Genomic DNA, 72089 nt, shown 5'->3' on the forward strand with positions numbered 1-72089 from the left:
ATGCAGCCTTACATTTAGGTCTTTAGTCTATTTTGAATTTATTTTTCTGTATGTTAGGGAATGCTCCAATTTTATTCTTTTATTTGTAGTTGTCCAGTTTTCCCATGCACCATTTATTGAAGAGACTGTCTTTTCTCCATTGCAAGAACTCTCTGTCTAACTGCCTGAGGATCTGTCACACTGTTTTCATGACTCTGACAATCCTGAAGAGTACAGGCATATTTTGTTATTTTTCTCATGATTAGACTGTGGTTGTGGATTTAGGGGAAAAAATACCACAGAGTTGAGGTGCCCTTCTCATCACATCATATCTGGGAAGACATGGTGCCCACATGACATCACTGAATCACTGGAGAGGTTGACCTTCATCACTGGGTTAAGATGCTGTTTGCTGAGTTTCTCCACTGTACAATAACAGTTTTCTGTTCACCTGCTCTATTCTTTACAAGTTAATCACTAAGTCAGCCCTGCCTTCAGGGATACAAGGGAGAAGGGTGATCTCACGGAGGGAAGGTATCTATTTGTATTATTTTGAATCATTTAATCAAGAAAATTTATTTCCTCTTTTTATTAATTCATTTATCTATATTAGTATGGATTTGTATATATTTTTATTATAAGGTTTGTGTTATTTTACTGAATGGATACATCCTAAAAATGTGATTTCTGTAATGCAGTGTAAGTATTTTGACTTAAGAGCCAGGAACCTGCCAAAGACTTATCACCACCATTACACTGGTATTTCAAAACTAGTATATTGCTTAATTGTGGTATAACAGACAATACTTTAGGTGACACATTTAACTGTGGCAAAGTGTGAGACATAATTTTAGATGATTTCATTGCATACTTGGAAATCTTTAACAAAGAACTGAAAACAGGTACATCAGAGTTTATTTAAATGACCATAAAAAATTGCTAACATGCCTTAAATTTATTTGCAAAATCCCTTTCAGTGAAGCAAGAATATGGGATGTAAAAGGGAAAGTGTAGACTTCCCTGGTCGCTCAGATGGTAAAAGCATCTGCCTACAATGCAGGAGACCTGGGTTCAATTCCTGGTTTGGGAAAATCCCCTGGAGAAGGAAATGGCAACCCAATCCAGTGTTCTTGTCTGGAAAATTCCATGGACAGAGAGCCTTGTAGGCTACAGTCCATGGGGTCGCAAAGAGTCAGACACAACTGAGTGACTTCACTTCACTTGTCTAAGGCACAGCCTTCACACTGTCTGACTGATTCTATGGAAGGTATTTTACAATCTGAGCTTTTTGGTAACTCATAGCATGGCAATATAATCTTTGTCTATATACAGGAAATGAATTCTGTCCTGGGGACAGACATACTTCCTGGAGAAATATCCGTTTGTCTACATTTGACTCATGATCTATAAATGTGACAAAGAGGTGAATATTGACACTGTCATGGCAAATTTAAAAGTGTGGGAGAACACAGCCCGTTAGATAAAGGATGAAGATTGAGTCAGAGGGCAGGTGTGAGTTGAGTATCAAGAATTCTTTGTAAAATTTTGGTGCAAAGGGAAGAATATACATCAAGAGGACAGTAACTAGAGATGTGGACAAAGGCTCAGAGCAGTAAATGATGTTGTAAAAATCACCATTTATAGAACACTTGAGCAGGTTGAAATCTTAATGAGAATGATCCATCTCTTCTTAGATGTAACATCTCAAGGTACCACACCAGGCTTCCCATGCCTTACTGCCTTGTTTCCATTCTGGAGACACCTAAGACTTACCCAAAGAGTGATGTAGAGTTTCTTCATAATGCCCGTAAAATATATGAATGGAAGAATAGATGGATGTACAGTGTGTCAAAGATGTGATAAGAATTTAAGGATCTTTATCCTTGAGTGTGGAACTCCTCAGGAAGATGACTGAACCTGTGTGGTGGGTGGTTGAGAGGATATAGCTCCTCAGGACTCTGCAACTGAGGCACAAGATGCTGCTGCTGCTAAGTCGCTTCAGTCGTGTCTGACTCTGTGAGACCCCATAGACGGCAGCCCACCAGGCTCCTCTGTCCACAGGATTCTCCAGGCAAGAATATTGGAGTGGAGGCTGCAAGATGGGAGCCCTCAATTTCAGAGCTCAGCAGCAGATTTAGTCAGACGGCCACACTTTACGTCCTGGAGCGGTCTATCCCTGACCTGAGCAGGTGAGTGCAGACAGGCTTGCCTTCCATCTGGGGAAAGGGACTACTGTCTGCTCAGAAGCACGTTGTGGTCTAGCTGTGTGCCATTTAGAAAGACTTGGGAATGAGCAGATCCAGCTCCTCTCTAATCCTGAACTCAACACACATCACAGAGATATTCTCAATCTCTTTCCAAGGATACACACTGTCATTGGGAGCCTCCAGAGTACACACACACACACACACACACACACGCGCGCACACGCACGCACATGCACAGAGAGATGGAGCTTACAAGCAGGCAGTAGCATTAGGAGAACCTGCAGGCTTATGTGACTGTCACTTATTGTTAGGCTTCCTAAGTAACTAGACCCATTTGCAGTTTAAAAAAAAATGACAGTTATGACTGACAGAGTCTTATATAGGAGGAAAGATTTATTTTCAATAACTTTGATATGCAGTTAAAAATGATGGCAATAGATTTTCCATTCATCACATCAGAAACTATAACAACAAACTATGGAGTATTTCCAGTGGGTGAGCATGAGGGGAAACCTACACATTCTGATACTGCTGGTGGGGCCCTCAATCAGTCAGTGTCCATTAAAGAGTCTGTGCACTTCCGATCTGCATGTATTTGGGGACTGCGTCTTCAATTACTAATCCTCAACAGGAGAATTGGCCCTCTATTAGAGAGTGCATGTTCCTTATGGCATATAGGTTGTCTGGGGACTCTGCTTTCAAAAATACCTATAATAGTTTAAACATAGTCCCTTGTTTGTTTTAGCTTTACCAAGGTATAATTGATATGCCAAAAATTGCACATGTTTAACATATATATATATTCTTGAATTTGTACCTATGCATAAACTCATAATAATCACCAAACCAAAGTCCTAAATGTATTCATCACCTCCAAAATTTTGCTTGTGTTCTTTTCACACTCCCCAGGTTTTACAAAGTAGGAAATTGAGGTCGAATCAGGTTTACTGACTTGCAAAAATATAGGGAGAACTGGCATCCTGGAATCAGAAATGAAGATACTGATTACAGAAGTGACACAGGTCAGCAGGAAAGCAAAATTTACTTGATTTTGGCCTGATGTGTGGCTGAGCCTCATGCAGTCTGTGTGTGGACATGTAAGGTACTAGTCTATGCTTTTCTTAGTAGTAGGATGATCCCCAGCCAGGTTACCTAATCTCTGTACATCATCACTTCACCAGCTACAAAATGGTGTAGAAATCATATTCTCTACCTGCCCGCAAGGTTGTGCAAAATACATGAGATTAAAAATAGTACACATTCAGGAAAGCTGAGTTCTTTGTCATTTTCTGAGGTCAATCACCCTGCTTTTTGCAAATGTTAAGTTCCAATCATCCTATGACCATGCATAAGTGGTCATTCAATTATGAAAGAGGATGAGGACTTATTGAGTTCATCTGATACAGAGTGTGATAAGAGCTGAAGTTTGGAACGTAATTATTTGGAAATCACCACTTCTTCCTTCCCAACTAAGGTCTCAAAAGGAAAGGCTCTTTCCTAAATGGGATCTCATTTACCTCTATATCTATCTCACAGATCTTATCTGAAAAACAGCCAGCACAGGGGAAATGACTTACCCCAAGGTGGATGATGTACCTGGCACCAGTATCCTATTGCAGTGTTCCTTTGCAAACCTCCTCTTTCTGGATAATGTTGCATATATTATTCTGGAGAAATTAACACAGAAGATAAAAAGTGCAAAGGGAAAGTATACGCAATAAAGTGACGTGGGGTGATGCTTTTGGTGGTTTCTTTCTCAAACCATATGGAGCTGGTCCAGTGATTGTTTCCTTCTTCCTAAATTGACAAGTTACGCCAGCGAAGAGATAGGACACAGAAGTTAATACATAATGGAAACTTAAACATTTCTCTTCTGCTTAATATTTCCAATTGTCATCATAGAGTAATGCTATTTGGATTATGTCAAGGGACGCTCCTATAAAGGAAAGATGGGTATGGGGTAGGAGGGGAACTAACATCTATTGAGTGTCCTATGTACAATATCCTGTTATGACACTCGACATATTTTGTTCTTTTGCTCCTTAGAACAATTGTTTCCATTTTATAAATTAGAAAAGGCACACTCAGATATATTATATAATATCTAAGAATTATATGTGTGCATGTATATATATATAATATCCTACCATAACTGTAGAGATCACAGAAATGCTAATCCTGAGGTAGTGCTCTCCTCATGTAAAACACTGCATCCTTTTTACTTTGTGGTGATTCAGGGCTTAAGGATGTGTTTTGAACTGAGTATTTCTTCCTTGACAATCATGCATGTATGGATGGGTACTAATACTTTTCTTTCTCCAGGTGGACACTCTCAATAAATATAAGCATCTAGATCTCAGAAGAGAGATCTTCTAGGACGTGGATTTTCACTGGAGTGTCTGACAAATAATATTCACCCAATAAAAATGCATTGAAATCACAAGTCCATGGATCAGTGAATGCATGTAGAGCTCCTATGACAAAATACCAAAGTGGACAAAATGTGTTAACAGTTCACAGATGAAGAAATTAAATTGGCCAATAATCATAAAAATATGTTCTAATTCATTAATAATTTAAGGAATACTAGGGAAAGCATCTAAATATCGTTTCATTATCTATCATCTGACAAATATAATTCACAAACATTTGAAAACTGGCTTGTGTGTATGGTGGGGAGGGGTTGGGGAAGCTCAACTTCAGCATAGGTCAAGGAAACAGAACACAGTCAGAAATAAATGTAAATATTATGAACAAAAGTTTAGAGGTGGGTAAGAAATGAGAATGCTCTGACACCTTGTGAGAGAATTAAACTACTGAAATCACATCCCAGGGAAGATGGCACGGAAATTTTTACACATGTACAAAAGTAAGCTGGTAAGAGGATATTTGCTGCAGCATTGCATGAAATAGGAAAGAAAAATGGAAATTTGGGAAGCTGTCCAAATGTCCATAACTATGTACGTAAAGGCTAACAAAACCATTTATACTTCTCTATGGGCTTCAAGGCAAAATGGAAAAAATACCCCTGAAATTTCAGAGTTAGCTACTGATCAGGAAGAAAACAAAGCTGTGTTCCTGATTAACTGAAATCCCCTAAAGTCAGTCCTGGAGGAAGGCATAGCAGCCCACTCCAGTATTCTTGTTTTTGCTTATCTGGTGGCTCAGTGATAAAGCATCCACCTGCAATGCAGGAGATGAGGGAGACGTGGGTTCCATCCCTGTCTTGGAAAGATTCCCCTGGAGGAGAGAAATGGCAACCCACTCTACTATTGTTGCATGGAGAATCCCATGGAAAGAGGAGCCTGGTGGGCTACAGTTCATAGGGTCGCAAATAATCAGACACGACTGAAGCAACTTAGCGCACACACACACAGTTAGTACTCTGTTCTGAATAATGGTCATAATAATGGGTAACTTGAATAGCTGCTAAGATTAAAGGACATGAAATATAAAGTACAATTCCTTAAAACACTTCTGCACATATCACTTGCCCTCCGTCCAGATCACCTGTCTTGAGGGCAATACCTGAGCTTCTGCCCGAGCCCCACCCCTCTCTTCAGGGATGAGCCAATGCATGTGGCCCGGGCACCGAGGTCAGCTGGCAGAAGGGGCAGGATTTCATCTTCTCTGTCCTCTTCCTCTCCCAGAGGGGTAGGTGAGTGAGTACTGTGGGACAACAGCAGGGGTGTGTGACCATTTTTACAGCCCTGAAAGCCCATCTTCTGAAAGGGCGGCTGCTGTGTGTCCTCAGGAGGGTGAGGGATGGAACCTCATCCCATCCTGACACTTAACCTGCAGAGGTGACCCAGGCTCTGTCACCATGATCTTGGGCATCTGTGACTGGGACTCATGGTGCCTTTGTCACAGAGCTGTCTCGGTGGATGAATGAGGAAACCTGCCCAAAGGGTACAGCACATGGTCAGACTTCAGGGCCCTTTAAGTGTTGGAGAAAGAAGTAGGGGCTGTCTGAGCATTTGTCCTAAAGAAGGCACTGTGAAAAGTCATTTCTCATTTTTTTTTCTATGACAATATACAAATCTTTATGAAGGAAGCAAGTATCTCTGTTATACCATGAGACAAACTTCTGAGATGAGATGGCTCTTTTATATTAACTGGTAATCTTTCAAAGAACTAATCCTTTTAGAGAGAGAATAGCATTGAAACATATACATTATCCATATGTAAAATAGATAGCCAGTGGGAGTTTTATATATGATGCCATCCTGCTCCCTAATTGTGCAGTGCTGGGCCAAGTCTTTATGTCCCTGTCACTCAGCGTTTCCTCTATAAAATGGGGATGAGCACAGCAACAGTATCTACCTCATAGGGTGCTATAAGGACTGATGGAGATGATACATAAAAAGTACTTAGCACATTAGTAAGTTTTAGCCATATTTCTTCCTTCTTATATGTCTTTATTGGCAATACTATCCCCACAGGCATAAAAAATAGGATATAGGCTGATGGTTCATTCATAACAGTCTCCTAGGGCCACCTGAGGGCTTCCCTGATGGCTCAACTGGTTAAGAATCTGCCTACAATGCAGTAGACTCGGTTTCAATCCTTGCATCAGGAAAATCCCCTGGAAGAAGGGAATAGTTATCCACTCCAGTATTCTTGTCTGGAAAATCCTATTGACAGAGGATACAGTCTATGGATTGCCAAGAGTCGGACATGACTGGGTCACCATAACAAATTATTATGAGCTTCATGGCTTAAAATGTCAGAAACTTCAGAGACAAGCTCTCATAGTTCTAGAGACCAGAAGTCTGAGATCAAGGTGTCAGCAGAGCCAGGTTCCTGCCAAAGGCTCTAGGGAAGCATCCATCCTTACAGCTGCTAGTGTCCAGTGGCTTCTGGAGCCCCTTGGTTTGTGGCAGCACAACTGCAATCTCTGCCTCTCAATATCTCTTCACATGACTTTCTTCCCTGTGTGTGAAATCTCCCCTCCTTTCTCCTATAAGAACACTAGCCTTTGTTGATTTCACCTCAGTATCCTTAACTGGGGCTTCCCTGGTGCCTCAGAGGTAACGCCTCTGCCTACACTGCAGGAGACCTGAGTTTGACCCCTGGGTCAGGAAGATCCCCTGGAGAAGGAAATGGCAACCCACTCCAGTACTCTTGCCTGGAAAATTCTGTGGGTTATAATCCATGGGGTCGCAAAGAGTCAAACACGACTGAGCCACTTCACTTTTCACTTTCAATCCTTAACTGAATCAAATCTCTCAAGACTATTTCTTATTAAGGTCACATTAACTTGTATGATGAAACATTAACTTGTATGAGAAACGCTGGACTGGAAGAAACACAAGCTGGAATCAAGATTTCCAGGAGAAATATCAATAACCTCAGATATGCAGATGACACCACCCTTATGGCAGAAAGTGAAGAGGAACTAAAAAGCCTTTTGATGAAAATGAAAGAGGAGAGTGAAAAGGTTGGCTTAAAGCTCAACATTCTGAAAACGAAGATCATGGCATCTGGTCCCATCACTTCATGGGAAATAGATGGGGAAACAGTGGAAACAGTGTCAGACTTTATTTTTTGGGGCTCCAAAATCACTGCAGATCATGACTGCAGCCATGAAATTAAAAGACGCTTACTCCTTGGAAGGAAAGTTATGACCAACCTAGATAGCATATTCAGAAGCAGAGACATTACTTTGCCAATAAAGGTCCGTCTAGTCAAGGCTATGGTTTTTCCTGTGGTCATGTAAGGATGTGAGAGTTGGACTGTGAAGAAGGCTGAGCGCCGAAGAATTGATGCTTTTGAACTGTGGTGTTGGAGAAGACTCTTGAGAGTCCCTTGGACTGCAAGGAGATCTAACCAGTCCATTCTGAAGGAGATCAGCCCTGGGATTTCTTTGGAAGGAATGATGCTGAAGCTGAAACTCCAGTACTTTGGCCACCTCATGCGAAGAGTTGACTCATTGGAAAAGACTCTGATGCTGGGAGGGATTGGGGGAAGGAGGAGAAGGGGATGCCAGAGGATGAGATGGCTGGATGGCATCACTGACTCGATGGACATGAGTCTGAGTGAACTCCAGGAGTTGGTGATGGACAGGGAGGCCTGGCGTGCTGCGATTCATGGGGTTGCAAAGAGTCGGACACGAATGAGCGACTGAACTGAACTGAACTGAACTTGTATGAGGGTGTTAAGATTGGACACATCTTTTCGGGGGACCCACTTAACCAACTTCAGTGAGGTATGCAGGTTCCCAAAGTACATGTAGATGAGATCTTATCCACTGTAGATAAATATACAAATATACACATAAATGGGGGCTCCCCTGGTGGCTCAGTTGCTAAAGAATCTGCCTGCAATGAAGGAGAACTGGGTTCAACCCTGGGTCAGGAAGATCCCCTGGAGAAGGAAATGGAAACCCATTCCAGTATTCTTGCCTGGAGAATTCCATAGATGGAGGAGCCTGGTGGGCTACTGTCCATGGGATCTCAGAGTCAGACACAACTGAGCAACTAACACTAAGCACACAAATATATAAATGTCTATGGGGAATTCCCTGCTGCCCAGTGGCTAAGACTCCATGTTGCCAATACAGGGTGCCCAGATTTCACCCCTGGTCACCCCACTCCAGTACTCTTGCCTGGAAAATCCCATGGACAGAGGAGCCTGGTAGGCTGCAGTCCATGGGGTTGTTAGAGTTGGACACGACTGAGCGACTTCACTTTCACTTTTCACTTTCATGCATTGGAGAAGGAAATGGCAACCCACTCCAGTGTTCTTGCCTGGAGAATCCCAGGGACAAGGGAGCCTACTGGGCTGCCGTCTATGGGATCACACAGAGTCGGACACGACTGAAGCGACTTAGCAGCAGCAGTAGCAGCAGGGAACTAGATTGCACATGCCACAACTAAGAGTTCCCATGCCAGAACTAAAGGTCCCACATGCTGCAATGAAGATCAAAGATCCTGTGTATTGCAACTAAGACCCAGTGCAGCAAATAAATAGTAATCAATTAAAATTAAATAACTATCGATTGTTAGGTTATTAAAAAGATTAATATCTGCATTAGAAAATTCTGGAGGAATATAATATAGAGGATAATACAGTTTAATTGGGTAGTATGTTTTGGGGTAATGTTTTTTTCACCTCTTTTCTATGTCATCTGTCTTTACCTAAAATGAATACCAATTGCTCTTGTACCTATATAAAAACAAAACAAAATGGAGCAGAGCAAGAGGGTTCCTAGCCCAAACATAGGAAAGCCTTTGGAATGGGAATGCCCTAGAGGCACAGGAAGGGAGATGAGATATCGGGGAACCCTTCTAGGACACATTCCACCCAATTCCATACTATAGTGGTCACTATCACTATTTTAAATTCCTGTGTATTGAAGTGGGGAAAACAACTGTACATCAGTTTGGTTGATTATGCTTTGCAGGTCTTATCAGATGAGAAGGAGTAGTGTCCACTGGTTAGATGTGGATCTCAGCAGCCACCCAGAATCTGTTCACATCTTAGTCTTGTGACTGGCGAGCCCTGCCCTCACTCTGTCTCACTTCCTTGATGTTTAAATTCGGGCAACAGTAGCTCCTCCTCGTGGGCTGTGGTGAGGACTAAATGAGCAAGTACAGGTTTAGCACTTACAATAGCATAGGCAGAGGGGAAATCAGCAATAATATTAAGTATTCTTATCACTATTATGATATACAAATTGACTATTAATGTTACCACTGCCATTTTTATTATTATGTGTATTTGTACTGATTGGCATAGACTGACCTTCACAATATGTTTAGATTAAAAATTATTTTATAGTTTTCATTTGTATTCATTTTATTTTTTACTTGGAGGATAATTGTTCTACAATGTTGTGCTGGTTTCTGCTGTACAACAATGTGAATCAGCTATAATTATACATATATCCTCTCCCTCTTGAGCCTCCCTCCCACCCATCTCACCCTTCTAGGTCCTCACAGAGCACCAGGCTGGGCTCTCTGTGTTATATAGGAGCTTCCCACTAGTTATCTGGCTTACACCTGAGAGTATATATATATATATATATATATGTCTATGCTACTTTCTCAATTTATCCTACCCTCTTCTCTCCCATATTATTTTTAAAACTCCACGTATAATCGATATGATATAATATTTGTCTTTCTCTGAGTTACTTCACATATTGTAAATGAACTACACTTAAATTAAAAAAAAACACCAATTGAATAACAAAATTTCTAAAAATGTATTCAAATGATAACAGTGCTTATCCACTGTAAGAGTCTCTAATTTTTTTTCCTCTCCTATATTTCACATTTTTTATTTATAACAAAAGTGTCTTGGTTTTTTGGTAGTGAAAAAAATAGTATTTTTAGCCCTTCCCAAAGGAAACTGTTCAGCAGCAAAATGAGGAACATCCCTAAGCCAAGGGAATGAGGTAACAGCATGGTCCAAGGTAGTTCACGAATCTACCACATGACAGTCCCAACTGGGCAACTTTAGGGACAAGACAGAGGCTTAAGGGAGGGGCAAGATTGTCTCTCAAATAAGCCTTCCAGTCAGCATTCAGATGGTGTTGCCAATTCCTAGAATTTTAGTGAGGTCAAGAGATGAAAGCAAGTTTCACAACATGCTTCTTTCTGTCCCCTCCAAATAAAGCCCCCTGAACTGAAACCAGGTTCACTGGTTTAACTACACAGTTAGCCAAGTTTAACTCGCAGCTTCTCCCTCAGGAGGAAAAGGCAAGAGTGATTCACCTCTCTTCTTTTGCTCCAGAAAAATGCCTAGTAGATTCAATATCACACTTGGTTCTTCTCTACTGGATCTTGTTTCTGAGGCTCAGAGTCCATACCTTCTCTAATGTTCCACTGTAAGGAAGAGTAAGGAGATAAACACATGGAATAGAGAGGAAAATGAGAAGAAGGGAAAGCCCGTGAAAAGCAAGGGAAGGGGCTCAGGATCTGCTTGCCTGCCCCCTCTCATTTCCCTGGAAGCTGTGCAATGATGCTTTTCCTCTTCCCCAGCTCCATCACACAGCCCCCTCCACACACAGCAGTGACACTGAGGCTCTCACATCATGGACATGTGCCCTTATCCCTGCTTATGTTATATGTCCAAGTATTCTCTCCAGTAGACATGCTATTATGGAAATGAGGTATCACATTGACAGAATCAAGGAGGTAATGTTGGAATGGGAACTAACATTGCTGAAAGGTTACTAAATGCCACACCATGTTGGTTATCTTCATTTCCTCTTCATATGCTCAAAGTAATGCCTTGAAGTGGACATCATCACTTCCTTTCTGCAGACTGGCATATCCTCACGTTCAGAGAGCAAAGCACATATTCAGAGAATCCTAGGAAGGCATAAAATGGATAGAGAGGCAACTTTGTAGGGCTGACAGGCCAATTTTGTGACAGTTTGATCATAAAAATAAATAATTCTGTCAGATGGTAACCCTTTGAAAAAATAAGAATCTATGAGTCATACTAATAAAAGAAATATATGAATAAATAAATGATAGGGGAGAAGGGAAAGCTCAACCCAACATCTGAATGTCAATTAACATCAATAAATCTAGAAGAAATGACAAAATTACAAAAGCAGCACTTAACAACTAAAATAGTCATGACAGATTCAGATAAGAGTCACAAATGGATTTCAGTCTGTAATAAATCCCACAGCAGTCACTGAGTCCCCATGGTAACCATGCTGACCAAGGAAATCTGTGATAAAACAAATAGCAACGATCTTGATATGTTTCCTAATATGTGCTAGGAACTGAGCAGGACTGACATAACACACAGGAATTAACCTCAAATATTCCTGACACAAATATTCCTCACAACTTCACCAATACACACACACACACACACACACACACATCCCCACCTACATACATGGATACCCACATTCATAATGCTCTCTCCCACTTTTTCTTACCACCCAAGAACCCAGGAATTCATCCAGGTAGATTTGTTTGAGGATAATGAAGATAACTCTACAATTCAATCCTAACCACACAAACGTTAAAGCTATAAAACTATTTCATTTCAGTGAATGATTTTCTGGAGGTGACCTGTAGAATTATCTCTATGATATTTTTGCCCTTTGTTTTGGTACATTGCCAATGACATCTAAAAGCTGATATGAGCATCTAGGCAAATGAATATTGTGATGGTAATTTTACGTATCAACTTGCCGGGATCACAGTGCCCAGATATTTGATCAAACATTATTCTAGATGTTTCTGTGTGAGTGTTTTTGAATGAGAATCGCATTTAAATAGGTAGAATTTGGGTAAAGCACTTAGCCCTCCATAATGTGGATGGGCTTCATCCAATCAGTTGAAGGCATGGATAGACCAAAAGGCTGACCTTCTCTGAACAAGAAGGAATTCTGCCAGGAGACTGCCTTTGAACTTCATCTACAACATAGGCTCTTTGTGGTTTGCTAGCAGGCTGCCTTCAGACTCCAACTGTAACTCTTTCCTGAGCCTCCAGCCTGTTGGCCTCCTGCATTAGACTTTGGACTCACCAAGCCTATTCAATCTCCTTAGTCAATTCCTCAAAATACATCCTATTGTTTCTGTTTCTCTGGGAACCTAAATAATACACATATTAAGCATCAAGAATCTTTTCTATTCTATTCTGTGGTGCTTTCAACCCAAAAGATTTCCCAGCAACATCTGGTTACTGACGGTTCAGTGAAAATATATCTGGGATTTGTATTAAAAAAACAGTGCCATTCATGGAAGCAATTTAAATATCCATCAACGGATGAATGGATAAAGATGGTGTGCTACATATACACAATGGAATATTACTCAGCCATGTAAAGTAACAAAGTTGAATCATTTGTAGAGATGTAGATAGAACTACAGTTTGTCATACAGAGTCAAGTAAGTTAGAGAGAGAAAAACAAATATGGTATATTAAAGTATACATGTAGAATCAAGAAAAATGGTACCAATAAACCTATTTGCAGGGCATGAACAGACATGCATAGAGAACGAAAATGTGGATATGGGGAGGGGGAAACAGGGGTGGGATGAATCATGAGATTGGGATTGACATATACACATTACCATGTGTAAAACAGATAGCTAGTACAAACCTGCTATATAGCACACTGAGCTCAGCCTGGTGATTTGTGGTGGCCCAGATGTGTGTGGGGGAGATCCAAGAGGGAGGAGATATATGGATAGCTGATATACTTCATTCTACAGCAGAAACTAACACATTGTAAAGCACTATTATTCCAATTTTTTAAAATGTCATCAATAATAGCATCAATATTCATATATAAAGTATGAATATATAGAGGTAATCTATGTAGCACACCTATGTCCATAGATGTGTATGACCTGTAATCTGAATCTGCAGAACCTTGCTGAGAGAAATTAAAGAAGTCCTAATAAATAGACTGACTACAATAGTCCTGAGAGCCAAAGTGTTGGCATAAGTCCTTTTGAAAGGACATCATCATTATCCCAATTACCCCTACCACAGTTGGGCCTCAGGCCAAACTACAGGAAGGGAACACAGCCCCACCCATCAACAGAAAATTGGATTAAAGATTTACTGAGCATGGCCCCCCAACTAGAGCAAGACCCAGTTTTCCCCACAGCCAGTCCTCCCATCGGGAAGCTTCCACAATCCTCTTATCCTCATCCATCAGAGGGCAGATAGAATGAAAACCAGTCACAGAAAACTAACCAAACTAATCACAAGGATTACAGTCTTGTCTAATTCAATGAAACTATGAGCCATGCTGTGGAGGGCCATCCAAGACAGATGGGTCATGGTGGAGAGTTCTGACAAAACGTGGTCCATTGGAGAAGGGAATGGCAAACCACTTCAGTATTCTTGCCTTGAGAACCCCATGAACATTATGAAAAGGCAAAAAGATATGACACTGAAAGATGAACTCCCCATTTTCATAAGTTCCATTTTCATAATGGAAATCTTATTTGGTACAAGAAGGCAAAGTAAAAAGAGTAGAAATAAAAGACACACAAATTGTAATGTAAAAAAATGTCTTTCATCTTTGTGGATGACATTATTGTCTGTGAAGAAAATCCCAAGAAATGTATATTGCAAAATTAGAAATAAAACCAAAAGAACTGGACATGCATAACTAAAAAAATGGACTCTAACACATACCTCAATGGCACCCCACTCCAGTACTCTTGCCTGGAAAATCCCATGGACGGAGGAGCTTGGTGGGCTGCAGTCCATGGGGTCACTAAGAGTTCGACACGACTGAGCGACTTCACTTTCACTTTTCACTTTCATGCATTGGAGAAGGAAATGGCAACCCACCCAGTGTTCTTGCCTGGAGAGTCCCAGGAACGGGGGAGCCTGGTGGGCTGCCGTCTATGGGGTCGCACGGAGTCAGACACGACTGAAGAGACTTAGCAGCAGCAACACATACCTCACAACTTATAGAAGAAACAACTCAAAGTGTAGTGTACTTAAATATTAATTTATATTTAAATATATTTAAATATATTAAAAATAAAAGTAAAGCATGCCATAAATCATGAAATGTAGATCTAAGACCTAAGAAAATAAAGATGAACTCCCCAGGTCGGCAGGTGTCCAATATGCTACTGGAGAAGAGCAGAGAGAGAGCTCCAGAAGGAAAGAAGAGCGTTAGACAAAGTGGAAATAATGCACAGTTGTGGATGTGTCTGGTTGTGAAAGTAAAGACAAGAGCTCACCCAGAAGTCTCCATATCTACACTGAAACTAAGTTCTACTCAAGAGCAAACAAGTTCCATTGCAAGATACACCACACTAATCCTCCAGCAAAATAGGAACACAATACTGAACATTAAACAATGGGCTGCCCAAAGCTATGCCCAGCCCATAGAAACCCCAAAACTCACTCCTGGACACTTCATTGCACTCCAGAGAGAAAAGATCCAGCTCCACCCACCAGAACACAGAACACAAGTTCCTGCAATCAGGAACAAGCCACTGGTCCAACCCCACCCACAGATAGCAGTCTCCACAATTAAGAGGACCACGAACTTCCAGCCTGCAGAAAGGGCACCCCAAACACATCAATTTAAACAAAATGAAAAGGCAGAGAAATATTCATTAGGTGAAGGAACATGATAAAAAAAAACCACCAAACCAAACTGAAGAGGAGGAGATAGGGAGTCTACCTGAAAAAGAATTCAGAATGACAGTAAAGATGATACAAAATCTTGAAAACAAAATGAAGTTGTGGAAAAATAGACTAGAGACAAGGGTTGAGAAGATAGAAGAAATATTTAATAAGGACCTAGAAAGAAAAAAGAAAAGTCAATCAATAATAAACAATGCAATAACTGAGATTTAAAGTACTCTGGAGGAAACCAACAGTAGAATAACTGAGGCAGAAGAGAGGATAAGTGAGGTGGAAGATACAATGGTAGAAATAAGTGAAGCAGAGAGGAAAAAAGAAAAAAAATTAAAAGACATGAGGACAACCTCAGAGAACTCTGGGACAACATTAAATGCCCCAACATTCAAATCATAGGTGTCCCATAAGAAGAACATGAAAAGAAAGGGCATGAGAAAATATTTGAGGAGATAATAGTTGAAAACTTCCCTAAAATGGAGAAGGAAATAGCCACCCAAGTCCAAGAAATCCAGAGAGTCCCAAACAGGATAAACCCAAGGTGAAACACCCCAAGACACATATTAATCAAACTAACAAAGATCAAACACAAACAGAAAACATTAAAACCAGTAAGGGAAAAGCAACAAATAACACACAAGGGGATCCCCATAAGGATAACAGCTAATCTTTCAATAGAAACTCTTCAGGCCAGAAGGGAATGGCAGGACATACCTAAAGTGATGGAAGAGAAAAGTCTACAACCAAGATTCCTCTACCCAGCAACTATCCCATTCAAACACGAAGGAGAAATCAAAAACTACAGACAAGCAAAAGCTGAGAGAATTCAGCACCACCAAACCAGCTCTTCAATAAATGCTAAAAGATCTTCTCTAGACAGGAAACACAGAAAAGGTTTATAAAAATGAACTCAAAACAATAAAGTAAATGGTAATGGGATCATACTTATCAATAATTACCTTAAATGTAAATGGGTTGAATGCCCCAACCAAAAGACAAAGACTGACCAAATGGATACAAAAACAAGACCCCTATATATGCGGCCTACAAGAGACCCACCTCAAACCTAGGGACACATACAGACTGAAAGTGAAGGGCTGGAAAAAGATATTTCATGCAAATGGAGACCAAAAGAAAGCAGAAGTAGCAATACTCATATCAGGTAAAACAGACTTTAAAATGAAGACCGTGATAAGAGACAAAGAAGGATACTACATAATGACCAAAGGATCAATTGAAGAAGATATAACAATTATAAATATATATGCAACCAACACAGGAGCACCTTAATATGTCAGTCAAATGCTCACAAGTATGAAAGGGAAAATTAATAGTAACACAATGATACTGGGGGACTTTAATACCCCACTCACACTGATGGATAGATCAACTGGCCAGAAAATTAGCAAGGTAACACAAGCTTTAAATGATACAATAGACCAGTTAGACCTAACTGATATCTACAGGGCATTTTGCCCCCAAACAATGGATTTCACGATTTTCTTAAGTGTACATGGAACATTCTCCAGGAAAGATCACACCCTGGGCCATAAATCTACCTTTGGCAAATTTTTAAAACTTGAAATCATTTCAAGCATCTTTTCTGATAACAATGAGGTAACATTAGATGTCAACTACAGGAAAAACACTATAAAAAATACAAATATATGGAGGGTAAACAACACCCTCCTGAATAACCAATAGATCACGGAAGAAACCAAACAGGAAATCAAAATATGTATTGAAACAAGTGAAAAGGAAAACACGACAACCCAAAACTTATGGGATTCAGTAAAAGCAGTGCTAAGAGGGAGGTTCATAACTATACAAGCCTACCTCAAGAAACAAGAGAAACATCAAATGAACAAGCTAAATTTACACCTAAAGCAATGAGAAAAAGAAAAGTAGAAGAACCCCAAGGTTAGTAGAAGGAAAGAAATCATAAAAATCAGAGCAGAAATGAGTGAAAAAGAAATGAAAGCGACTAGAGCAAAGATCAACAAAACTAAAAGCTGGTTCTTTGAGAAGATAAATAAAATAGACAAACCATTAGCCAGACTCATCAAGAAAAAAGGGAGAAGAAGCAAATCGAGAAAATTAGAAATCAAAATGGAGAAATCACAACAGAAAACCCAGAAAAACAAAAGATCTTAAGAGAATACTATGAGTAATTATATGCCAATAAAATGGACAACTTGGAAGAAATGGACAAATTCTTAGAAAAGAGTACCCTTTAAAAAGTGAACCAGGAAGAAATAGAAAATCTTAACAGACCGATCACAAGCACGGAAATCAAAAATCTTCCAACAAAAAAAAGCCCAGGGCCAGATGGCTTCATAGCTGAATTCTACCAAAACTTTAGAGAAGAGCTAACACCTATCCTAATCAAACTCTTCCAGAAAATTGCAGGGGAAGGTAAACTCCCAAACTCATTCTATGAGGCCATCATCACCCTAATACCACAACCAGACAAATGTGCCACAAAACAAAAACAAAAACAAAAACAACCTACTGGGCAATATCACTGATGAATACAGATGCAAAAATCCTCAACAAAATTCTAGCAAACAGAATCCAACAACATATTACAAAGATCATACATCATGACCAAGTGGGCTTTATCCCAGGGATGCAAAGATTCTTCCCTATTCACAAATCAATCAATGTGCTACACCATATTAATAAATTGAAAAATACTCTCCAGAAAGCTGGCACAGAAAGAACATACTCCAACATAATAAAAGCCATATATGACAACCCACAGCAAATATTATTCTCAATGGCAAAAAATTGAAAGCATTTTCTCTAAAATCAGGAAGAGACAAGGGTGCCAACTCTCACCACTACTATTCAACATAGTTTTGGAAGCCCTAGCCACAGCAGTCAGAGAAGAAAAAGAAATAAAAGGAGTCCAGATTGGAAAAGAAGTAAAATTCTCACTGCTTTCATATGACATGATCTTCTACACAGAAAACCCTAAAGATACCACCAGAAAATTACTAGAGCTAATCAATGAATACAGTAAATTTGAAGGATATAAAATTAATACACAGAAATCCTTTGCATTTCTATACACTAACAATGAAAAACAGAAAGAGAAATTAAGGAAACCCATTCACCATTGCAATGAAAAGAATAAAAAACTTTGGAATAAATTTACCTAAAAAAACAAAAGACCTATATGTAGAAAAATATAAAACACTGATGAAAAAAATCAAAGATGACATAAATAGATGTAAAAATATACCATATTCATGGATTGAAAAAAATCACTAAAGTTAAAATGAGTGTATTACCCAAAGCAATCTACAGATGGAATGCAATCCCTATCAAGCTACCAATGGTATTCTTCACAGAACTAGAACAAATAATTTCACAATTAGTATGGAAACATAAGAAAACTTGAATAGCCAAAGGATTCCTGAGAAAGAAGAATCGAACTAGAGTAATCAACCTTTCTGACTTCAGACAATACTACAAAGCTACAGTCATCAAGACAGTATGGTACTGGCACAAAGACAGAAATATAGATCGATGGAACACTATAGAAAGCTCAGAGATAAACCCATGCACCTATGGACACCTAAGATTTGACAAATGAAGTGCAAATATACAGTGGATAAAAGACAATCTCTTTAACAAGTGGTGCTGGGAAAACTGGTCAACCATGTGTAAAAGACTGAAATTAGACCACTATCTAACATTTCAAAAGGTTCTAAACTAGAATACTTTCTTACATACTTTCTAACACCTTTCTAAATTCAGACTTAAATTGAAATAGAGAAAACCACTAGACCATTCAGGTATGGCCTAAATCAAATCCCTTACAATTATACAGTTCAGTCAGTTCAGTCAGTCAGTCATATCGGACTCTCTTCGACTCCATGGACTACAGCACACCAGGCCTCCCTGTCCATCAAAAACTCCCAGAGTTTACTCAAACTCATGTCCATTGAGTCGATGATGCCATCAAACCATCTCATCCTCTGTTGTCCCCTTCTCCTCCTGCCTTCAATCTTTACCAGCATTAGGGGCTTTTCAAATGAGTCAGTTCTTCACATGAGGGGGCTAAAGTATTGGAGTTTCAGCTTCAGGTTCAGTCCTTCCAATGAATATTCAGGAATGATCTCCTTTAGGATGGACTGGTTGGATCTCTTTGCTGTCCAAGGGACTCTCAAGAGTCTTCTCCAAAACCACAATTCAAAAGCATCAATTCTTCAGCACTCAGCTTTCTTTATAGTCCAACTCTCACATTCATACATGACTACTGGAAAACCATAGCTTTGACTAGATGGACCTTTGTCAGCAAAGTAATATCTCTGTTTTTTAATATGCTGTCTAGGTTGCTCATAACTTTTCTTCCAAGGAGCAAACATCTTTTAATTTCACGGCTGCAGTCACCATCTTCAGTGATTTTAGAGCCCCCAAAAATTAAATCTGGCACTGTTTCCACTGTTTCCCAATCTATTTGCCATGAAATGATGGGACCATATGCCATGATCTTAGTTTTTTGAATGTTGAGTTTTAAACCAACTTTTTCACTCTCTTTCACTTTCATCAAAAGGCTCTTTAGTTCTTGGCTTTCTGACATAAGTGTGGTGTCATCTGCATATCTGAGGTTATTGACATAACTCCTGGCAATCTTGATTCCAGCTTGTGTTTCTTCCAGCCCAGTGTTTCTCATGATGTACTCTGCACATAAGTTAATTAAGCAGGGTGACAATATATAGCCTTGACGTACTCCTGTCCTGATTTGGAACCAGTCTGTTGTTCCATGTCCAGTTCTAACTGGTGCTTCTTGACCTGCATACAGCTTTCTCAGGAGGCAGGTAAGGTGGTCTGGTATTCTCATCTCTTTAAGAATTTTCCACAGTTTGTTGTGATCCACACAAACAAAGGCTTTGGCATAGTCAATAAAGCAGTGGAAGTGAAAAATCAATTTAAGGGACTAGATCTGATAGATAGAGTGGCTGAAGAATTATGGATGGAGGTTCGTGACATTGTACAGGAGGCAGTGATCAAGACCATCCCCAAGAATAAGAAATGCAAAAAGGCAAAATCATTGTCTGAGGAGGCCTTACTAATAGCTGAGAAAAGAAGAGAAATGAAAGGCAAAGGAGAAAAGGAAAGATATATCCATTTGAATGCAGAGTTCCAAAGAATACCAAGTAGAGATAAGAAAGCCTTCCTCCATGATCAGTGCAAAGAAATAGAGGAAAACAATAGAATGGGAAAGACTAGAGATCTCTTCAAGAAAATTAGAGATACCAAGGGAACATTTCATGCAAAGAAGGACACAATAAAGGACAGAAATGGTATGGACCTAACAGAAGCAGAAGATATTAAGAAGAGGTGGCAAGAATACACAGAAGGACTGTACAAAAAAGATCTTCATGACCCAGATAATCACGATGGTGTAATCACTCACCTAGAGCCAGACATCCTGGAATGTGAAGTCAAGTGGGCCTTAGGAAGCATCACTACAAACAAAGCTAGTGGAGGTGATAGAATTTCAGTTGAGCTATTTCGTATCCTAAAAGATGATGCTGTTAAAGTGTTGCACTCAATATGCCAACAAATTGGGAAGACATAGCAGTGGCTACAGAACTGGAAAGGGTCAGTTTTCATTGCAATCCGAAAGAAAGGCAATGCCAAACAATGTTCAAACTACCGCACAATTGCACTCATCTCACATACTAGCAAATAATGCTCAAAATTCTCCAAGCCAGGCTTCAACAGTACATGAACTGTGAACTTCCAGATGTTCAAGTTGGAATTAGAAAAGGCAGAGGAACCAGAGATCAGATTGCTAACATCCGTTGGATCATAGAAAAAGCAAGAGAGTTCCAGAAAAACATCAACTTCTGCTTTACTCACTATGCCAAAGTCTTTAACTGTGTGGATCACAACAAACTGTGGAAAATTCTGAAGGAGATGGGAATACCAGACCACCTTACCTGCCTCCTGAGAAATCTGTATGCAAGTCAAGAAGCACCGTTGTTAGAACTGGACATGGAACAACAGACTGGTTCCAAATCGGGAAAGGAGAACGTCAAGGTTGTATATTGTCACCCTGCTTATTTAACTTACATGCAGAATGCAAATTATGTGAAATGCCAGGCTGAATGAAGCACAAACTGGAATCAAGATTGGTGGGAGAAATATTAATAACCTCAGAGATTCATATGACACCACCCTTATGGCAGAAAGTGAAGAGGAACTGAAGAGCCTCTTGATGAAAGTGAAAGAAGAGAGTGAAAAAGCTGGCTTAACACTCAAAAAATGAAGATCATGGCATCTTGTCCCATCACTTCATGGCAAATAGATGGGTAAACAATGGAAACAGTGACAGACTATTTCCTTGGGCTCCAAAATCACTGCAGATGGTAACTGCAGCCATGAAATCAAAAGACACATGCTCCTTGGAAGAAAATCTATGACCAAACTAGACAGAGACATTACTTTGCTGACAAATGTCCATGTAGTCAAAGCTATGGTTTTCCCAGTAGTCTTGTATGGATATGAGGTTGGACTATAAAGAAAGCTGAGCACCAAAGAATTGATGATTTTGAACTGTGGTGTTGGAGAAGACTCTTGAGAGTTCCTTGGACTGCAAGGAGATCCAACCAGTCAACCCTAAAGGAAATCAGTCCTGAATATTCATTGGAAGGACTGATACTGAAGCTCCAATACCTTGGCCACCTGATGCAAAGAAGTGACTCATTTGAAAAGACTCTGATGCTGGGAAAGATTGAAGGCAGGAGGAGAAGGGGACAACAGAGGATGAGATGGTTGGATGACATCACCGACTCGATGGACATGAGTTTGAGCATGTTCCGGGAGCTGGTGATGAACATGGAAGCCTGGCGTGCTATGTAGTCCATGGGGTCGCAAAGAGTCAGATAGGACTAAATGACTGATCTGAACTGAACAAAACATTAACTCTAAAGAGGAAATAAGAAGAAAATATGAGAAAAGTCAGTGGTTACTCTGAGGTGGCATGGCCCTAGCAAATTAACTTCATACTTTTAAGAAGTGAAAAAATATTTTTTTAAAATCTGTTTGTACCTCTCATCCCCATACAATCACAGGCCTTCTTTCTCTCTCTTTTCTCCTTTCTCCCCCACCTTTCAACGTCAAAGCTCCAGAAAGCATTTCTGCATTCGGTTTTTAATATGTTTCTCTTCCTACCTACCCCTTACCTTACCACACTGTAGTTTCTGTCCCCATAATTGCAATGAATGCACTCTCACCAAGGTCACAAGTCTCCTTTTTGTCTCCAGGTTCAGATATTTTATATAAATATGTTAACATCCTGAAAATTCTTTTAATAACCATATAAAATATTCATGTTTGTACACATTGCTCCTATTGCTTAATATCAAATCTTCAACAGTTTCCCAGGCTCTGGAGCAGGAGGTGCTGGGTTCAAACCCAAGCTGACCTGCTGCCTAACTGTGAAGTCCTGGGCCAAATCCTTATTTTTCTGTCCCACAGTTTTTTAATCTATAACATGAGTCTAAGCAATTGTATCTACCTCATAGAGGTGCTGTGAGCACTGAAGAACTGATACATGAATATGATGCATGGCATATGATACATAACAAGGACTTGGCACAAATACAATTTTAGCCAATGTTGTATTTTGTTTTCTCTATCTTTATGGATACTAGTATCCTGGAAGTTGTGAAAAATAGGGTTTACACTGATTTTTATTCATATTCAGTGACATTTGAGAGATGTTTTTACTGAGTGTGTTAGTTTCCTAGTACTACCATTTCTTTGTATCACTCACTCATACACTAATCAGTAAATATATACCGAGCTTGAAACCCATACTATTCCATTAGCACTTACTAACTCTGAAGTGGAAATAAGAGGAAAATATGGGGAAACTCAATGGTTAAACCTGAGATGACATGGCTCCTGCACATTAACTTTTATACTTTTCTGAACTGGCAATTAAAAAAAAAAAAAACATGAAATTCATGGCTTAAAACAACATAACTTTTTTCCTTTCTCACTTCTGGAGACCAGAGTCCAAAAGTAGGGTGTTGACAGGGCCATACTAGAGCATCAGACTCCAGTCTTCACCTCCATCTTTCTTTACATGGCCTTCTTCCTTGTGTGTGTGAAATCACCTTGTCCTTTTTCTTATAAGGACACCAGTCATTGGTTTTAGGGACCACCCTAAATTCAGTATGAACTCATCTCAATTGCACATGCTCAGACCATACTTCTAAATATGGTTGCATTCACAGGTATGGGTAAAGGCTTGGACATATCTTGTTGGGGAATATAATTCAACCCAATACAGTGATTTAAGCAGATTAAAAATCTAAAATGAGGTCTTACCTTTTGTACAGAGCATATGAATACATCTGTACATGCATGAATACACATATTTGAAAGCTTTGGGGACCATATAACCCAGATGAAAACATTAGCAAGGATTATCTTTGAGTGCTATATTTAGGGTATTTTTATTTTATTTCCATTTGCTGCTGCTGCTAAGTCACTTCAGTCGTGTCTGACTCTGTGCGACCCCATAGATGGCAGCCCACCAGGCTCCCCTGTCCCTGGTATTCTCCAGGCAAGAACACTGGAGTGGGTTGCCATTTCCTTCTCCATTATTTCCATTTATATGTTCTATTTTTTAACCTATAAACCTGTGTTACTCTTGTAAATACAGAAAATAATAAAATCACTGAGAAACACAAGCAATCTCTGCTCTGCCTACAAGAGAGCCATAAATTTAGAACAGGACCATCCCTGAGGCACAGGAAGGGAGAATAAGATGTTGGGGAGCCCATGCCACAGGATAACAGGACACAATTCCCCAAATTCCAAACCATAGTACTTACTATCAATATTTTAAATTCCTACCTATTTAGGTGGGGAAAAAGTATTATACCTTAGTTTGATTAGTTTTGCTGTGCCCTGATGAACAGTGAGGGTGAGGGTCTCATCAGGTGAGAAGCAGTAGTGTGTACTGGTTACATGTGGGGCTCAGAGAGCACACAGAATCCGTTCACATCTTAGTTTTGTGACTGGCTAGCCCTGCCCTCACTGTGCCTCACTTCCCTGATGGTTAAAGTCCAGCAACATGGGCTTCCCTAGTGGTCCAGTGGTTAAGACTCCATATTTTGCAGGTTTCATCCCTGGTCTGGGAACTAAGGATCCCGTATGCCCCATGGTACAGCCAAAAAAAAGAAAAAACATAAAGTCAGGCAACAGTATAATTCCTCCTCCTAGGCTGTGGTGAGGAGGAAAAGACTAAGTGTAGGTTGAACATGCACAACAGTGTTAGGTAGTGAAGAGGTCAGGAATAAATATGAATGATTCTTATCATTATTATACTAAAATGGATCATTAGAAATTACAGGATCATTTTTATTATTCTGTGAGCTTATACTGATTGGCTTGAATTGACCTATGGCGTTTATCATTAAAAAGTAGCTTATAAAACCATAAGAAGAATTTTACATCATTGCTATTCTTGCTGCTGCTACTGCTGCTAAGTCGCTTCAGTCGTGTCTGACTCTGTGCGACCCCATAGACGGCAGCCCACCAGGCTCCCCCGTCCCTGGGATTCTCCAGGCAAGAACACTGGAGTGGGTTGCCATTTCCTTCTCCAATGCATGAAAGTAAAAAGTGAAAGTGAAGTCGCTCAGTCGTGTCGGACTCCTAGCGACCTCATGGACTGCAGCCTACCAGGCTCCTCGGTCCATGGGATTTTCCAGGCAAGAGTACTAGAGTGGGGTGCCATTGCCTTCTCCTTGCTATTCTTAAAAATGCATAATTATACTGGCATAGTACAATTTCTGAAAAAAAATGTAGTCAAATGTAGACAGTTCTTATCCATAAGAAATAGACCTTTAAGAATTGTAATGACTTTCTTTCCCTTTGTGCATTGTCTACCCAGTTTTATCTACAACAAAAGTGCTTGGTTTTGGAAGTGCAAAATACAGTGAGAATAAATATTCCTAGCCCTTCCCATAGGAAAGCGGGTCAGTGTCAAAATGGGGATTCCCTAAGCCATAGGAATTAGGTAACAGGTGATCTCATAACTAATTTTTGAATCTACCACATGACATTCCCAGTTGGGCAATGTCAAGAGAATTAGACATGCCTAAAGGAATGGCAATCATGTCTCTCCAACAAAGCTTACATTCAGCAGTCCGATGACATCTACACTTCCCAGGATTTTAGTAAAGGTTTTGAGATGAAAGCAGCTTCACAAGATGCTTCCTTCTGTACTCTCACAGTTAAAGCCCCTTGAGCTAAGAGCAAGCCATGTTTTTAACCACCAGTTAGCCAAGGAGTGAGCTCCAAGGGAAAGGAAAACATGAGGGTCTGCATGAGATTGCCCAGCTGCACAGCAACCCGAGGGGAGGATGCTTAAACAGCAGGATTCAGGGGGAAAGTTTAGTCACAGTTTCAATCAAAGTCCCCAGGCACAATCAACATGTGAGAATGAAATAAACTTTAAAGTACCTTCCTGGGATGTCCCTGATGACCCACTGGTTAAGAATCCACCTTCCAATGCAGAAGACGTGGGTCTAATCCGTGGTCAGGAAACTAAGATCCCACATGCCATGGGGACAACTAAGCCTGCATGCCACAACTAGAGAGAAGCTGCAATGAAGAGCCCACATGTCACAATAAAGATCCCACATGCCACATCTGAGACCCAACACAGCCAAATAAATAAATAAATATTAAAAATAAAATTGCAACCTCATCACTAGAAAAAAGGAAAAGAGAAGAAAAGGAAAGGAAAAGAAAAAAGTACCTTCCTTATGCAACTAAAAATAATAAAAAAGGAAAATATACAAAAGCCCAGCACTTCAAAAAAATTCAAAATGGGATACATGCTCAAGCCAACTGAGGGATCTGAGTGTTAGTCTGAACACAGGAGGACTACCTCTAATCATGTCACCTTTTACCTAGGTTCTGGATGTACAGGCCTAGCTGAGCAACAGTGTGAATGAAAGACAGAAAACTAGGCCTGGACAAAGAGAAGAAGTTTCATATTCAGGAGGTACTGAGACACTGTTTAGAGCTAGCTGAGACCTGGCAACTCTAAGATTTTGAACATGACAGATAAAAAGTGACTAAAAATAGTATCTGCCGATTCCCTTAGTGCCTCCTGCAGCACAGAAACTGAGAAAATGGGTGTGTCCATTTCAGAAGCTATAGAAGCTCTGAAAGAGAATATACGTGGCATAACATTCATAACATAAACATTTCCTTTCTGCTCCTTCAAATCCAAATGATATCTATGAGCTCATCTTATTCAAGTCATCTCTTTTCTTGGGGGAGAACACAGGAGAAACTATACATATATTTGTGGAACTTTTACAATATTGAAAAACTGATATCTTCTATTGGTTTGTTCATTATTCCTCACAACAGATCTGTGAGGCAGGTATCAATTTGCCATTTCCTAGATGACCCACTATATAGTCACACACATCTACTTAGAGGCATCTCTCCTCATTTTCCATGGGTTATTTTTTCCAACGAAGAGACAATTTTTAGAAATAGAAACAAAAAGTTTCCTTTAAAGAAGATTATAAAAATTAACTGTTGTATGATCCCAATGCCCTTTAAAAAATTCGTAGTGTGTATGTGAGTATGTGAGTCATAGTTGCTTAGTCATGTCTGACTCTTTGCAACCCCATGGACTATAGTCCACTGGCTCCTTTGTCCATGGAATGCTCCAGGCAAGAAAACTGGAGTGGACTGCCATTTGCTTCTCCATCATATGTGTATAAAGAGAATGAAAGGACATATAGGTAGTTTTCATTTCCTGCTTACTCCTGAATCTACATCACATTTCTTTATTAACTGTGAGTTATGGACTTCTCTCGTGGTCCAGTGGTTAAGAACCCACCTTGCAATGTGGGGAGAAATAAATATGTATATATTGTAATTGATTATATTTTTTAAAATTGAAAGTTAAAACTCAAATTCATAAAAGTGATTACCTATAAGATGACAGAGCAGCAGCTCAGGATGGAAGATGATATATATTCTCATTAAAAATACAATACATGGCTGGGATGATTTGGGAGAATGGCATTGAAACATGTATAATATCATATATGAAACGAGTCACCAGTCCAGGTTCAATGCACAATACTGGATGCTTGGGGCTGGTGCACTGGGACGACCCAGAGGGATGGTACAGGGAGGGAGGAGCGAGGAGGGTTCAGGATGGGTAACACGTGTATACCTGTGGAGGATTCATTTTGATATATGGCAAAACCAATACAATATTGTAAAGTTAAAGAATAAAATAAAATAAAATGTTTAAAAAAAATACAGTACATAATTACTGACTCCAGGTACTAAAAAGGACAAGAAACAATGACCAACCCATTAGTAAAGAGCAACTCTACTTGCTCAGATTGAATTAGACACTTTTCACACTAAAAGGAACTAAAAGGCTGATTCTGGGACTAAGTGGAGATTGTAGCAGATGAGTCTGAACCAAACTCTCATACTAGAACACATGTCAAGGAGACAACAGCCACCCTAAAGACTCAGAAGCAAACCAAAAGGCTCTCACAGTCCAAAAATAGAACAATTTGAACATCAAAAATGTTAATACCTGCAATGGATTAAAACACCAAGTATATAAACATCTAGAGCATATGATGATAAACATCTAGAGCATATGATGACACTCTAAAAGAAAAAAAAACAACTCAATTTTCACCTTTGGAGGATCCCACAGAAAAAACTCACCATCTTGAAAAGTAGAAATACTGCAAAAGAATTAGGCATTAATTCCTCTCTTCTGTGTCAGACATCAGTGTAACCTCATAGTTGATGAGAGAAAGTTTGTCTTATAGAAGAATTCCAGCTAATAAATGGAAAAGAAATTATAGAATTAAAATATTACCATTTACAACCATTAATGAAATATAGATCGAGGTCATCATCTTAAGAGGCTAAGAAAACATGAGTTAAAAGACAGATGGGAAATGTCATAATAGATGGATCAGACAATGCCTGGACAGAGGAGGAAGGACAGAAATGAAGAGGCTCCTGATATAGGGCTATAGGAAGTACACCACCACATCTCAGGTACTCTTTCCACAAATCTGAATCTGAGCAAGCCTCTATATGTACAGTAATTACCAATTTAAAGGAAATAGGATGAGCCAGAAGAATAGAACCAACAGCACAATAGAGACCTAATCAGCGTAATCCAGAATGCAGACTCCACAGGAAAAGATCCAGTTTGTTAAGTAAATAAATGGAGATTTAAAAAAGGACATTTGGATGAAGAGATCAAGATTTCAGAGAAATTAAGCTTAAAACCCCCATGAGCTGCTACCACGTATCTATAAGAACAACAAAAAGGAGAAAGATGGAAAATACCAAATTGTCTAATGCATAGAAACTGTGATGAATATTATCTTCTATTTTTTACAATCATTATCTTCACATTTTTGTTAAATAAATACACTCTGTATATGCAAAAATGCCTACCAAAGCATAGTTTTCACCTAACAACAACTAACAGGGGCTGACATAGTTCAACAAATGTCTCTTTCTTCTTCCTAAGTATAAGGGCGAGGAGTGTGGGCTCCGGAGACGGACCACGTCCAAACCATCATTCTACTACTTGTAAAATGGTATGAATTTGAACACTTTTACTTCACCTCATAGTCACTCAAGTGCCTCATCTGCAAAACAGCAATTATACAGAACCGATCATAGAAGAAAGAAGTTCAAAGTAAAAAAATATTGCCTTGTGTTTTGGTTTCTACAAGGATAAATGGTGAGGAATTACATAATTTTAAAAATTCAACTGCAAAAACCTCGGGATAGCTTGCTCTGTCTGTACTATGGGAGAATGAAAGAACCTCTCTGGGCCTCAGTTTCCTCCTTTAAGAAGAACTGTCTTTACCTCATGGGTTGTTGCTTTGAGAATTAATTAATACATGCAAATACTTAGAATGGCAGGAGGCACACAATATCAGCTCAATAAATGGTAGAATTTTCATAAGGACATGCAAGTTTTGATATTTTTATGAAAAGTTTCCATTTGTCTGTAATAAAGCTTGTCGTTTGGACTCAACTCTAATATTACATCCTAAGAAAGAGCTTCACTGACAACTGTGTCTACAACAATCTCTGTCCTTGTAATTTTCTACTAATGGATTTTATTTTGTTGCAAGCATTTATTCCCATAAAAATTAGTCCAGATTATTGTTTCCCTGCTTATTGCCAGTTTCTCAAACTAGAGTAAAAGCTCTAGGGATACTGTCCTTTCTTATTCACTGCGTTGCATCCCCAGAAACTAGTTTCAGTGAATGTGATGGGTTGAAATGTTAACCCAAAAAGATATCTTGAAGTCTTAATTCCCAGCGCCCCTGAACATAACCTTACTTGGAACTATGGCTGCTGCAGATGTAGTTAGTTAAGATGAGGTCATACTGGAGTAGGGTGGTCCCCAAAACAATGTGAGTGGTGTCCTTATAAGATAGCCACATGAAGACAGAAGAACAGGGATAACAGCATATGATGATGCAAGCAGAGGTTGGAGTTATACAGTGCCAAGCCAAGAAATGCAAAGACTGCCACCAGAAGCTAGGAAGAAGCTCAGACAGATTCCCCAACGGGTTTCAGAGGGCTCATGGCCCTTTTAACACATTGATTTCAGGCTTCTCGCCTCCAGAACTGTGAGATGATACATTTCTATTGTTTAAGCCACCCAGCTTGTGGTACTTTGTCATGGCAGCCTTGGGAAACTACTGCAGCCCCTCCCATATAAAATGCTGAATAAGTATTACTGAAAAGAAGGAATTGTTCCCTTTTATACCTTTTTGTTGTTGTTCAGTCGCTCCGTCATGTCCGACTCTTTGTGACCCCAAGCACTGCAGCTTCCTTGTCCTTCACTATCTCCAGAGTTTGCTCAAACTCATGTCCATTGAGTCGATGATGCCATCCAACCATTTTCATCCTCTGTTGCCTCTTTCTCCTCCTGACCTCAGTCTTTCCCAGCATCAGGGTCTTTTCCAATGAATCAGCTTTTTGCATCAAGTGGCCAGAGTATTGGAGCTTCAACTTCAGCATCAGTCTTTCCAATAAATATTCAGGGTTACTTTCCTTTAGGATTGACTGGTTTGATCTCTTTGCTGTCCAAGGGACTCTCAAGAGTCTTATCCAGTACCACAGTTCGAAAGCATCAATTCTTTAGCACTCAGCCGTCTTTATAGTCCAACTCTCACATCCATACATGACTATTGGAAAAATCACAGCTTTGACTATGTGGACCTTTGTGGAACTTTTCAACCTACTAAGATCATATGCAGATATTTAAATTTGAGTTGTAGGAGGGAGAAGTTGACACCAAAATTATACATTAAAGGATTAAAAATTGTAAAACCACCTTCTTGCAAAGCCACAGCAGTGCTTTTCCAACTTGGATGATATCACAGCCAACAGGAGAAATTATTCAACACATACACACCCTCCCAATCCACCTCCCTATTTTAGATACAGCAGACCCAAGGTGAGCCCAGAAATCGGCTGTTTCGACAGGCACCCTGGACAGTTTTGATGAAGTTGTCTATGGACCACCCTTGGAAAGATCCTGACCTACACATCTGACATTAGTGTACTATTAACTTAACATCTGCCATACAGAGGTCTCTCATAGCTGGTGTGTCTCTGTTAATGCAATTACTCAAAAATACACTGATCCTCCCTTCCCACCTGCAACCACAGACTGCTTTCCCACATGGGTTCACAATTAAGTTCCTTTGGATTGTTTCTTCTTCTTTTTGGCCATGCTGCCACGTGGCTTGTGAGATTTTAGTTCCCTGACCAGGGATTGAACGTAGGCCCTCAGCAGTGAAAGTGCAGAGTCCTAACCCTGGACTGCAAGGGAATTCCCTCCTTTGGACTTCATCTACAACATCAGCTCCTCATGACTCACCAGCAGACTACCTCCAGACTTCAACTAAAACTCTTTCCTGAGTTTCCTGTCTGTCGGCTTCCCCCATCAGACTCCACAAACGAATGTCTCCTTAAAATAAATCTCTCTATATATACATCCCATTGGTTCTCTTTGAGAACTCTGACTAATATAGGTATTAAAACTCAAGTATCTTTTCCACCCTTGTGTAACCTGTGCTTTCAACCAAAAAGATTTCCCAGCAATAGTCAGCTACTGACACATTCAGTGAAAAGATAATACCTGGAAATTATAATAAAAAACATTCCCATGACAATATCATCAAAAAGTATGAACTACATAAAGATAACCTATATTGTACATCTATGTCCACAAATGTGCAAGGCCTAAACTCTGAACACTATACAACATTGCTGAGAAAATTCCAACCTAGACAGCATATTCAAAAGCAGAGACATTAGTTTGCCAACAAAGGTCCATCTAGTCAAGGCTATGGTTTTTCCTGTGGTCATGTATGGATGTGAGAGTTGGACTGTGAAGAAGGCTGAGAGCCGAAGAATTGATGCTTTTGAACTCTGGTGTTGGAGAAGACTCTTGAGAGTCCCTTGGACTGCAAGGAGATCCAACCAGTCCATTCTGAAGGAGATCAGCCCTGGGATTTCTTTGGAAGGAATGATGCTAAAGCTGAAACTCCAGTACTTTGGCCACCTCATGCGAAGAGTTGACTCATTGGAAAAGACTCTGAGGCTGGGAGGGATTGGGGGCAGAAGGAGAAGGGGATGACAGAGGATGAGATGGTTGGATGGCATCAATGACTCGATGGACATGGGTTTGGGTTGACTCTGGGAGTTGGTAATGGACAGGGAGGCCTGGCGTGCTGCGATTCATGGGGTCACAAAGAGTCAGACACGACTGAGCAACTGAACTGAACTGAACTGAAAATAAATCAAGGGATATGTCATCCTCCTGGGTCAGAGGACTCAGTATTGTGAAGATGTCTATTCTTCCCAAACTGATCTATAGATTCCTTGCAACCCCAATAAAAATCAAAGTGTTCATTTTTTTAAAAGAAATTGACAAGATTATTCTAAAAAGTCATTGAAATGCAAAGGGCTTAGTCTACAAAAAGCAACTTTGAAAACAAAAGGCTGGAGGATAAGCACTATCTTATTTCAAAACTCATAAATCTATAGTCATCAAGGCACTGTGGTATTGGGATAAAGGTAGGAATGTATATCAAAGGAATAAAATTAAAATTCTAGAAATAGACCCATATATATATGGGCAACTGATTTTCAAAAAAGCTACAAAGGCAATTTAGCAGAAAAAGGAGTCTTTTCAACAAATGGTACTGGGACAAGTAGATAGCCATATGCACCATAAACTGTGATCGATGGGGCTTCCCAGGTGGCACTAGTGGTGAAGAATCCACCTGCCAATGCAGGAGATGCAAGAGATGCAGGATAGATCCCTGTGTAGGGAAGATTCCCTGAAGGAGAAATTGGTATCCCACTCCCATATTCTTGCCTGGGAAATCTCATGAACAGAGGAGCCTGGCAGGCTATGGTCCACTGGGGTCACAAAGCCATGGACATGACTCAGCATCTGAGTGTGAACTTTGATCCATATAATGCACTACATACAAAAGTTAACTCAAAAAGAATGAATGACATAAACATAAAAGCTAAAACTATTTTAAAACTCTAGAAAAATTACAGTAGAAAATTCTTGTGACCTTAGGTTTTGTAAAGATTTCTTATATATGACATCAAAAGCAAGTTCAAAACCATAAATGAACAAATTGATGCACTGAATTTCTACAAAATTAAAACTTATATTCTTCTAAGAACACTGTTGAGAGAATAAAAAGACAAGCCATTGAGTGAGTGAGAGAAAATATTTATAATTCACAAATCTGCTATTCAGAATTAAAAATCTCACAGAGGTCAGTAGAAAACAGACACTTTAATAAATAAGTGGACAAAATATTTGAACAGATACTTCACCTAAGATATACACCTGTCAAACAAGCTCATGAAAAGATGCTCATCATCATTAGTCATTAGGAAAATATAAATGAAAACTATGAGAAATCACTACACCCGTCTGTGAAAGTCCAATCCAAGATTAAAAAGAATGACCATACCAAATACTGGCAAGGTTATGGAGGTGGAACTCTCATATCTCTGCTCTGACTACTCAGGAAAAAAGTTTAGCAGTTTCTTACATAGTTAATTTTACAACTACCATATGACCCAGCCATTGCTCTTATAAGTTTTTACATAGAAAGAGAAAATATATGTCCTGGGAAAGAATTATATACAAATGTTCATAGAAGGTTTATTTCCAAGAGCCCCAAATTGGAAACAACCCAAATATTCATTAACAGGTGAATGGACAGAACAAATTGTTATATATCCAAATAATGGGATAGTTCCACATTACAGGAAAGGAAAGCTAATCTATAGTGACAAAAGTCAGTGGAAGCCTATGAATGAGGTAGGTTGAAGTAGAGATAGAGGCAGAGGAGAGCTTGGTGGGCCAGTTACCTAAGAGCACAAGGAAGCTTTTTGAGATGATAGATATGTTTATTATCTTGACTGTAGTATTAGATTCACAGGTGCATACATATATCAAAACTTAGACCATATATTTTAAATATGCACAGTATATTGCATGTTGACCATACCTTAATAAAATATTTGAAATATATTTATATATTCATAATTCTGATGCAATTAAATAAATCAGGTGAAAAATTCTTACAATTAGGCTCTTGTAGTATTAACAGATCCACATTATATCTTATCAAATTGGTCATGCTCCATATAACCAAAATAATCATGTGCAATAAAATATACCCAACATATTAGGGTAAACTAAATGTTCATTTCTTTCTGAAGTACAAAAATAAAAATATTACATCCCAGGGAAATCATAATTATATTTAACAGGAATTGGTTATTTCAGGGAATGTGGCTGAGTATTATTATGTTAGGACAAACTCTAAAGTAAAAGTGCTTGTTTTTAAGTAATAAATTCTATGGCTGACATTTTAAACTAGCACTTGGAAATTGTCTGTTTTTTTAAAAAACGTCATTATAAAAGGGAAAAAAAACTATTTGCAGCAGAGAACAATCTACATTATAATGTCAAATTATTAGAAAGTCCTAACTACTGCATATTTGCATACCGATATGAGAGACACAAGGGAATCACTGATTATTTTTTTTATAAGGTATATTTATTTATTTAACTCTATTTACTACAAATGAATGTTAAAGACCAACTGCCTTCCCAGTTGGACAAACAATTGCTTTAAAGCACAAAAAAGGAAAAAAGACTTCTCTCAGATGGGCCTCAAGGGTGACTGAAAAGCATGTAGCAGCTGATGGAATGTATTCCCACTTTCCAACTCTTTCCCATGAGATCAAAGTAGCTACTTTTAGGCTAGTTTGTGAACCTTACAGAGATATCCCACAACATACTTTTATTATACATATGAACTCATTTGAATCAGGCGTCATATCCAACTGAAGATGTGTAGTGTTGGGGTCTCCTGAGGACCACTGCCCTTAAACCTGCAGTAGTTTCATCAGCCACTAGGAAACTGATGTTCAGAAGCTGTCTCCTTCAGACACCTGATATGAGCAAGGCGATCAGCATGAGGGCTGCACAGGGAGAGACACATCCAACAATCACCATGGTTTACGGGTGTAACTGTGTGCTCCGCACCGTGCTAGGCACTGGGTTATGACAATGACATTGAAACCATTGGGTAGTGATCATAAAAACCAGATGTTACAACGAGTTTCCCACCACGGACTTTTTCTTCTCCTTTTCTCATCTATCCCTTAACAACTAAGTGAAAACGGAATAAAAAGTGGCCAGAATTCATAAAGACATCCATGATCCCACAATAACCAGAGGGCCATCGGCTTACTCATGTGCTATCACTGAACGTTCTCAGTGGTCCTGTGGGGAAAACATTCTTATCCCCATGTTACAGAGGGGAAAGCTGAGGCTCAGAGAGAGTCGCTACCTGTCTCACCTCCCGCGCTCCTGCATTTAGGAGGAAAATGGCTCCAGGACACCCCTGGAGCACTCACTGGGGCCGGGCGGGACCCCAGTGCTTTACCTACGAGACAGCAGGGCACCGAGACCCAAAATGGGAAAGCGGCCACTTGAGTGTGGATCCCTTTGTTTCCCCATACCCCGGGGCGGTCCAGCGCCCACCACAGGAACTCACTCTCCCAACTCACTTCCAAACAACTGCAGGCGAAACCTGCTCTCCTCGCCAGGCGCTTCTGTCTCCATTAAAAAGTCGTCAAGGTCGCCTTGTGACGTCACGTTTCTATGGTAACCGCCAGGCCCAGGCAGCTCCTCCACCACCTTAAATACCAATACCCTCCCACTCTCCTGCACCCGCTTATCTTTAGCTTAAATTAAGTAAAACACCTCAGCTCTTCAGGCTGCAACCGAGAAAATATACTCATTAGAGCCACTAGACTAGGACCCCGGCAACTAGCAAAAATCTGTCCAGTTTGGAGGGACAAAATATATGCTTGCGGTTAGAAATTGCGTTTGCTTTAAAGAGACTGTTGCGGTTGTCCGTCTAGTTATGGTTTTTTCAGTAGTCATGTATGGATGTGAGAGTTGGACTATAAAAAATACAGCGCCGAAGAACTGATGCTTTTGAGCTGTGGTGTTGGAGAAGACTCTTGAGAGTCCCTTGGACTGCAAGGAGATCCAACCAGTCAATCCTAAAGGAAATCATTCCTGAATATTCATTGGAAGGACTGATGCTGAAGCTGAAACTCCAATTCTTTGGCCACCTGATGCGAAGAACTGACTTATTTGAAAAGACCCTGATGCTGGGAAAGATTGAAGGCACGAGGAGAAGGGGACGACAGAGGATGAGATGATTGGATGGCATCACCGACTCAATGGACATAAGTTTGTGTAAACTCCGGGAGTTGGTGATGGACAGGGAGGCCTGGCGTGCTGCGGTCCATGGGATCACAAAGAGTCGGATAAGACTGAGCAACTTAACTGAACTGCACTAAAGAGGCAGCAGGGGATTCCCTGGTGGCTCAGACGGTAAAGAGTCGGCCCGCAATGCGAGAGACCTGGGTTCGATCCCTAGGTTGGGAAGATCTCCCGGAGAAGGAAATGGCAACCCACTCCAGTATTCTTGCCTGGGAAATCCCATGGACAGAGGAATCTGGCAGGCTACAGTCCATGGGGTCAACCCACTCCAGTATTCTTGCCTGGGAAATCCCATGGACAGAGGAACCTGGCAGGCTACAGTCCATGGGGTCGCAAAGAATCGGAAAAGACTGAGCTCAATTTCACTTTCTTAAAGAGACCGTACAGGGCGGTACAAGAATCTGCCTGCAATCCTCCATTCTTCTTTCACCATAGAGGAACAGGCCAGACCAAACCCATGTGACCTCTCTATACATTCACTCCTCTACCTAGAGAATCATTTCCCTGATTCGTGAGGTTGGATGAACAAACAAGTTGCACAGCGGAGGCCCTCTCCTATCAAAGCTCTTGAAGCAAGCTGCCCTTATAGAGCACATGTTTGCTCTGCCCTCAGGAGTGAATCTACAAACAGATCCACAGCTCTTCTCCTCTTTTCTGACTCACTGACTCCCAAACTACTCCTACGATTTTGCTCCAAAATGGTTGAGTTTTTAAGAGGCCCTGGAAATACACTCTTTCACATCTTGACTCTAAACCAATTAGGAAGTATGAAAAATAAGAAAAAACATCAACTTTGTTCCTTATAAAGCTGATAGTGTAGAATGTGCCTAAGATTTCACACAAGGCAAGTGGGCTTCATATTCATGAACCCCAGAACTGCACAGATTTATCTACCCTGCAGTGATGTACCAGGACAGTCCTAAAGGACCAGGACTGCAATGCATATCTGTCTGCATTCTAGTGAAGGCGTCCTTTGCATACTCAAGAAGAGTGGCTTCCTTGCAAGTCTATCCTTGTAGCAGGAGAAAGTGTTTCAGGATACCTTCTTTGAGAAACTCTTCTCAAAATGGGTAAACACTGCTTGTTCTGACTGTGTACTCACAAAGCCATCTTCTGAGGATATGACTTTCTATGCATCTCAGGGAGCAGTTTGCAGCAATACCCTCTTCTTCCCTTCACAAACATGACTTGCAGCAAAGCCTTGTCTGGGCAAGGGGATTGGAAAAAATTTCTGAAATTCCAAGAGTATGATGAAAATCATACATCATAAAAATTTATCCTGGGAATCCAAAAAGGAATTGAGGAAATGTTCAAAACCTATCCCCATATATAAACCCACACACAGACTATAGCCAAAATTATGAAATCCTACCAAACCTTCAAAGATCAGCAACTCCCTGTCTTATCCAATGGTTACAAACCGTAGAAATAGAGAAATCACCAAAACCATATGGTTCAGATATCCATTTCTGTTTGACAAACACCACCAAAACAATAGCCATATTTTAATCTCTCAGGATACTGTGGGTGGTTTTCTGCTCCATGTGGAGTCTCACCTGCGGCTATTGTCAGCTGGAGGCTTCACTAGGCTAGTACATCCAAGAAAGCTCATTCACATGGATGAGCATTGGTTCTGCTGGGGACTCAGCTGGTGCTGTTGACAAGAGCATCTTGGTTCTCCTTCTGATCACTCCATTTGTAGGGTTACTGGATTATACTTAAACCATTTAAATTTGAATTTAAAATAACAAATATTTTTAGTGTAGATTTTTTGCAAGAAATATTTCTTTGTTCATCTGAAGTTCAAGTACAACTGGGCATCCTGTGTGTTTACTTGCTAAATCTGGCAACCCTAGCAAAGAAGCATGTAAATCTATAATTATGTTTAAGGACACACCTTCTGAGGTGACTCTTCCACTGGGACTTGTCTGGGGAAAATGAAGAGATCCTATATGGGAGTAAAGACAAAAGCTGCTAATGACTGATGCTGGTAGAATGAAGGGGAAATGGACAATGCCATACACTATTGATGCCAAAGGGGCATATGTATTTCTTAAGGCCCATGTCATTATGCCTGAATAAGTTGAATGGCTTTTGATACAGAAGCCCTATTTCCACCAACAAGGGAAATTAATATGAGGGTTTAGAAAAAGATCCCCAAGGTGATTCTGACCTGCAATCTGGGTAAGGGACCCCGACTGAAGGGGCAGGTCAGGACCACATAAGTTCTCTAATCAACAAAGGAAAGAGCTACTACTATTTATGAGGCAGATTGTTTAGAGGGGCCCAGATCTAGGTTCTTCATGTTACTGACTGGATTTCATATCCCAACATCCCCACTAGTGAGGTGTCATTATCATCTCTTTGTGGATGTGTGTGACTCCAAAGCATGTGCTCCTGAGGACAGAGAAAAATGGACAAGAAGTTGCTCCCCATGCCAATTGCCAGAGCCAGGATTGGGACCTGGCAGCCTGGGCACCTTTGGTTGCTGGTGGCAGAGCTTTAGCAAAGGTATCAGGACATGTACTTCCAAGGTGGTTAATCTTTGTTCTCCTTTGTGCTTACCTCACTGCAGCAGGGAGCCAGGCCTTGGGCTCCTGCCCCTGCTGCGTGGGAGATTTATAACAGAGTGGGAAGCAGAAGTTGTTTGAAGCCAGTGTTTCTTCTGTCCTTTGTGAAAACTTATGGAAATGACTGGGCTTCCCTGGTGGCTCAGCCAGTAATGAATCCACCTGCAATGCAAGAGACACAGGAGATGCAGGTTTGATCCCTGGGTCAGGAAGATCCCCTGGAGGAGGCCATGGCAACCCACTCCAGTATTCTTGCTTGGATAATCCCTTCAATAGAGGAGCCTGGCAGGCTACCTGGTTGGGAGAACGGACATCTCAGGTAATAGAGAAGGAAGTGAGATTTCGCCCAGAGAGAGATGAGGTTGGAGGTCTACAGGTCCCTCCAAGTGTAGGGACTTGAGCATGGCTCCATATCAATGCTTGGAGTGGTTCCATGGATGGTCCATCGAGGCCTGGCATCTGATCATGACATTTTTGAATATGGATCGTGGGATGGATGTAGGAGGAATGGGATTCCAGCTTTTGCCCTAATCACAATATACCATGCATTCTCAACAGATGACACCATGCCCAAGGGATCAAAGATGGGTTCTTGAGGGTCAGAGTTCCTAGATATTGCAATGGCTTGTGAGGGAATTCCTTGGAAGTCCGACAGTGGTTAGGACTTCGCACTCTTACTGCTGAGGGCCTGGGTTCCATCCCTGGTCAGGGAACTAAAATCCCACAAACCGTGTGGTGCAGACCAAAAAACAAAACAAAACCCACAATGGTCTGTGAACCTCCAAAGGACCACAGCCACAGTACACAAACAGAATAACTACATCTGGAGTATTAAAAATTTCACATTCTGCTGGGGAGTCAGGTTAGAGGTGATTAGGCAAAAAAATGTCTGAAAAGGCTCCTGAAAAATAAAATTGACAAACACTGCATATACACAGTGACCTCTTATGTAGGTGATAGGCTACCAGGAATTAAGGACAGGTTATTTTTTTTTTCACTTTATTATTATTTTTTTTTTGGAGGCTTATTACTATACAACTTGTATTGGTTTTGTCATACACTGACATGAATCCACCACAGGTGTACATGTGTTCCCCATCCTGAACCCCCCTCCCACTTCCCACCCCATCCCATCCCTCTGGGTCATCGCAGTGCACCAGCCCCAAGCACCCTGTATCATACATCGAACCTGGACTGGCAATCCGTTTCACATATAATATACATGTTTCAATGCCATTCTCCCAAACCATCCCACTCTCTCCCTCTCCCACAGAGTCCAAAGGACTGTTCTATACATCTGTGTCTCTTTTGCTATCTCGCATACAGGGTTATCGAAGGGACAGGTCATTTAAAATTCCCCATAGGACAACTGCTCTTGGTGATGGTGATGATGATGGTAATGATGATTGATGATGATGAAAGCAATGAAATCCTACCCCTAGGGTCAAGAGAATTGAGTATGGGGATTATGTGAATTAACAACAGATGTTTCCCCTATGAAACATGATGTAGAGGGTAAAGAAAATTAATATTTATAAAATTAATGTAGACAAGTGGTACTCTAAATTGTATTTCCTTTCAACTTAACACTTATTCAGTTACCTGTTTAATCCTATACTTTAGATAAGGGTAAGAAGTTAGGAGAGGTGAAGTAAACCAGGGAAACTGCTTTCAATGCCTGCACAGTACTTAAGCTTGAAATAACCCTAAAACTTTTCCCATTATATCCTGAAGCTACCAGGGCTCTAAATGCTCTAAACTTGCTGAACACTGGCATTCAGTGCTGCCCAAATTATTGCTTGATTGGACATGAGTTTGAGTGAACTCCAGGAGTTGGTGATGGACAGGGAGGCCTGGTGTGCTGTGATTCATGGTGTCACAAAGAGTTGGACACGACTGAGCGACTGAATTGATATTGCTTTTTAATTGAAGTATAGTTGATTTACAATGTGTTAGTTTCTAGTATAGAGCGAAGTGATTCAGTTATGCATATATATACATATATCCTTTTTAATATTCTTTTTCATTATGATTTACTATAAGATATTGAATATAGTTCCCTGTGTTATACAGTAGGACTTTGTTGTATAGATGTTAGTGTGTATCTGCTAATTCCCAACTCCTAATTTATCCTTCTCTGCTCCCCTTTCCCCCATTGGTAACCGTAAGAGTGTTTTCTATGTCTGTGAGTCTGTATCTGTTTTGTAAATAAGTTCACTTATATATTTTAGATTCCACATATAAGTGATATCATATGATATTTGCCTTTCTCTTTCTGACTTACTTTGCTTAGTATGATAATCTCTAGGTTCATCTATGCTGCTGCAAATGGCATTAATTTTATTCTTTTTTATGGCCAAATAATATTCTTATCTATATATAGGAATATTATATATATCCTCTTTATCCATTCATCTGCTGATGGATGTTTAGGCTGCTTCCAAGTCTTGGCTACTGTAAAAAGTGCTGCTATGAATATTGGGGTGCATGTATCTTTTCAAATTGGAGTTTTTTTCAGATATATGCCCAGGAGTGGAGTTGCTGAATAATATGGCAACTCTATTATTAGTTTTTTAAAGAGATTCCAGTATGTCAGCAAATTTGGAAAACTCCTTAGAAGGAAAGTTATGGCAAATCTAGACAGCATATTAAAAAGCACAGACATCACTTTGCCGACAAAGGTCCATATAGTCAGATCTATGTTAGACTACATCAGTAGTCATGTACAGATGTGAAAGTTGGACCATAAAGAAGGCTGAACACCAAAGAACTGATGCTTTCAAATTGTGGTGCTGGAGAAGACTCTTGAGAGTCCCTTGGACTGCAAGGAGATCAAACCAGTAAACCTTAAAGGAAACCAACCCTGAATATTCATTGGAAGGACTGTTGCTGAAGCTGAAGCTCCAATACTTTGGCCACCTGATATGGAGAGTTGACTCATTAGAAAAGATCCTGATGCTGGGAAAGATTGAAAGCAAAAGGAGAAGGGGGTGACAGAGGATAAGATGGTTGAATGGCATCACCAACGCAATGGACATGAGTTTGAGCAAACTCCAGGAAACAGTGGAAGACAGAGGAACCTGGCATGCTGCAGTCCATGGGGTCACAAAGAATGGGAAATGACTTAGTGACTGAACAAATAGCTTTTCTTTTAAATTATTTCCTGTCAAGCAGATTAATGCAGAGAAACAGTTTCTATAAGCTCCTGATAGGTCCAAACACTCATACCATGTCTGATAGACCAGACACTAGAGTGAGATTTGGAAGATCACCTGGGTCCTGGTGTCGGTTCTTACCCAGTAGCTTTGTGACCTTGGGTAATGCCCTTTACCTCTCTGTGAAGATCCCATCTGGGAAAAGACATTGTGTTCCTAAATGGGATAGAATTCACTATGCCAGTTGAATTATTTTAGCGAGAGCAATAACTATGAATCTTATGATTTCTTACAACAAAATTCCCAGTGGTGTATGACAAAATATCTAGTCAAACATCATGTCTTCCCAAAGTTATATGGTCCCCACCTAACTCCAATTCCCAAGAGCTGACATTTTTCACACTTACCTCTGTGTAAGGAACATTTTTAAGGAAGACTTAGTTACATCATAGACAGGTTTCCAGATTTCAGAAGAATTCTAGGGCACCAGCAGAGGTGGTGAGCAGCAGGACTCTCCATATCAGGTGGCCAAAGTTTTGGAGCTTCAGCTTCAGCAACAGTCCTTCCAATGAATATTCAGGGTTGGTTTCCTTTAAGGTTTACTGGTTTGATCTCCTTGCAGTCCAAGGGACTCTCAAGAGTCTTCTCCAGCACCACAATTTGAAAGCATCAGTTCTTTGGTGTTCAGCCTTCTTTATGGTCCAACTTTCACATCTGTACATGACTACTGATGTAGTCTAACATAGATCTGACTATATGGACCTTTGTCGGCAAAGTGATGTCTGTGCTTTTTAATATGCTGTCTAGATTTGCCATAACTTTCCTTCTAAGGAGCAGGCATCTTTTAATTTCATGGCTGCAGTCACAATCTGCAGTGATTTTGGAGCCCAAGAAAATAAAATCTGCCACTGTTTCCACTTTTCCCCCATCTACTTGCCATGAAGTGATAGGCCTGGATGCCATGATCTTAGCTTTTTGAATGTTGAGTTTTGAGCAAGCTGGTCACTCTCCTCTTTAGCCTTCATCAAGAGGCTCTTTAGTTCTTCTTCACTTTCTGCCATTAGAGTGGTATCATCTGCATATCTGAGGTTATTGGTATTTCTCCTGGCAATCTTGATTCCAGCTTGTGCTTAATCCAGCCTGGCATTTCATGTGATGTTCTCTGCATAGAATTTAAATAAGCAGGATGACAATACACAGCCTTGTTGTACTCCTTTCCCAATTTGGAGTCAGCCCGTTCTTCCAAGTCCAGTTCTGACTTGCTTCTTGACCCAAATACAGGTTTCTCAGGAGACAGGTATGTGGTCTGGTATTCCCATCTCTTTAAGAATTTTCCACAGTTTGTTGTGATCCACACAGTCAAAGGCTTTAGGGTAGTCAAAAAAACAGAAGTAGATGTTTTTCTGGAACTCCCTTGCTTACTCCATGATTCAACAAATAATAAATAAAATAATAAAAATAAATAAAAGCTAATACAGTGTTAATTTCTTTGACCCATCTCAGCTTCCACTTGGGGAATTAATCCAAATTAAAATACATAAGCATAAAATGCATAATGTTTTTCCCTTAATAAACTCCAACAGCTGGGAATGTCACACATCAGATTGAGTTCCAGGGTCTGCTTCTGCTTTTCCCTCTCCCTAAATTCTTTCTTGTGACCACAAATCTGCCCCCATTTGTAACTCCACTGCTAAGTGTTTTTGTAGGCAGGAGAGAGAGAAGGATTTACAATGGAAGTATCAGTGTTATATTTGTGATGTTTACCCCATGTTGTTTGTGTTTGTAGTTTGCTTATTTTCATGTCTGTATTATAACGTATTATAGGATTATAACACTCTTTTTTTGCTTGATGGACATTTGCATTGCTATAAGTTTTAAGCTTACTAATCAGTCTTCTTCATATCTTTTGGTGGACACAAGGACATATTTCTGTGGAAATATACCAAGACTGCAACTGCTGAGTCAAAATGTACATGACTGTTTAGCCTTAGTAGACGTTGTTTTCCAAAGTGGCTATATCAATTTATACTTCCACCTAGAGTACATATGTGGGTTCCAGTTACTCTCTGTCCTTGCCAATGCTTGACTGTCAGTCTTTTTTTTTTTTTTAGAAATGGATTCTTTTTTAAAAATAATTTATCTATTTTTGGCTCTGCCGGGTCTCTTTTGCTACGAGCGGGCTTTCTCCAGTTGTGACGAGCAGGGAGCACTCTCTAGTTGCAGTATGAGGGCTTCTCACTGCAGTGGCCCCCAATTTCTGTGGAAAGGGCATGCAGGCTCAGTAGCTGTGGCCCACAGGCTTAGTTGTTCCAAGGTATATGGGATCTTCCCAGACCAGGGATCAAACCTGCATCCTCTGCACTGGCAGGTGGATTCTTAACAACTAGACCACCAGGGAAGTCCACTGCCAGTCTTTTGACTGCTATCCATTCTTCCATTTGACAGATGGATGGGCAAACCAACTGGGCCTAAAAGAAGTTAAATATTTTTTTTTAAGTTACAAGTCTGAATTCTAGGCTCTTCCTACTAGGCCATCAACTTTTACCACATGGGTTTTCAATACTCAAGAATTAGTCGTTTCAAAAATACGTGGAATGATTTTTTGTAAGATTAAAATTGTATTAAAGTTACCCTCTTAAATGAATGAAATATTACCTGAAATTTACCCTGAAATGCATGAATATTAGTACTTAATCAACATCATATCTTAATAGTATGGTTGTGGTGGTGGTGGAGGTTTAGTTGTTCCCTTTGGTCTAGGACCTGGGTTGACAAAATTTCTTGGTAAAGGACCAGATAGTAAATATTTTAGACTTTGTGCACTATCTATTATCAAACCTGGTATTTTCATATCCTTTATATTGTTCTGGTTACTATTGGTGCATAACAAATTACTCCAAAAATTAAAAGATTAAAATAATCATTTATATTCAGAAAGTATTCAGCTGCTAGGTTCCTTATTATTGTTATTCCACTAATTATTTTCTTCCAGTTTTGCTGAGATATAATTGACATATGATACTGTATAAGTTTCAGATGGTAAAGAATCTTCCTGTAACATAAGAGACTTGGGTTTGATCCCTGGGTCAGAAGGGAAGATTCTCTGTTGAAGGAAATGGCAATCCACTCCAGTATTCTTGCCTGGAGAATCCTGTGGACAGAGGAGCCTGGTGGGCTGATGTCCATGGGGTCGCAGAGTCAGACACGACTGAAGTGACTTAGCATAGCATGCATCATCTTAAGTAGATACAAAATCAAAGAAATAGAAAAAAATTTTTTGTGATGAGAATTCAAGATTTACTCTCTTATTATTCATGTATAACATATGGCAGTGTTAAATATATTATCTTGTACATTACATCCCTACTACTTATTTATCTTGGGCTTCCCTGGTGGCTCAATGATAAAGAATTCACCTGCCAATGCAGGAGACAAGAAACACAGGTTGGATCCCTGGGTTGGGAACATCCCCTGGAGAAGGAAATGGCAACCCACTCCAGTATTCTTGCCTGGGAAATCCCATGGACAGAGGAGCCTGGTGGGTTACAGTCTGTGGGGTCAAAAAAAAAAGTCAGACATGACTTAGAGACTAAACAACAACAGCTTACGTATCTTCTCATTGGAAGTTGTACCTTTTGTCTGCCTTCATCCAATTCTCTTTCACCCTTCCCCACTCTGATAACCACAAATCTGATCTCTTTTTCTTTATTTGTTTTTGAAGTTTAATTGACCTACAACACTAAGTTAGTTCCTGTTACACAACATAATGCTTTGGAATTTCTAAACATTTCAAAATGACCACTGCAATAAGTCAAGTCACAATATGTCACCATACCAATATATTACATAGTTGTTGATTATATTCCACACTGCATATTTCATACTGGTGACATTTATTTTGCAACATGAAGTTTGTACTTCTTTATCTCTCTCACTTCTTTCTTTCCTCCCCCAACTCCCCTCTCCTTTGGCAACCACCTGTTTGTCCTCTGTATATGTAACTGTTTCTGTTTTGTTATGTTTATTCATTTGTTTTGGTTTTTAGATTCCACATATAAGTGAAATCATACAGCATTTGTCTTTGATTTATTTAATTCAGCATAATACCACCTAGATCAAATCAGGTTGCTATAAATGGTAAGAATTCATTCTTTTTATGGCTGAGTAATATTCCATTATATATCACATCTTCTTTATCCGTTCATCCATTAATGGGCACTTTGGTTGCTTCCCTATCTTGCCTGTTGTAAAGAATGCTGCAATGAACATATGGGTGCATGTATTTTTTCTAATTGATGTTTTTGTTTTCTTCAGATAAATACCCAGAAGTGGAACTGCTGGATCATATGGCAGTTCTATTTTTAATTTTTTGAGGAATCTCTATAGTGTTTTCCATAGCGGATGCATGCTCAGTTGTGTCTGACTCTTTGGGACCTCAGGGACTGTAGCCCACCAGGCTCCTCTGTCCATGGGATTTCCCAGGCAAGAATACTGGAGTGAGTTGCCATTTCCTCCTTCACGGGATCTTCCTGACCCAGAGATTGAATGCACATCTCCTGCATCTCTTGCATTGGCAGGCAAATTATTTACCACTGAGACACCTGGGAAGCCCTTTTCATAGTGGCTGCACCAATTTACATCCCCACCAACAGTGCATGAGGGCTCCCTTTTCTTCACATCCTCGCCAACACTTGTTATTTGTTGTCTTTTTAATAATAGCCATTCTGACAGGTGAGATGATACCTCATTGTTGTTATGATTTGTAATTCTCTGATGATTAGTGAGATTAAGTATTTTTTTCATGTGCCTGTTAGCATGTATCAGCTCTTTATTCCATTTTTACTGAAAAATAGTATTCCATTATTATACCACATTTTTTTTATCCATTCATCAGATCATGAACATTAGGGATATTTCCACTTTTTAATTATTATGAGTAATGCTGCCAAGGACATTTGCATATAGGTTTTTGTGTGATATTTTTCCATTTATCTTGGATCTAGAAGTGGAATTGTCAAATCATATGATAACATAATGTTTAACATTTTGAGAAACTGCCGGACAGCCTGTTTTCTACAGTGGTACATCATTTCCCATTCCCACCATCATTGCATGATGGTTCTAATTTCTCCACTATTTGCAAATGCTTGTTATTATCTGCCTTTTTATTATATCACTACTAGTGGATATGAAGTAGTATCTCATTGCGGTTTTGATTTGCATTACCCTGGCAGCTAATAATGTTGAACATCATGCTTATTGGTTTTCTATACATTTTCTTTGCTGAAATATCTATTCAGATCTTTCACCATTTTGATTCATTTATTTATTCATTGCACCATGAGGCTTGTGGGATCTAAGTTCCAACCAGGGACTGAACCCATGGCTTTGGCAGTGAAAGTGTACACAGTACTAACTACTGGACAACCAGGGAATTCCCTGCCTATTTTTAATTGAATTGTAAGTTCTCTTTGTATATTCTAGATGTAAATCCCTTATCAGGCATATTACTTTCAAAAAGTTTCTCTTCTGTGGGTTGTATTTTCACTTTATTAATTGTGTTGTTTAAATTTAAAAGTTTTCCATTTTGGTGATGCCCGTTTTTCTATATTTCTTTTATTGCTTGAACTTTTAGTGTCATATCGAAGAAATCATTGCTTAATCCAAGATCATGAAGAATTACACCTTTATTTTTTCCTAAGAGTTCAATAGTTTTAGCTTTTATATTTAGGACTTCATTTAAGTTCTATATATGGTGTGGTGTGGGAGTTCAAATTCATTTTTTGCATGTGGCTATCTAGTGGTCTCACCATCATTTGTTAAAAAGACTCTTCTTTAAGCACTAAATTTTCTCGGCATTCTAGTTGAAAACCAATTGATTGTAAATCTGAGGCTTTGTTTCTGTATTCTCAGCTCTGTTGGCCTGTATGCCCTTCTGCCAGTGCCACATTGTCTTGATTCCTGTAGATCTATGGTCAGTTTTGAAATCTGCAAGTGTGAGACCTCAAACTTTATCCTTCTCTTTCAAGATTATTTTTGTCTATTCTGAGTTCATTGCATTTCTGTATGAATTTTGGGATCAGCTTGTCAAAATCTGCAGAGAAACCATCTGAGATTTTGATAGAAGTTGTGTTGAGTCTGCAGATCAATTTAGGAAATATTGCCCATGTTGATGATACGAAGTCTACCAGTCTATGAAACACAGGATATCTTCCATTTATTTATGTATTTTTAAATTTTGTTTAACAGTGTTTTATAGTTTTCAGTATACAATTCTTGGACTTTCAAAATTTATTTCTAAGTATTTTATTCTTTTGGATGATATTTTAAATGGAAATGCTACTTTTCTTTCCTCTTTGAATTATTCATTGCTAGCATATAGAAACACTCAATTTTCATTTATTGATCTTGTATTTCTGCCACATTGCTGAACTCTTTCATTTTCATAGTTCTTTAGTGAATTCCTTGGGATTTTCCATATGTGTGATCATATAATTTGTAAATAGAGATAGTTTTTACTTCTTCCCTTCCAATCTAGAAACTTCTCATTTTATTTTTCTTGCCTACTCTGAAGAGAATTTGAGTGTTTGTCATAAAATAAGGCTCTTCATTTTCTTTAACTATTTAAATAATCATACAAATTTACTTTCCATAATAACCTATACCTTACTACTGAATATAAATGCTTCTTTATCATATACTAAAAACTTTTATACTTGGAGATGTTTTATTCCTCTTACTATCTTTATTTCGGTACTACAGTGAGTTAAGCTTGTAGCTTTATAAATCATTCTGCTTCACTGAAGTATGAGTTTTTCCATCAAGTATAAATGAAATCCACACCAGATAACATAAGGTAACAAGCACAGTGCCTGGCCCATAGGTGGTATTCTCTAGAGCAAGGGTCCCCAACCCCCAGGCCATGGACCAGTACAGGTCTGTGGCCTGTTAGGAATGGGCCGAACAGCAGGGGGTGAATAGCAGGCGAGTGAGGGAATCTTCATTTGTACAGCTGCTCCCCATAGCTCACATTACGGCCTGAGCTCCACCTCCAGTTAGGTCAGTGGCGGCAGTAGATTCTCACAGGAGTGCAAACCCTACTGTGAACTGTGCATGAGAGGGATCTAGGTTGTGCCCTCCTTATGAGATTCATCCCCAAACCATCCCCAGTCAGGGTCCATGGAAAAATTATCTTCCACAAAACCAGTCCCTGTTGCCAAAAAGGCTGGGGATGGCTGCTCCACAGGTCAATACCACATCCTGTGGTTATCCTTTGGGTCACACCATCCACAGTAATTTTGGGTTATGGATAGTTAATAATTATTTTTACTGCATTTTGAGCACCCAACATAAAAGGATTATTTTTCTAACCAAATGTCCAAAGATAACCAGGGTAAACAAATATACTAAGAAGATTATGTAACCCTGGTTTGATTCCTGGGTGGGGAAGATCTCCTTGAGAAGGGATAGGCAACTATATCTGTACTGATGGACAACTGTGATGTTCCCTTTTTTCCCATTGTAAACAAAGCCTACAGAATCACTACTGTAGCCCCAATTCCAGCAAAGGATAAATGCATAATAAATAATTGGTATGGGAATTTAAAAACATATTAAAACACAAGATTCTGTTTTAGCATTTTATTAATTATCTCCATGGGTAAATATTTGAGTTGGAATTGCTGAACCAAAATATCAAATATTTTTATTTTTAAACAATTTACAAAATTGCCCTGCAGAAAATTTTTACCAGTACACTCTACAAGAGCAGGGAGGGGTCGTGGGTGGGAGGGAGGTGGGAGAGGATAGCAGCAGGAGTTTGGAGTTAGTAGATGCAAACTGATATATAGAATGGATAAACAAGGTGCTACTGTATAGCACAGGGAACTATATTCAGTACCCTGTGATAAACCATAATGGAAAAGAATATGAAGAAGAATGTATATGTATACATGACTGAGTCACTGGAGTACAGCAACAATTAACACAACGTTTAATGCAACTATACTTCAATAAAAAAATAAATTAAAAAAAAGAGCAGGGAGAAATGCATGTGTCCCCAGTCTCTTAACGTTTTCATGTAATCAAATCCATCAGTTCTGTTCTTAATCGTTCAACTTTCAGTTATTGTGTTTTTAAAGACCTTCTACACGAAAAGCTTATGTAGAAGCAGAAGCTAGTTATTCAGAGCTTGTTATAACAAGGGAGTTAGCCACCCTAACTTGTGTTTGGCAGAGACTTAAAGACAGGCAGGGCAATGGGAAAACTTTAGAGTGAAAAAAAGGAAGACCATCTTTTCTCTGATTGGAAGTTGTTGGCAGTGAAATGCTGGTGAGCCAGAGGTATTTTATGTGATTGGTTTGGTGAGCATATTTAGATTTCTCTAGTTGGTGGCAGGGCAAAAATAGGAAGGCTGGTAGTCATTGATCAAGTCCACAAGACTGCTGTAGAGGCTGTGGTTTGGCTTGTGCAGCTGCTTGCTACAGAGGTTGTGCATTACAATTCTATTGTCATCTGGTCATCGTCCGTTGTGTATTCATTCTCTCACTTAAAAATAAAAATCATTCTTTCTTTCATTTTGTTTCAAATATAAAATCATTTTCACATCTAAATATTTAACTCATTAGAAAACTTATGTTTTGCTAGCAGGAAAAAGGGACAATTTCACTTTGACGGTAACATTTTTTTCCTAAAAGTGCAATATTCTACTCTTTGTACAATATTAAAGTTCACAGTTATAGGATTTCATTTATACGTCTACGTTCTTTCAATGGAATTAAAGAGCAAAGTTAGACTCCTCCCCCAGACTGCCCAACCCATTAAAAAAAAAAAAAAAAAGCCTCTGAGGTTTTGTTTTGTTTTGTTTTGGTGGCGCCAGGCAGCATGTGGGATCTTAGTTCTCCCACCGCGGAAAGAACTCGTGCCCGCTGCAGTGGAAGCGCGGAGTGCTAACCACTGGACTGCCAGGTAAGTCCCCACCTCTGTGGTTTTTACTAAAATTATTTCTTTGACCAACTTCTCAAGAAGAGGAAAAGGACAAAAGGGCCCAGAGAGGTTAATAGGCACCTGCCCGAGGGAGGCGGTGGGCGGTTAGCAGACGCCGGCTGGTGGGCGGGGTGCGGGGGCGGAGCTCGGGTGACGCGACGCTCACGTGACCGTTGGGCCCAGAAGTGGGCACTGGTCCGGGTACTGGCCCTCCTTCGGTGTTGTCGGACCCGGAGCCGTCTGCGAGCCCCTAGTTGTTGCTCCTGGTTCTTTCAGGTCAGTGTGAGGGTTCTCGTCGCTGCCTGTGGGACACCGGAATGGGGGAGGAGGAACGGACGCGGAAAGGAGAAAGGTTGGGGATGGGGTTCTGGTCGAGGGGAGCTGGCCAGACTGTAGCTAGAGATGGCGGTGGGAAAACGGCTAAGGGGGAGCAAGCGGCCATTGGGCGGAGGGAGGGGAAGGCGGACACCCCAAGTACCCATTCCCCTTTCTCTACACATCCTCTTCTCTGCCCTCCGTCCATTTTGGAGCCGGAGATTGTGAGCTAGGGGGCGCCCCAGCAGTCAGGCAGTGGAAATAAATCCCCTCTGCCACTCTGCGTAGAGTAGAAAGTTGACCTCAAGGGTGGAGAGGCGAGTTGCCTTTGGGAGAGAAGGACGCAGAGATCCAAAATTAGTTTGGAAAACATCCTGGTCTGGCGCCCGAGGCGTGAAAAGAAATGGCGGCTGGGGTGCAGGGGGCGGAGTAGGGGGTGGGGGAGGGAAACGGTGGGTGAGGAGGGCAGGGATTCTGGAAAGGGACCCGATTCCCTGTGCATCCACCGATGCCCATCCCCGGTCTCCTGTCTGTCTGCAGGTCTACGTGTCTGTTGTTCCCAGCGCTCTACTGGGCTATAGAAAGAGGAGGAACCTGTCCAGAAACCCCGCAGGTCAGTGAAGGAAGAGGACACTGGACAGGGACCCAAGGGGTGGGGAGTGTGGAGGGACCGCCCGCGAAGAATTGGGGGCCTCACTGCCCACTTCCCAACACATTTACACACTGCCGCGCTGAGCAAGCATAAGGAAAAATGGCAGGGCCTGCCAAGGAAGCATTGTCTCACGTGTGCACGAGGAATGGTGAGGTACAGGGTGGGCAAAAGGCACTCTCGGAGGGCCAGGCCAGGTCAGGAGATCCCTAACAAACGGCAAGAAATGACTACTACTATCCGGACCTGCATTTCACCCCCAAAACCTCAGTCTCTCTTGTCTCCTCTTTGTCTTCTCTTCCCCCGCCCCACTCCCAGGACAGGAAAAGGAGGGGATACTCACCATGGAAAAACTCTGCAGTGAAAATGAAGCAAAGCCTGAGAACCAAGGCAAGATGGAAAACAAAGAACAGCCACTGGATGCAGGAAAACCAGGAGCAGCTTGTACTAAGGAAGACAAGGAAACGTTAGAAAACAAGGGAAGAACAGATCACAAGGGACAGACAGATGAGGAAGTATTAAAGGTTAAGGAAAGGCCAGAGAATGAGACAAAGCCAAAAGAAGAAAACCCAGAGAGCCAAGGAAAGCCAGTGAGTGAGGAAAAAGCAAAAGAAAGTGAAGCAGAGAGTGAGGAGAAGCCAGAGAGCGAGGGAAAGCCAGTGAGTGAGGGAAAACCAAAAGAAGACAAGCCAGCCAGGGATCCAAGGGAACCCAGGGCTGGTGGGAAGCGCCCAGCTGGGGAGGATGTACCAAGGAAGGCCAAAAGAAAAACCAACAAGGGGCTGGCTCAGTGTCTCAAGGAATACAAGGAGGCCATACATGATATGCATTTGAGCAATGAAGAGATGATAAGAGAATTTGATGAGATGGCCAGGGTAGAGGATGAGGTGAAGAAAACCAGACAGAAATTGGGGGGGTTTATGTGGATGCAAAAAAGTTTACAGGACCCCTTCCACCCAAGGGGTCCAAGGGAACTCAGGGGTGGCTGCAGGGCCCCACAGAGGGGCTTTGAAGACATTCCTTTTGTGTAGTGCATTGGCAGGCATTTACCAGGCCTTGTGCTTTATTTAACCTTATGCTAATCCTATACTTTAGGTGTCGCTCTGATTATTCAACTGCAGCCCTCTGTTTCAGTAGCAGATTTTCATCCATTGCATGGAAAAATGTTTATGGTGCATTGTAAAATTAAAAACAAAAATAGTTTTCAGAACCATATATATGGCATCAGTCCATTTTTGTAAAACTACAAAGATACTTTACTAGTGATCCATGTACAGGAAAAACTGAAAACTGTCTACTAAAAAATCAACAGCGGTTATCTGTGGGTGATTTTTTTTCTGTTTTTTGTTCATCTGTTTATATTCTCTTAAAAAAAACACAGATTACTTTTTATCATAGCAATATTGAAAGATAAAAAATAGGAAAGCAATATCAAGCAATCAAGTACTATTCAGTGAAGTGCCTTCTGAAGGCAGTGGAGCAACATAAAATTTGTGTTGCCAGGATGTGAACTGAGTAAGTGTCACATTACCTCTGGGACTCAAAGGTGCAAGAATCAACTTGGCAGTTATTACAGATCCATTTTTGTAAGGGAGACTCTTGGCATCTGTGAATTAGGGATAAAACTTGACTTCTAGGGCTGTGGAGAATATTCAATAAGATGCTGAGTATGTGAGCTGGTTCCCACCCTCTCCCCTGCACTAACAGGGCCAGAGCCCCAGCAGATGTTTTGGAGAGGGCTGAGGAGGTTTCAAGTGTGTGCAGGAATAAGTCCGGACAGCTGTGAGGTGGGTGGCCCTCTCCAGCTGGGGTAATGTCATGACTCTTGGCTGGTATGCCTCTGCTTGTGGGTACTGTACCCTCCTAAGGCTCCCACCACTGCGGATGGGCTGGAGACCGTGATGGTCTAAAGCAACACCGTGTCACAACTGAAAGGTGGAGAATTCTCTACAGTAGAGTTACCCTAACTCACCTAGGTAGCACCCGGTTGTCACTTGGGTCTTGCTATTTATAAAGTTCTGATAAAACATACCTTTCCAAGTATTTTGTTGGTTTGTGTGTGTTTCTGTGTACAGCCATCTGCACTGGATTTAGATACTGGAGATTGAACCAGGAGAAAAATCTGTGACCAGATGCTGTGCTATTCTCACCTGTTAATCTCATGTCTGCTGATGCTTTTTTCTTAGAAGTTGTCTCCTAGGAAATTCCTGTTAAACCCTGGCTTATCATTTCAGCAGACCCATCTACCTATGTGATTTTTTTCCCCCTCTGTCTCTTCATTAGCCTTTTATTTGCTTATAGTGTTTCTTTAAACGTTTAGGCTAGTTGTAGATTTACAGAATTATTACAATGATGCAGTTTCCATATACCCCATACCTGTTCTTAACATCTTTTTAGCTTGAAGCGTTCGTCACAATGAACCAATGTTGATAAATTATCATTAACCAAGATACATACTTTATTCAGAGTACCTCAGTTTTTCCCTAATGTCTTTTTTCTGTCCCAGGATCCCATCCAGGTCTTCATCTTACAATTAGTCATCATGTCTCCTTAGGCTCCTCTTGGCTGTGACAATTTCTCACACTTTCCCTGTTTCTTATGCCTTGACACTTGAGAAGCACTGGTCTGGTACTTTGATTAGTGTACTGCAGTTTCAGTTTGCTTGATTTTTCTCTTATGGTTAGACAGGTGTTAAGTGCTTTTTTGGGAAGAGGATCACACAGGCAAAATGGAATCATATAAAAGGTACATACTATCAATATTACCACTGTTTATGTTAATGTTGGTCACCTGGCTGAAGTAGTGTTCTCAGGATTCTACATGGTAAAGTTACTCTTTTATTTCTCCCTTTCTAGACTATACTCGTTGCAAGAAAATCACTCTGCACAGTCTACACTTAAAAGACTGCAGTGTTATGTTCAATCTTGTTGAAGATGGAGTATCTCCAACATTTATTTGGAATTCTGCATATTTGATTTCTCCCCATTTATTTAATACACTTTGGGCTATAATACTACTACATATATTTTCATTGCTCAAATTTTTCCACTTTTGGCCATTGGAAGTTCTTTCAGTTGGCTCTTCCATCTATTTAACATACCCCCATCATTGTGTACATGTATGTGTGTGTTTATAAAACTTTGGTGCTATAAAATGATCTAGTCATATTTTGCATATTTCCCACCCAAATCCTAGAATCAACCATTTCTCCAAGGGACCCTGGTACCTTTGGTTGGTACTAAAAACCAAGATTTAGGTGTTAAGTGTACACCCTACCATTTGGATATCATTGCTTCTAGGCCCTTTCAGTTGATAAAGAAGATATATATGCATCTCTTTCTGTCTGTCTCCATATATATATATATATATATGTGTGTGTGTGTGTGTGTACATATATATACATCTTTATATGTTTTAAAATATATATAGAGAAAATTTTGTCTTTAATCTTAACAGACTCTACTCATTTCCAAAGTTACCTGTATCAGTGCCTTATTCTTGCATCCCTTTCAGTGAAGTTGTTTCATGCATTTGTGATATACTTAGAGTCTTTTGTCACATTCTGCATTGTGGGAATGTTGTTATAAATGCACTTTTAAATATCAAATTCCAGTTGTTCATTGCTGTTATATAGGAAAGCAATTAAATTTATATATTAACTTATATCCTGTGATCTTGTGACCAGGAGTTTGTCAATGCTTTGGCATTTTCTACATAGACCGTCATGTCATCTGCAAATAGAGATAAATTTATTTCCTCAGTTCTAATCTGCACACTTTTTATTTCCTTTTTTGTCTTAATGCACTAGCTAGGACTTCCAGTATGATATTCAGTAAGAGCAATGAGAAAGGACCTCCTTGCCCTGTTCCTGACACTCCAGGTGAAGTGTCTCCTTTTTCATCACTGAGTATAATGTTAGTTTCTTGTAGTCTTTGTTGTTCAGTCACCATGTAGATATTCTTTATCAAGTGGAAGAAGTTCCCCTCTACTCCCAGGTTGAAAGCGTTTATCATGAATGGTTGTTGGAGTCTGTCAAATACTTTTTCTGTATCAGATAATATCATTTAATTTTTCTTTTTTAGTCTGTTAACATGTAGTGGATTATATCAATTGATTTTCAAATGTTGAATCAACCTTGAACACCTGGAATAAATTTCAGTTGTTTGGCACATAACTTTTTATACATTATTAGATTCAGTTTTATAATACTTTGTTGAGGATTTGTGTCTGTATCCATTAGAGATATTGGTCTGTAGTTTTCCTTTCTCGTAGTATCTTTTATCTGGTTTTGGAATTGGGGTAATATTGGTCTCACAGAATGAGTCAGGTGTTCTCGACTTCAGTTTTATGGAAGAGATTGTGGAGAATTGGTATTATTTCTAACTTAAATGTTTGGGAGAATTCACTGGTGATTTCTAAATGTTTACTGGTGATCCTTAAATGTTTGGTAGAATTTGGTCCTAGTGATTTCTATCTTTGGAAGGTTATTAATTACTGATTCAATTTCTTTAATAGATACAGAACTATTCAGGCTATCTTTTTCCTCTTGTGTGAGTTTTAGGAGTTTGTATCTTTTGAGTAATTAGTCCATTTCATCTTAAGTTACCTAATTTGTAGGCATAGAGTTTCTCATAGTATTACTTCATTACCTCCTTAATGTCCATGGGATCAGGAATGATAACCCCACTTTCATTTCTGATATTGTTAATTTGAGTCTTTCTTGTTTTCTTGGTTACCCTCATAAGAGATTTAATAATTTTATCTTTTCAAAGAACCAACTTTTGGTTTTGTTGATCTCCTCTGTTGTTTTCCTGTTTTCACTTTCCTTTGATTTTGTGTCTAGTTATTTCTTTTTTCCTATTTGCTCTAGGGTTCGATCCCTGGGTTGGGAAGATACCCTGGAGAAGGGAAAGGCTACCCCCTCCAGTATTCTGGCCTGGAGAATTCCATGGACTATACAGTCCATGGGGTCACAAAGAGTCAGACATGACTGAGCAACTTTCACTTTCACTAGGCTGCCTACAATGAGGGAGACCCGGGTTCGATCCCTGGGTCGGGAAGATCCCCTGGAGAAGGAAATGGCAACCCACTCCAGTACTCTTGCCTGGAAAATTCCATGGACAGAGGAGGCTGGTAGGCTGCAGTCTATGGGATCCCAAAGCGTCGGACACGACTGAGCGACTTCACAGGCTTAAATGACTCTTCTTTCTTTAGTTTCCTAAGAAGAAAGCATAGGTTATTGATGGGAGAACCTTCTTTTCCATATATGCGTTTAAGCTAGAAATTTCCCTTTAAGCATTGCTGTTGCTTTACCCCAGAAATTTTGATATGTTGTATTTTCATTTAGTTCAAAGCATTTTAAAATTTCTGTTGAGAATTCTTCTTTGACTCGTGTTATTTAGAAATGTGTTGCTTAATTTCCAAATAGTTGGGTTCGCCATCTATCCTATTATTGATTTCTAGTTTAATTCTACTGAGAGCATACTTTTATGATTTCTATTCTTTTAAATTTGTTAAGGTGGGTTTTATGGACTCTCTTGAGCTCATGTTCTATATGAGCTTGAATGTTGAATGGAATGTTCTATAAAGGTAAATTAAATCACGTTGATTAATAATGCTGTTCAGGTCGACTATGTATTAGGTGCTCAGTTAGGTGTCTGACTTTTTGTGATCCCATAGACTGTAGCCCATCAGGCTCCTCTTTTCGTGAAATTTTCCAGGCGAGAATACTGGAGTAGGTTGCCATTTCCTTCTCTGACTATATCCTTATTGATATTCTGCCTGCTTAATCTGTCAGTTACTGATTGAGGGCATTAAAGTTTGTAACTATAATAATAGATTTGTCTGTTTCTTCTTTCAGTTCTATCAGTTTTTGCTTCATATATTTTGACACTTTGTCATGTACATATACATGTTTAGGATTATTATATGTTTTGCTCACAATTGATCCCTTTGTCATTATGTAGTGCCTCTTTCGGAGAAGGCAGTGGCACCCCACTCCAGTACTCCTGCCTAGAAAATCCCATGGACAGAGGAGCCTGGTAGGCTGCAGTCCATGGGGTCGCAAAGAGTCGGACATGACTGAGCAACTTCACTTTCACTTTTCACTTTCATGCATTGGAGAAGGAAATGGCAACCCACTCCAGTGTTCTTGCCTGGAGAATCCCAGGGACAGCGGAGCCTGGTGGGCTGCTTTCTATGGGATCGTGCAGAGTCAGACACGACTGAAGTGACTTAGCAGCAGCAGTGCCTCTTTTGATCTCTCATAATTTTCCTTGTTCTGCTTTGTCTGAAATTATGTAACTACTCCAGCTTTCTTTTTTCGTCCAGGTTTTTTTTTTTTTTTTTTAGTACAGATCTTTCTTGTTGCTTTACTTTTAACCTCTCACTCTTTATCAGGGCTTCCCTAATAGCTCAGTTGGTAAAGAATTCACCTGCAATGCAGGAGACCCCAGTTGGATTCCTGGGTTAGGAAGATCCCCTGTAGAAGGGATAGGCTACCCACTCCAGTATTCTTGGGCTTCCCTTGTGGCCCAGGTGGTAAAGAATCCACCTGTAATGCGGGTAGACCTAGGTTCGATCCCTGGGTTGGGAAGATCCCCCAGAGAAGGGAAAGGCTACCCACTCCAGTATTCTGGCCTGGAAAATCCCATGGACTACAGTCCATGGGGTCTCAAAAGAGTTGGACATGACTGAGCAACTTTCACTTTCACACACTCACTATATTTAAAGTGGGCTTCTTGTACACAGCATATAGTTGGTTTTTTTTAATTCACTCTGATAGTTTCAATCTTTAGTTGATGTATTTAGACCATTCATATTTAAAATGACTCAATATATTTGGATTTAGTATCAACCATGTTTATAACTGTTTTCTATTTGTTGCCAGAGGCTTCTTTTTCTGCCTTCTCTAGTTTATTTTTGCCTGCACCAGGTCTTAGTTAAGACATATGGGATCTTTCAGTTTAGTTGCAACATGTAGGATTTAGATCCCTGATCAAGGATCGAACCTATGTCCCCTGCATTGGGAGTGTGGAGTCTTAGCCACTGGACCACCAAGGAAGTCTGCCTTCTCTAGTTTTAATTATTTTACATGATTCCACTTGTCTTCTCTTAGTGTATCGATTATATTTCTTTAAAAATTTTCAATGATTTTCCTCGAGTTTACATTTTTAAATAAGAACATTTTCAAATAACACTGTTCTGCTTCACTTATATGTAGTACAGTTACCTTAAGTGTTCATTATTCATTTCACTCATCCATTTCCTGCAATCACTTAATACACTGTTATTTTATTACTTTAGATAGAGAGTTGTCTTTTACATCAATTAAGAATAAGACAAAAGATTTCATTATACTTTTATTTATTGCATTTCCAATGCTCTTCCTTTATGTAGATCTGAGCTGCAGGCCTGCACCATTTTTCTGCTGCCTGAAGAAAATCTTTTAACATTTCCTGAAGGAAAGGTTTGCTGATGCTGAATTCCATCAGTTTTTGTTTGTCTGAGAAAGTCTTTATTTCTCCTCCACATTTGAAGGATTATTATACTGGACATAGAATTTTAGGTTAGTTTTTTTTTCTTTCAACATTTTAAATATTTACAGTTATAGAGACAGGAGTGTTAACACTGAAATGGAAGGTATTTTTTTAATTTCTTCTTGTAGTTCTGTCAGATTTATTTATTTTGAGGTCTGTTTAATAAATGCATACAAATTTTAAATATCATTAAGTGATGCTTATGTCTTGTAATGCTTTTTGCTTTAAAGTCTATTTTGTTATTAATTTAACTATAATGGCTTTCTTTTGGTTAGTGTTTTCATGTTATTTTTCCCCTATGCTTTTACTTTCAGTCTTTATGTATCTTTATATTTCAGATATGTCTTTTGTAAATAGTATATAGTTGGGTTTTTCCAGTCCAAAAATCTTTGTTTTTTAATTGCTTCATGTAAACCATTTACATTAATGTACTTACTGCTATTAATACTGGATATAACCATTGCACCACATTCCTTCTCTTATACCCCATCTGGTTTATGTTAGTTTTTTCTTCCTTAGGATTGATTATTTTCTTATTTTTGCCCCTCTATTAGCTTAGAAGTTTTACGTTCTTACTCTTCCTTGATAGTTATCCAGTAATTATAGCATATAGTCTTGACTTACTAAAGGCTAACATTAATTTATACTTATACATACTCTTTAGATAATGCCAGAACTTTAAATGCTTTTACTCTAGTCCTCTTGACTCCTGTGTTGTCAATACGAATTAACAAGATAATATTATTTTATATAGTATTGATTTAAATTTATAGATAGATATTTAGCCTTTTAATTGCTTTCTTTTCCTTCCTTCATCCCCAGTCTTCCATCTGAGATCATTTTCCTGTTATCTGAAAAATGCCCCATAGAATTGAGTATTTCCTTTGGCTTCTGACTGCTGCTAGAAACTCTTTGTTTTGGTTTATTTATAAAGCTTTTATTTTGCCTTCATTTTTGAAGGGTATTTTTGCTGGTTATTTTCTTGGTTGGTATTTACTTTCTTTCAAGATACTAAAGATGTCACTTCACCATCTTCATGCTTTCATCATTGCTGTTGCAAAGCCAGTAATTAGCCTAAGTTTTGTTCTTTTTGAGGCATACTCTATCTTTTTGGCTATTTTTATGATTTTCTCTTTGTCTTGAATTCTCTGTAAATTCACTATTATGTATTCTATGCACAGGCTTCTTTTTATTTATCCTGCATGGGATTTGTTAGACTTCTTGGATCTATGGATCAATATCTTTCATCAGTTTTGAAAAATCCTCAGCCATTAAATCTTCAAAGATTGCCTCTGAACAGTTCCATTTCTCTTTTCCTTTTAGAATTCCAATTGAACATGTATTAGACCTTATCCTACTGTCTTGTCTGTATTTTCCATATTTTTGACCACCTGTGCAGCCTTCCAGATAATTTCATCTGAATATAATTTCTAGTTATTTAATTCTCTTGAATTGCATCTAATCTGCTGTTAAAAGCCATCCACTGAGTTTCTAATTTCAGCTTTGTTATTTTTCAGTTTTGGAGTTTTCTTTTTTCCCTACTTTTTTTTGGTTTTATGGTTCCATGTTGAAATTTTCAAGATTGGATTTTATTTATCTGAATACACTGAGCATTGTGGTTTTGTTGTTCAGTCACTCAGTCATGTCTGACTCTTTGAAACCCTATGGACTGCAGCATGCCAGGCTTTCCTGCCCTTTACTATCTCCCAGAGTTTGCTCAAACTCATGTCCATTGAGTTCATGATGCCAAGCACTGTGGTTTAGTAGTCTGTATCTGATAATTTGAATAATTCAAAGCTAATGTATCTGCTTCTGTTGTCTATTGCCTATAGTGCTTCTTATCTATGATGTCTCTTTTCTTTGTTTTTCTGGTTATCTTTGTGTATGGGCATTGTACTTAAATAGCTGTTTGTTGGAATAATTTGAGGCTGAGGATGATGGAATCTTTCTCCAAAGAAGATTTTGTTTGCACTGGTTAGGCCCATAAGGATACTTCTGTCTAAAACCACCATAATCTATATTCAAAAATTAAACTTTACTAGTCCACCTAGACGGAGAAGGCAATGCACCCCACTCCAGTACTCTTGCCTGGAAAATCCTATGGATGGAGGAGCCTGGTAGGCTGCAGTCCGTGGGGTTGCCAAGAGTTGGATACGACTGAGCGACTTCACATTCACTTTTCACTTTCATGCATTGGAGAAGGAAATGGCACCATACTCCAGTGTTCTTGCCTGGAGAATCCCAGAGACGGGGGAGCCTGGTGGGCTGCTGTCTATGGGGTCGCAGAGAGTCGGACACGACTGAAGTGGCTTAGCAGTAGCAGTCCACCTAGATGTTGCAAAGCCAAGCTAAAAGACTTTGTGAGGGCTAGTTTATTTCCAGTTTATAATTACCCTTAAAGTGAAACATCTGGAGTTCCTAGGAAACTCCTTCCCTTTTAATAAAACTTGGACTTTGAGTTTTGTTATTCTAGTGCTTTGAGTCTTCTAAAGCTTCAGTTCATTTAACAATGGTTTATTCCTTAACCTTTACTCCTTAACCATAGATGCCCTTAAGAAAAATACAGTTAACCTTATGAGTACTAAAAGAAAATGGGGAATTCCTCTTTGACCTCATGTAGGAAAAGAGTTTTTAACTATGAGTCAAAAATCTAGATGCAATAAAAGACAAATCTGATAAATATGACTATTTTTTAATGCATGGAAAAAATACATCATAAAAAAATAAAGCAACTAACAAGTTGGAAGTAAATATTTGCAACTTTTATAATAAAGGCCTAATATAATGTATAAAGAACACTTGAAAAGTGCGAAGGAGCAATAACCCAATAGAAGAATGTGGAAAAGGGACTTCCCTGGAGGTTCAGTGGCTAAGACTCCGCACTCCGAATGCAGGGGGCCCAGGTGTGATCCCTGGTCAGGGAACTAGATCCCACACGCCACAACTAAATATCCCACATGCTGCAACTAAGACATGGTGTGGCCAAATGAATAAAAAATAAATATTTTTTTTTTAAAAAAGAAAAATATGTGGAAAAGACATGAACAGACAATTCACAATGATATTTAATTTGCTATTAAACAGAAATGCAAAATAAAATGCCATGGATATACTACTACTCACTTATCAGTGAAAATTAAAAAGTATGTCATATTATGTTGAAAACTGGGGAAATAAGCACTTACCTTTATTTTTGGTGGGAAAGCAAAAATGAGTCTGAGATTCAGGGGAGGGAATAACCTGGATATGTAGATTTGGGAATCTGTGTTTACGGAAAACGGACAGAGTCAGGGAGAGAGAACACATGGACTGAGAAGAGCTGAGGCTCAGGACACAGCTACACAAGGTGGCAGCGCAGCTCCCTGGTGGGACCAGCACCAGGGCTCTAGAGTCAGGAGGAGCTAGTCTTGAAAGCGGGCTGTGGGGCTATGTGGTGCTCTAGGCCAAGTCTGGTACCTTCCTTGTGATCAGCTGCTGCAAGTGGGGCTAATGGGCATCTCAGAGGGATGCTGAGCGAGGACCCGAGATGCTCCAGGTAAAGCACGTGCAGTCAGGAAGCCTCTCCACTCCTGCTTTATCGGTAATGCCTCCTTCTCCAACCACCACCCTCTGCCGGCCTCCACCTTCTGGAGCTGTCAGGACCCTCTGGGCTGGGGGCAAGGGAGTGGGGTGGGGGACCTGGTTCAGGTGATGCGATGCTCACATGACCGGCTGGGCGGTGACGTGGACAGCAGCCCCCATGCCCGCCCTGCCCACGCAGAACCAGTTCCCAGAGCTGCCCCGGCGAGGGGCGAGAGGGCTTAGGCGAGCCCGAGGAGGTGCAGACCTGGTCTGGGCGCCACAGGTCAGTATCAAGGTGGCCACTGCGGCGTCCTGGGCAGGGGTGGAAGCTGATGGGACTAAGATTCAGGAGCAGCGGGGAGAGACGGGGAGAAAGGAGGGGGTCCCGAGATGAATGTGGAGAACGGTGAGGCGCGACGTGGGCAGGTGGCCCCGTATCCTCCTCGACGGCCCTCCTCTGTGCCCTCCCCCCATTTTTGAGCCTGAAATTGCAGGGGTGGGGGGGGTGTGTGCCCCTGCAGTGCAATGGTGAAACGTAGACAAATTCTGAAAATAATTCCCTTTCACACCTGAGCCCAGGAGGAAATAACTGACCTCACATAAAGGGGTGGGGATGCGGCGGGTTGCTTGCACGGGAGGAAGACACAGAGACCCAAAATAGTTTGGAAAGCATCCTGGTCTGGTGCCTGCAGCCTGAAAAGTAATGGTAGCTGGGATGCAGGAGAGGTAGGGGGAAAATTGTAGGATGAGGAGGGCCCGGATTCAGGAAAGGGACCTCAGCCCATGGACCGTGCAGTCCCTCTCTGTCTTCTGTCTGCAGGTCTGCATGTCTGTTCCCAACACTCTGCAAAGCTAGAAAAGGAGGAGAAACCTGGCCAGAATCCCTGCAAGTCAGTGAAAAATGGGAGGGCACTGGATAGGCATGGGGCTGGGGGGCACAGCTTGGGCAGCATTTGAGGGCCCCACTTCCCATCCCCCCACCAGATATAATATACACCCTCCCTGCCACGTTAAAGGATGGTACAAGGTGGCAGGGCCTGCCACGGAATGGTTGGCTGTCAGTGCAGGAGGAATGGTGGGGTAAAGGGTAGGCAGAAGGTACACTAGGCTCGGCCAGGTCAGAGGACCACTGACGCGGGTGAGATGCCAGTGCTGTCCAGACCTGCCTTCCACACAAGCCCTCAGTCTCCCTTGTCTCCTCTTTGTCTCTTCCACCCTCATCCCCCAGGACAGGAAAAGGAGGGGACATCTCAACATGGAAAAACTGCAATGAAAATGAAGGAAAGTTGGAAAGTGAGGGAAAGCCAGAAGATGAAGTAGAGCCTGAAAATGAAGGAAAGTCAGATGAGAAAGAAAAGCCGGAAGTGGAGGGGAAGTCAGAATAGGAATGAGAGCTCCAGAATGAGGGACAGCCAGACGATGAGAGACAACCCGCACATGAGGGACAACCAGCAGATGAGGGGAAGAAAGAAAAGCAGGGCAAGTTCGAAGCTGAGGGAAACCCACTCAAGAAGGGCAAGCCAGAGTCCCAGGCAAAGTCAGAGAGCCAGTCACGTGCTGCTGAAGAGCGCCCTGCTGAAGATTATGTGCCCCAGAAGGCAAAAAGAAAAACGGACAGGATTCCCCCAAGGACTATCAGGACAACTTACAGGAAAGGCATCTGGGAGGTGAGGAGATAATCAGAGAATGTGAAGATCTGTCAACGGCTCAGCTTCAAGAGCTAAGGAAAAGACAGAAAATGGGTGGATTTCATTGGATACAAAAGAAATGTACAGGATCCATTCACCCCAAGGGGCAATGGGGTGTCAAGGGAATGAAGGGAGGAGCCAAAGGGGCATACATGATATCCCATATCTTTAATGCCTTGGCATTTGATTCTGGTTTCTTTGATGAGAATATCACTGACCCTGCTTTCCCTGGTAGTCACTTGTCAGGCTCTGTGTTTTATCCTCAAGCTGATACTTTGCTTAGGTGTCACTGTCCTTACCAGCAGCCATTTGATCCAACTACAGTGCTCTGTGTTTCAGTAGGGGGTTTTCACTCACGTTCATGGAAGAGATGTTCATGGTACACTGTAAAAAGAGCAATAAAAAAACACTTTTCAGAACCAAATGTATAGTATCAAACCAGTTTTGTAAAAGGGCTTCCCTGGTGGCTCAGACTGTAAAGAATTTGCCTGCAATGCGAGAGACCTGAGTTTGATCCCTAGGTCTGGAAGATCCCCCTAAGGAGGAAATGGCTACCCACTCCAGTATTCTTGCCTGGCAAATCCCATGGACAGAGAAACCTGGTGGGCTACAGCCCATGGGATCGCAAAGAGTCAGACATGACTGAGCGACTAACACTCTTCACTTTGTAAAAGTAGTAAATGTTTGCGTAATGCATTTGTGCACAGAGAAAACCATGAAAACTAAAAACTAGGTGATAGTTTTTTCCTGCATTGTAGCCAGAAAATAGGTCTTGCCTGTACTCAAAGATGAGTCCAATCCTCAGATGGTACCTCCATGCCATTCCTCCACAAGTATGTCCATCGATGTTTTCCCCTAGTTGTAACCACGTCAGTGGGCACTGGCAGCCCTTCTCCTGGGTCCTCTACCATCCTATGGCTCCTCCCAACATGTGTGATTCTTTTTCCTGTCTTTGCTCACTCATCTCTACTTTTTCTTAAATGATGTTTGTCATAATAAAAAAATTCCTAGAAATCAATACATGATAAAAAAAAATTGAAATGTTCAGTGAGCTTATGAGGGCAATGAAGATTCCTGTTGTCAGACTGTAAAATGATAAGTAAAACATTACATCTAGGACTCATAGCTAGAGGAATCAACCTGACAGTTACAACAGATCCACGTGCTCTAAAGGTCAGTCTTGTCATCTGTGAAATGGGAATAAAACTTGCCTCACAATCTGCTGAGTGGACCAGATGAGGTACTGGATATGTTAGCTCTGTTGGGAGAGCTCCTTTGTCGCAGTAGGACTCTGAACCTTGTCAGACACTCAGGAGAGAGCTGAGGGTAGGTCTCACCAATGCCTAGCAACAAGTCTAAGCAGCTGAGAAGAGACTGCCACTCTTCTCTGGATACTACCATATCTGCTGGGCATGCCTGCTCTGCCGGACCCTGTACCCTCTGCTGACAGGTATTGATATGATGGAGTCCTTATGGTGACAAAGCTCCTCTGGTTCCCTTTAGTCCCCAAAGGGTCAAAGCCCCTATCTGACTTCTATAGGAATGTGGGTAAATTCCCTCTCCCAACTTCAGAGTTGTATCTACCCTCGTGGCATTGCCCCAGGGCAGTTTGGGCTCCATTATATTACATAGTTCTTAGCAAAGTAGTCATTAACAATTTAGTTCATTTTATATTTGCTTATAGTAGTTTCTTATCTCTTACAGGACTCATATATTTTGGGTCCCCTGGGGATTGTATCCTGAGACACATCTATGGATGAAACAGTGGATAATTATTTGAACTACACACCACAGTACCTCAGGGAAGCCATATCTAAATTTATATACCATTCTTAGTGTGAATTTTCTCTCTAAAAAGTCTCCTGGTTGGTTTCCTACACAAATTCAAAGGACTTGTCCACACATAATCAGAGAGGGTTACACAAGTGAGTTTCAAACTGAAAATATCCCTTCCCATTCCAGACCAATTCCAACTAAAAATTGTAACAGTGCTCTTAAAAATATTAAGAACTCTCAATGTTAGGGATTTTAATTTAACCCACTAGTATGTCGCTTTTTCCAAATGAGGACTTTCTTATTCACATATGTTTAATAAATTATATGATATATATACTTAATTATGATTGAATCAGAAGCCCCGAGTTAAAAAAAGATACCCTGTTCATGGATTAGAAGCCTTGATAGTGTTAATATGGTAATTCTCTCCAAAAGTTATCTATAAATTCAATGTTATATGGAAAAGCAAAGGACACAGGATAGCCAAAATATTTTGAAAATGAAGAACACAGTTGAAGGACTCATTGCCTGATTTCAGGGCTAACTAAAACTACAGTAATCAAGACTGTGTAGTATGGCATAGGATAGACATAGATTGATGGAATAAGACAGAGTCCAAAAGTAGACCCACATGTATATCGTCAATTCATGTTTTAAAAAGGACCCACAGGAATTCAGTGGAGAAAGACTTTTCAACAAATGATACTGGAACAACTATGTCGTCTTGGTCAGTTTGTACTGCTATAACAAAAATACCACAGACAGGAATTTTTCATAGTTCTGGAGTGTGGGAAACCCATGATCAGATGCTGGCAGATTTGGTATCTAGTAGGGGTCAGATTCCTGGTTCATAACCAGATGTCTTCACATGACAGAAGGGGCAAGGGAGCTTTTTGGGGTCATTTTTATAATGAAGCTAATTCCTCATGAGGGCTCCACTTGCATGGCTTAATTGCCAAAGGCCCTGCTTCCAAATACCATCCAACGATGAATTTCACAGTTACACAAACAATTCAGTCTATAGCAGACATCAATATACAAAAAAAGTACCCTTGCCTCACACCATATACAAAACATGAATTAAAAATGGCTCACAGAACAAAATATAAAACCCCAAATTATAAAAACTTTATTTAGAGAATTCCTGGGTGATCCCAGTGGTTAGGATTCTTAGCTCTCACTGCCAAGGGCCTGGCTTCAATCCCTGGTCAGGGAACTAAAATCCCATAAAGCCACGTGATGTGGCCAAAAAAAACAAAATAAAATAAAAATAAAAATTTCATTTAAAGATAGGAACAATATGGAATAGTTTGTTGTTTCAGAGTAAACTATTAATGTTTATTAATTCTGAAGTAGTTGAAAGATTTTTTATTGTAATTTTTTATTTTAAGCTGCATTGGGTCTTCATTGCTGCTTGGGCTTTTCTCTAGTTGCGGTGAGTGAAGGCTACTCTTTGTTGCAGTGCACAGGCTTCTCATTGTGGTGGCTTCTCTTGTTGCTGAGCACAGGGTCTAGGGCACTAGGGCTTCAGTAGTTGCGGCATGTGGGCTCTAGAGCACAGGCTTAATAGTTGAGGTGCACAGGTTTAGTTGCTCCACAGCATGTGGGATCTTCCCGAACCAGGGATTGAACTTGTGTCTCCTGCATTGGCAGGAGGATTCTTTACCACTGAGCCACCAGGGAAGCCCAGTTCAGAGCTTTTTGAAATGAATTTTCTGTCACTATCTACTTTATAAGTTCCAGAGGTTTCTTCTATTAAGAAATGGGAAAAGGCAAATGCTAATTATAAAATATTACATGTGGACAATAAAATTTAAGATATCATTAGAAAAATAGGGAAAAGGGTAATCCTGGATTAGCATATGACATGAATTTGTGCCATATGACAATTTAAGATAATAACTGGACAATGAGGGTATTGACAAATTTCTGTGAAGTTCAAACAAGTCTAGAATATCTATATTAGTAACATATATCCATACATATATAACCTAAGAAAGCATAATATTTCTTATTTGACAATGTTTCCCATGTATTTTAACATACCAAAAAAAACCCCTAATTGTTTTAACATCTCTTTTATAAAGTGAGAGACAGTTTTTTTGAGAGTTTCTAAGGACCCTCTGGAGAAGGCAATGGCACCCCACTCCAGTACTCTTGCCTGGAAAATCCCATGGACGGAGGAGCCTGGGAGGCTGCAGACCATGGGGTCGAGAAGAGTCAGACACGACTGAGCGACTTCACTTTCACTTTTCCCTTTCATGCATTGGAGAAGGAAATGGCAGCCCACTCCAGTGTTCTTGCCTGGAGAATCCCAGGGATGGGGGAGCCTGGTGGGCCACCATTTATGGGGTCGCACAGAGTCGGACACGACTGAAGCGACTTAGCAGCAGCAGCAGCAGCAAGGACCCTCTGGGAAATCTCAAAACTAGTTTGAGGTCAAAAAGACTCCATTTAGATTTTGATTTTGGGAAGCTGCCAAAAATGTCAAAAAGTTTGAACATTTGATTAAACAGGATCACAAGTCAATATGAAACAATACTTACTTATCTATTTAACCAAAGGGACAATCAAAAAAATTTTAAGGTAAATACAGAAGGTTACAAAACTGTGAATGAAAATATAGCTCTTTTCACATTGAGAACACTCAATTCTCCCACATAATCAAAGACCTGATAAAGACAACATGAAACACAAAAAATTCTTTTGGTAAGACAAAATCTTTGCTTTCCAGGCAGATTACCCAAAAGGTAAAGAAAAACATTTCACAATCTCTTATCAAGAGAAGATCAATAGTCCAAAATACATTTTCTTTTTAAGGGAGAGAAAACCAAACTAATTTTTCACCATTGTACTCCTCCCTCCCTCCCTTTCTCCCTGCCTCCCTCCCTCTCTTCCTTCCTTCCCTTTCTTTCTTTTTTTCTTGCCATACCTCTAAGCAAGCTAGATCTCACTTCCCCAACCTAGGATCGAATCCTTTCCCCCTACAGCGGAAGCATGGAGTCTTAACCACTGGACTGCCAGGAAAGTCCTTGTACCACTGTACTTTTGAGGTTAAAGCTCATTCTTTTAAAAACTTATAAATAAATCCATTCTAATCTTAGCCAGCTTGACCACACATAAAATTCCTTTCCCAAGATTCTGTTTACTGAAACTTTCTACCCACTCAGCCACTCAGGTTTTTTTTTTCCTGTATTTTCCTCTTCCTCATTCTAGAATACCAGTCATTTGACTTTAGAACAAAATTACTCTCTTTCCCTTAACAAAAACATGTCTTTCATACTTCTTATCCAAAACACACATCCTACTTTTTTTTAACCTACTTTTCATACATAGTTGTTTCCTTTTACCCTTATTGTTTCTAGTATTTTTAATTACATATATAGATTAGCATTCTTAACCCTTAGAAACCTTAATTTCTAGTGAAACTAAAAAGTAAACAGTTGAGGACTGCCTGTTACGTAAGCATTCTATGATTGGCAAATTTATAAATATATTTCATAATTTCTAAAAGCATATTCTTCCTGACAATGAATTTTCCAATATGGCACAACACATGTTTATACATCCAAATATCTTCAGTTCCTTTATAAGAAGATGCCAAAGTAGATAAACCTATGTTTAGTAGTTTGTTTCAGTATTTTATCTGAAAATGATCTAGATATTCAATGCATATCCATCATTAGTTAATATAACTTTTAAGTTTTCAAGTTATCAAAAAGATTTTTGAAACTATTTTTAAGTAGACATACCATGAAACATAATTACTGTGGAAAAGTTCATATATAAAGTTTTATCTTAATTACATCTACATAATTAACCTTTTAGATTACGAAAACTTCTTGAAGCATTAAGTAGCTAACCATCATCTCAAATTATTTTTCTTTCTAACAAATCCTGTAACAGAGATAATATGACTTTTAGTAAACCTGGGTAGGAAAAAAAGCTGTATGTTTGCATCATACTTAATGGTGATAACTCTGAAGATATGCCTGTTTTAATTAAACCAACGAAGTTAGGCTAACTTTTATTTATGAAAGCTTATCCTAGACCACATGAACTTGAAAAACATTTGGGCTAATTTCTGTATTTCTGAGAGAATACTTTGTAAAAAAAAAAAAAATTACTGGATCAACAGTCCAACTTTCAATTATCCAAATTCCTATTAAATTAAGATTCAGGGGATTCTGAATTGCATGATATAAATAAGTGTAAATTTTCTCCACAGGAAGTTTACATCATCCTAATCCTACAGTTATTTTGGTAAATAGTCTGTCTACATAGTAAAAAGTAGCCAGGTACAAAATGAGTGCAGACATGAAAAAAAAAAAGTTCAGCAGAAACAACACACAGCAAATACAGATCTATAGGAGTTCCAGATATTGGAATTATAAGATTCAATTTAAAAATAACTTTTCTGGGAATTCCCTGGCAGTCCAGTGGTTAAGACTGCACTTCCACTGCCACTACAGGGGCTGTGTTTGATCCTTGGTTGGGAAACTAACATCCCATCTGCTGTCCAATGCAGCTAATAATAATAATTTTTCATACTAAATAGGAGATAAAAGACTAACTCATGGAAATTTCAGCCAGTAACTGGAAAGTATAAAAAAAATGAAATAGGCCATTCTATAACTAAAATTTTTAAATTTATTTTTCATTATACTTGAATTACAATGTTGTCTTAATTACTGCTGTACAGTGAAGTAACTTAGTTATTTATATATATATATATTCTTTTCATATTCTTTTCCATTATGGTTTTTCACAGGATATTGAGTATAATTCCCTGTGCTATAAGTAGGCCAATTTGCATCTGCTAATACCAAACTCCCAATTCAACCCTCTCCCACCACCATCCCCCTTGGCAACCACCAGCCTATTCTCTATGTCCCCAGTTCTGTTTCTGTTCCACAGATAGGGTCATTTGTGTCATATTTTAGATTCCACATATAAGTGATATAATATGGTGTTTGTCTTTATCTTTCTGACTTACTTCACTTGGTATGATAATCTCTAGTTGCATCCATGTTGCTGCAAATGGCATTATTTCATTCTTTTTTATGGCTGAGTAGTATTCCACTGTATATATGTACGACATCTTTACCCATTCATCTGTCAATGGACATTTAGGTTGTTTCCGTGTCTTGGCTGTTGTAAATAATGCTGCAGTGAACATTGGAGTGCATGTGTCTTTTTGAATTATAGTTTTGTTTTTACTATCCTGATCATTTACAATATCTATAAGCATTTTTGAGACAAATAGAGCAAATTTAGGAGTTGGTAAAAATGATAGATAGGCTTTAATTGCTTCTAGAGCCACAAAGACTCAATTTGTAAGACAAGTACAATTATTTTTAATTCTTAAAAGAATTGGGTTGAAACCTGAATGATATCAAGAGGCTAACCCACCTATCCAACTATCTTCAATTTGCTTCTTTATATCATGGAGAAGATATCCAGCTAAGACAGAAATCAAAAGAATCGTATGTTCTAGATTTAGAGCTGTATCATTGGACTTTATTTTCTTGGGCTCCAAAATCACTGCAGATGGTGGCTACAGCCATGAAATTAAAAGATGCTTGCTCCTTGGAAGAAAAGCTATAATCAACCTCAACAGTATGTTAAAAAGCAGAGACGTT

At 39.9% G+C, this 72089-nt stretch overlaps 2 protein-coding genes and 1 long non-coding RNA gene across 4 annotated transcripts; 2 read left to right on the forward strand and 1 right to left on the reverse strand.

Annotated features, from left to right (window-relative positions):
* Positions 1–49561: 49561 nt before the first annotated feature.
* Positions 49562–52204, reverse strand: LOC132344274 (uncharacterized). The gene is made up of 2 exons (XR_009493476.1): positions 52020–52204; positions 49562–51561 (listed from the first exon to the last, which is right to left on the reverse strand). It is a non-coding gene; the product is annotated as an uncharacterized lncRNA (long non-coding RNA).
* Positions 51085–53202, forward strand: TCEAL4 (transcription elongation factor A like 4). 2 transcript variants are annotated; one of them, XM_002699844.6, is made up of 3 exons: positions 51085–51196; positions 51776–51848; positions 52203–53202. In XM_002699844.6, the coding sequence occupies exon 3, from the start codon at positions 52229–52231 to the stop codon at positions 52913–52915; it is 687 nt and encodes a 228-aa protein (XP_002699890.1). In that variant the 5' UTR covers positions 51085–51196; positions 51776–51848; positions 52203–52228; the 3' UTR covers positions 52916–53202. The 2 variants fall into 2 exon arrangements, with proteins under 2 accessions (XP_002699890.1, XP_005227914.1); XM_005227857.5 differs by having other exon boundaries at positions 52208–53202.
* Positions 53203–63373: 10171 nt separating this feature from the next.
* Positions 63374–70184, forward strand: LOC101902451 (transcription elongation factor A protein-like 3). Its single transcript, XM_059883827.1, is given in 4 exon segments — positions 63374–63389; positions 64127–64597; positions 64600–64745; positions 64747–70184. Coding segments are annotated over 4 exon segments (687 nt in total). The 3' UTR covers positions 64801–70184.
* The last annotated feature ends 1905 nt before the right edge of the window (positions 70185–72089 follow it).

The sequence above is a fragment of the Bos taurus genome, chromosome X (genome assembly GCF_002263795.3).
Source record: "Bos taurus isolate L1 Dominette 01449 registration number 42190680 breed Hereford chromosome X, ARS-UCD2.0, whole genome shotgun sequence".
Lineage (NCBI taxonomy): Eukaryota > Metazoa > Chordata > Mammalia > Artiodactyla > Bovidae > Bos > Bos taurus.

Bases quoted from the DNA above. Each gene is read 5' to 3' on its own strand.
- TCEAL4 (XM_002699844.6), top strand. From the start codon at position 52,229: ATGGAAAAACTCTGCAGTGAAAATGAAGCAAAGCCTGAGAACCAAGGC.